The sequence below is a fragment of the Oncorhynchus clarkii genome, chromosome 3, assembly GCF_045791955.1.
Source record: "Oncorhynchus clarkii lewisi isolate Uvic-CL-2024 chromosome 3, UVic_Ocla_1.0, whole genome shotgun sequence".
In the NCBI taxonomy this organism is placed as follows: domain Eukaryota; kingdom Metazoa; phylum Chordata; class Actinopteri; order Salmoniformes; family Salmonidae; genus Oncorhynchus; species Oncorhynchus clarkii.
Genome location: NC_092149.1, coordinates 9819236 through 9890956, shown reverse-complemented (window position 1 = coordinate 9890956; position 71721 = coordinate 9819236). Strand labels below are relative to the sequence as shown.

General features: G+C 44.0%; 2 protein-coding genes and 1 pseudogene across 5 annotated transcripts; 2 read left to right on the top strand and 1 right to left on the bottom strand.

The window, feature by feature from the left end:
* Positions 1–12272: 12272 nt before the first annotated feature.
* LOC139387540 (T-cell activation inhibitor, mitochondrial-like) lies at positions 12273–22074 on the top strand. 2 transcript variants are annotated; one of them, XM_071133847.1, is made up of 11 exons: positions 12273–12399; positions 12871–12975; positions 13341–13473; positions 13863–14010; positions 14251–14515; positions 14802–14924; positions 15333–15430; positions 15596–15687; positions 15794–16026; positions 17366–17497; positions 17631–22074. In XM_071133847.1, exons 2-11 carry the CDS (start codon positions 12941–12943, stop codon positions 17854–17856), a joined length of 1485 nt encoding a protein of 494 aa, XP_070989948.1. In that variant the 5' UTR covers positions 12273–12399; positions 12871–12940; the 3' UTR covers positions 17857–22074. The 2 variants fall into 2 exon arrangements, with proteins under 2 accessions (XP_070989948.1, XP_070989954.1); XM_071133853.1 differs by lacking the exon at positions 12273–12399 and adding an exon at positions 12458–12517 and having other exon boundaries at positions 17631–20135.
* Positions 18504–39994, top strand: LOC139387538 (E3 ubiquitin-protein ligase TRIM71-like; annotated as a pseudogene).
* Positions 39995–45844: 5850 nt separating this feature from the next.
* On the bottom strand, positions 45845–59962 carry LOC139387526 (CCR4-NOT transcription complex subunit 10-like). 3 transcript variants are annotated; one of them, XM_071133825.1, is made up of 19 exons: positions 59732–59962; positions 59056–59099; positions 58657–58818; positions 58320–58470; positions 57978–58114; positions 57188–57274; positions 56997–57080; positions 56564–56681; positions 52522–52680; positions 52097–52299; positions 51867–51988; positions 51500–51679; positions 51223–51303; positions 50003–50116; positions 47728–47858; positions 47519–47554; positions 47251–47378; positions 47038–47113; positions 45845–46641 (listed from the first exon to the last, which is right to left on the bottom strand). In XM_071133825.1, exons 1-19 carry the CDS (start codon positions 59748–59750, stop codon positions 46475–46477), a joined length of 2199 nt encoding a protein of 732 aa, XP_070989926.1. In that variant the 5' UTR covers positions 59751–59962; the 3' UTR covers positions 45845–46474. The 3 variants fall into 3 exon arrangements, 2 of the variants coding, with proteins under 2 accessions (XP_070989926.1, XP_070989920.1); XM_071133819.1 differs by having other exon boundaries at positions 57978–58117; positions 59732–59951; XR_011629188.1 differs by having other exon boundaries at positions 46500–46641; positions 47251–47400; positions 57978–58117; positions 59732–59935.
* Between the last annotated feature and the right edge of the window lie 11759 nt (positions 59963–71721).

Below are 71721 nucleotides of genomic sequence, written 5' to 3'. Positions count from 1 at the left end.
TGGCCTGCCTTCCACTGTTTACCACTACTACCATATATTAACCACATGAACTGGCCTGTCTTCCACTGTTTACCACTACTACCATCTATTAACCACAGGAACTGGCCTGTCTTCCACTGTTTACCACTACTACCATCTATTAACCACAGGAACTGACCTGTCTTCCACTGTTTACCACTACTACCATCTATTAACCACAGGAACTGGCCTGTCTTCCACTGTTTACCACTACTACCATCTATTAACCACAGGAACTGACCTGTCTTCCACTGTTTACCATATATTAACCACATGAACTGACCTGTCTTCCACTGTTTACCATATATTAACCACAGGAACTGACCTGTCTTCCACTGTTTACCATATATTAACCACATGAACTGACCTGTCTTCCACTGTTTACCACTACTACCATCTATTAACCACAGGAACTGGCCTGTCTTCCACTGTTTACCACTACTACCATCTATTAACCACAGGAACTGGCCTGTCTTCCACTGTTTACCACTACTACCATCTATTAACCACAGGAACTGGCCTGTCTTCCACTGTTTACCACTACTACCATCTATTAACCACAGGAACTGGCCTGTCTTCCACTACTACCATCTATTAACCACATGAACTGGCCTGTTACCTCTACTCCTATAAAGCCATGGTGGCTCAAGGGTATGTCTGTCTGTCTGTCTGTTATTCTGTCTGTCTGTTATTCTGTCTGTCTGTTATTCTGTCTGCCTGTCTGTCTGTGGAGAACAGCTGTTTCCTTCAGCAATGCTGCAGTGCCACGCCTGCCAAACACTCAATGAAATACCATCACAGTTGAGTATCAGGCAGCCGTGTACATACATCCAACACCCTCTGCAGCTGTAGCACAAAGAAGGCTCCTTTTACTGTTCAACGCTACTGCCTGTTGGGATGTTGCCTGGCATGTTACAGATGCCAATGGAGTATATTAGATATGTATCAAATCGGTCCATAATGTTGTGTCAGAGAGGAATGAGGGACATGGGGGGATGGAGGACAGAGCTCCAGAAAGGACTGTCTGTCACTGTTAGCCATGTGTTTTGTGGCAATCTGGGAACCACAATATCATCAGAAGTGTGTGTGTCCCACAGAGAAACTCATGAATCCATGCAGAAAGATCCAGACCAGTGGCTCGATCATCACACACACTTCTCACTATAGATGAATGAGCAGACTGCCTTCTCTGTTCTCACTATAGATGAATGAGCAGACTGCCTTCTCTGTTCTCACTATAGATGAATGAGCAGACTGCCTTCTCTGTTCTCACTATAGATGAATGAGCAGACTGCCTTCTCTGTTCTCACTATAGATGAATGAGCATACTGCCTTCTCTGTTCTACCTATAGATGAATGAGCAGACTGCCTTCTCTGTTCTTCCTATAGATTAATGAGCAGACTGCCTTCTCTGTTCTCCCTATAGATTAATGAGCAGACTGCCTTCTCTGTTCTCCCTATAGTTTAATGAGCAGACTGCCTTCTCTGTTCTCCCTATAGATTAATGAGCAGACTGCCTTCTCTGTTCTTCCTATAGATTAATGAGCAGACTGCCTTCTCTGTTCTCCCTATAGATTAATGAGCATACTGCCTTCTCTGTTCTCCCTATAGTTTAATGAGCGGACTGCCTTCTCTGTTCTCCCTATAGATTAATGAGCAGACTGCCTTCTCTGTTCTTCCTATAGTTTAATGAGCGGACTGCCTTCTCTGTTCTCCCTATAGATTAATGAGCAGACTGCCTTCTCTGTTCTCCCTATAGTTTAATGAGCAGACTGCCTTCTCTGTTCTCCCTATAGCTTAATGAGCAGACTGCCTTCTCTGTTCTCCCTATAGCTTAATGAGCAGACTGCCTTCTCTGTTCTCCCTATAGCTTAATGAGCAGACTGCCTTTCACTGATGGACAGGAACCTCCTGTAAACACTCTCATTACATCTCCTTCCTTCTCTCTCTCTCTCTCTCTCTCTCTCTCTCTCTCTCTCTCTCATTTAACTTCCTTTTCAGTTTAGGAGTGAAGCATGAAAGCAAATGTTCATCTCTCCGATGTCGAGTTGAGGAAGGAAAGAAATATACTCTCATACTGAAATAGTGTTGTTTTAAGGTAGGCTTAAAGGAAGGTTGCCGTATATACAGTAAGGGATATGTCAATCAGTCTATTCTGCAGGATTGACAGGCTGTGGGAAGGTTGCTGTAGTGTTGTATATAAGGGATATGTCAATCAGTCTATTCTGCAGGATTGACAGGCTGTGGGAAGGTTGCTGTAGTGGTGTATATAAGGGATATGTCAATCAGTCCATTGTGCAGGATTGACAGGCTGTGGGAAGGTTGCTGTAGTGGTGTATATAAGGGATATGTCAATCAGTCCATTCTGCAGGATTGACAGGCTGTGGGAAGGCTGATGAGATGATGCCTTTCTGTCACCTGGGCTGTTCCTGACAGCTGCTGCATCCACGATAAGACCTGTCTGTCTGTCAGTCTGTCTGTCCGTCTTTTCAGAAATTGCAGTCGATATTTCCCCTTCCGTCTAGCATGCCAAAGCAAGTTTCTGTTGAATTTGTTTGTGCTTTTTCTCTTAGTATTTGGAAATGAAAATGCATAGGAAAGGGAAAGCCATTTCAGATTGATTAGGATGATGCATTTCCCATAATACAGGTGATATTATCAGTGAGGGGAATTTCCACATTCATAGAATTCGATACTAACTGTGCAATCTTACAGATTTGCAAATATAATTAGATACAATACCATCGACATGTCCCCTATTACCTGAACACTGTATCACACATCAGCCAGTCTGTGCTAAAACAAAAAAAACTGAATTAGCCAGGGATGTCATACCCTCAGAAAGTGATCAGTTACCAAGACGATGATGATGCCAACGTCTTATTTCTGGGTGTACAGAATATAATTCATCTTCCGGGAGGGCTGAAGGTTCCATTAGGAAACAAATGCTTGCTTTCATCCAGTAAGCTAAGTCCCAAAGTCTCTCTCTCCATTCTGCAGGCTAAGCACAGCTGTCTGGGAGGACCGTGAGGGATGGGCTCGTCCATCAGCACAAAGTCAGGCCAGAGGGAGGGAAATGTGGCCCGAGGTGGGAGGATGGGTGGGGTAGGCTGGGCTTGTCTGGAGACACAGGGGACATACTGCACTGTCTGGTCGGGAGAAGCTATTAATGCTAACTAATGCTTGCGTTTAGGAAATAGCCCAAGCAAGACAACGAACAAGTCCTTAATTGCTTGTCAAATGGTCTTCACCCCAAGGAAGGTCTCCTATTTCTTTTGCTTGAATTGGCATTATTTTTATTTCTCTTTTTTTTTTAGCCGGTTTAGCCGTTACACATGGACACTTGTACTGGTACTGTGCCACATTACAGTATATCATGGGTTCTGTAAGACACTTTTCTTAGCTTGTGAGTGGGATAAGCATCTTCGACTTGAGAATGTATTGATCCTGAATTTCTCCAAGGGGAATGCAGGTGCATACGACCACATTGGAACAGTGAGAGGTAGATTCATCATTTCAAGGATTTCTGCTAAGCAAATATTGTAATGATACGCAAAATGATTCTGGAACTATCCGACGGAAATGTCAAGGAGGCATGTTGCTGTGCCGAAGGGACTCCCCCAGAATGGAATCCAATCATGGATTCCACAGAATGGAATAAAGCACAGCACTAAGAACATGACATCACTGAATGTAGATTACATAGAGATCTGATGAAAAGGAAATAGATTTGTTCAGACAATGTGGAGGTGTCAGAAATAGTGACATAGCTTGTGTCTGGTGGCACCTTGTGTGTGAAATGATGCTTGGCTTGGCTGTTTGGGAAATTATCATATTTTATATGAGAATAACTGGAATAAGTACTCTTCTTTGTTCTCAGCTGGAACCTTAGCTCTGGTCCAGGGCATTAAGTGCAGCTTTCTGATGTTGAGCCTTCAGCAAGTTGGACTTAACGCTCTGGACCAGAGCTACTAGAAACTATGGTCAATTCTGGCAATTTCCAGAACTTGAGAAAATCTAAATCCGGTCATTAAGTACCCCCCCCCCCCCCCCCCCCCCCAAAAAAAAGCTTTTTTACAAGGATTATCTGTCTTTAACTTGTCTGTACAGAAATGGAAGTGTGTCTGTTAACAGGCCTGTTCAAAAGGACCTCTCACAGTATGGTGCAGTTCAGATGTAACTGCTCTCATTGTTGCCCTGACAGAAAGTAGTGGGAACAGACATGCGCAGTACTGGGGCGTGTGGTGGCGGATTTTTTTTCGGGACAGGGGAGAGCTTTTCTGCCTATTAAGCACAGTGACATTCTTTGTCTGAAGGACACTGGCTGCCGTCCAAAAACTGGGCGCCCAAGCCGTTTAATTTTAAACCATAAATAAGTTCTTGGCACAAAAGCCCTTATGTGGGCTTTGTCGCAATTAGATTAACCAGAAAGGGCAACAGAGCGGATAGAACAGGATTGGGCAGAAAGGTATTGCTGGGATATTATGCTGTGTGGCATGTTCAACTGTGGAGGAATTAGCTGGACTTGACCCTCCAGTGATGGAATATGTCCAGGAGAGAGGACAAACTGCAGATTAATAGAGTCGCATTACAGCTAACAGTGGTAAAGGTGTTTGGCCCCCAAACCGTGTCAGCTTCAAATGCAGCTACCTACCGGTATATATATATATATATATATATATATATATATATATATCTCTCTCTCTCTCTCTCTCTCTCTCTCTCTCTGTGACACCGTTAATATGCTCTTCTCACTTACAACTTGAAGTGTATTTTGATGGCTTTTAGAGTGAGTTTCATATTAATATGTCAACCATGTTTCCACAAAATGGCATCCATTGAGGAGGAACATGGAATGTATCTGTTGATGGTTTGTGCCTGTCTACCAAGAAGAGATTAATCACTGTGGTCACTTTTCCCTTTTAAGATGTCCCCTCGATCTGCCCAAGCTGCATCCCAAACGGCACCCTAAGCCCTATATATCACACTACTTTTGACCAGAGCCGTATGAGAACTACTACATAGGGTGCCATTTGGGACATAGCCTCAGTCTTTATCCACAGTCACTGAGGCAGCAGCCAATAAGAGCCATTGTTTTACTGCTCTGGCTCCACCCTAGAAGTTCCAGTTAAGTATATCCTCAGAACCTCTGTCCTCTTTCTGACCTCTGTCACACAGCGTGGTGCCAGACAGGCTGCGGAGGCTTAGCTCCTTTAACACAGTTGGCTGAGATGGTGGAGCTATGATTCACAAGATGTTTTCTCTCTCCAGTACGCTCCCGTCTCTCTCTCTGTCTCCGTCTCTCTGTCTCTCTCTCTCTCTCTCTCTCTCTCTCTCTGTCTCTCTCTCTCCGTCTCTCCGTCTCTCCGTCTCTCCGTCTCTCTTTCTCTCTTTCTCTCTTTCTCTCTCTCTCTCTTTCTCTCTCTCTCTCTCTCTCTCTCTCTCTCTCCAGTACGCCCCCGTCTCTCTCTCTCTCTCTCTCTCCAGTACGCTCCCGTCTCTCTCTGTCTCCGTCTCTCTGTCTCTGTCTCTCTCTCTCTCTCTCTCTCTCCAGTACGCTCCCGTCTCTCTCTGTCTCCGTCTCTCTGTCTCTGTCTCTGTCTCTCTCTCTCTCTCTCTCTCTCTCCGTCTCTCCGTCTCTCCGTCTCTCTCTCTCTCTCTCTCTCTCTCTCTCTCTCTCTCTCTCTCTCTCTCTCTCTCTCTCTCTCTCCAGTAAGCTCCCGTCTCTCTCTGTGTCTCTGTCTCTCTCTCTCTCTCTCCAGTACGCTCCCGTCTCTCTCTGTCTCCGTCTCTCTGTCTCTCTCTCTCTCTCTCTCTCTCTCTCTCTCTCTCTCTCTTCTCCAGTACGCTCCCGTCTCTCTCTGTCTCCGTGTCTCTGTCTCTCTCCAGTACGCTCTCTCTCTCTCTCTCTCTCTCTCTCTCTCTCTCTCTCTCTCTCTCTCTCTCCATCTCTCCATCTCTCCATCTCTGTCTCCTCATAACAACCAGGCCAGTTAGTCAGACCTTCCTCTGGGAATCATTAAATTAGCACAGACAAAAAGGTTTATCCAAATCTCTCTGTAATGGGTCTGCTGCGTTGTTGGATGATGTCTCTCACTCTCATTTCCTGTGTAGCATAACCTCCCTCATTGTTAAAGTGGCACTCCAGTCTCCTTTTACCCTCATTTATCACCTGATTAACTTAACAAAAGGTACATCTCAATATGTGGTCCAGGTATTATGACATGGCACAAGTGGGGGGGGGCTTTCTAATCTGTTCTCTATTACTCCTCTATTGTTCCCCCACACAAAACACAAGGGGGAGGCCGATGACATCAGAGGGCACCATCAAACTAACTCCTTGAAGTTTTCAGTTGTGTCGAAAAAACAACCTTTTGCTCCAAAAAACATTTGTGTGTGTGTGTATTACTGTATTTATATGTGGGATATTGTTTTCCAACAGGAAAAGTTCCAAAATAGCAGGAGTGCCTCTTTAATTGAGTCAAATGTCTCTAGTTGGATTTGTAAACTTCACTCTAAATAAATGGACACATTATGTGAAACCTCTCCCTCTCAATCATTTTACTTGTCCACCCCATCCCAAACCCAGTGTAAACAGAGGTGGATAGAGAACTACAGCTGTGGTCCTCAGTTATTCTCTGCCCCATCTATCTCTGCCAAGACCTTAATACACTTCCAGATTCTAAAGTAGAAAACTCTGCTCCACTCTGCATGTTGGTACAGTATCTGCCACATCTGAAGGATGCCCCTAATGTACCTGAACCTACTCACACCCAATACTACACTCTAGATTTTGATAAGTATTTATTGTTTAGACATTGCATTTGTAGCCATGTTAGCAGTTTATTAAAGTGGTGATACATTCTAACCTAAACTTTATTGTCATTATTTTGCTACTATGGCCTATTTATTGCCTTACCTCCCTAATCTTACTACATTTGCACACACTGTACATATATTTTTTATATTGTGATATTAACTATACATTTGTTTATGTGTAACTCTGTGTTGTTTTTATCGCACTGCTTTACTTTATCTTGGCCAGGTCGCAGTTGTAAATGAGAACTTGTTCTCAACTAGCCTACCTGGTTAAATAAAGGTGAAATAAATAAATAAACTGAATGGCACTGAATAGGAATGAGTGTTTACTGTTATAATGACTGTAATACTAATGCAATGAATGAATAATGATGCTGTTGTTTATATCTGAATTCCAGATTCCCCCTGGATCAGCCCCTGAGAGCTGTAGGATCCACCCAGGAGGATGCAGGGCCTCAGGAGGGCCTCAGGAGGAACAGCTCTAGCCAGCTCTGACTTCTGGTGGGGCGGGACAGCTGGTGTTGTGAATCAGGCCGCTATAGTGCCAGACACGGCTTCTTCCCAACACCAGGGTCACACCCCACTGTCCACAGCACCGAAGCCCCGGAGCCCAGCCCTCTCCCTCACCGGCAGCAAGGCACAGCAGCAGCATTGTCCGCAGCACCGAAGCCCAGCCCTCTCCCTCACCGGCAGCAAGGCACAGCAACAGCACTGTCCGCAGCACCGAAGCCCCGGAGCCCAGCCCTCTCCCTCACCGGCAGCAAGGCACAGCAACAGCACTGTCCGCAGCACCGAAGCCCCGGAGCCCAGCCCTCTCCCTCACCGGCAGCAAGGCACAGCAACAGCACTGTCCGCAGCACCGAAGCCCCGGAGCCCAGCCCTCTCCCTCACAGGCAGCAAGGCACAGCAACAGCACTGTCCGCAGCACCGAAGCCCCGGAGCCCAGCCCTCTCCCTCACAGGCAGCAAGGCACAGCAGCAGATCTCAGGAGGACAGATCAAAATGCATGCCGAGACTAGTGGAGGATGTGTCTTTCAAAAACAGACTAGTCAAAGTTCATTAAAAATAAACTAAATATTCCACTGTGTGTCTGGGGCATAAGAGGAGCATTTGAGCATGGGCCCGAAACATAACCACCATTGTTTAATTCTCAATTGTGATTAAAGTAGAGTTGTATTGTATTGACTTGCCCTATGACAGCTTCTGTGTGTCTGCACACTAGGACTAGGATTCAACATCAGTGAACTATCAGAGCATAGTACAACTAGAGAGAGGACAGTGCTGATGGGAATAGCATGAAATGAATAATCAATCAAAATGAAATGTGTTCCGGTTTATGTAAAAGCATGACAAATGAAAGGCTGGGTGTATTCCTTTGTCTGGGATTAAATAGAAAATGGATTTTGATGTTAGTCTCAGTCTTAGTATCAGTACGCTTTGTTGGCATCCCTCGGTGCTGCTTTTATTTCACTTTATATTATATACTTTTATTAAAACTCATCAAAGGACTCTATATTTGTTATTCGTTACTTAACGAATTGTATGTTTTCATTGTGTGGTGGTAGTTTGTGAGTGAAAGTGTTTAAGTACAATTGTGAATTTGTTTTTGCATCATTATTCCAATAATAAAGTAGGATGCATGTGAACAACTACAGTTATGTATCTTGTCATTTATATGATTATCTTTGCAAATGATTTGAGAATTTTATTGTGTCAAATTATTTGCATTCAGACTGTACGGTACATTGGAAATTAATCGTATAATTCATAAACCAATTTCATCCTAAAATAAATATAGAGTTGAAGTTCCCGTGCAGTAGAATTTCCAAATTTCTCCCCCAAAGATCTGCAAGCATGTCCACTACCGGTCAAAAGTTTTAGAACACCTACTCATTCAAGGGTTTTTCTTAATTTGACTATTTTCTACATTATAGAATAATAGTGAAGACATCAAAACTATGAAATAACACATGGTATCATGTAGTAACCAAAGAAGTGTTAAACAAATCAAAATATATTTTATATTTGAGATTCTTCAAATTGCCACTCTTTGCGTTGATGATGGCTTTGCATTCTCTCAACCAGCAACACCTGGAATGCTTTTCCAACAGTCTTGAAGGAGTTCCCACATATGCTGAGCACTTGGCTGCTTTTCCTTCCTTCTGCGGACCGACTCATCCCAAACCATCTCAATTTGGTTGAGGTTGGGGGATTGTGGAAGTCAGGTCAGCCCTTACACCGCCTGTAGGTGTGTTGGGTCATTGTCCTGTTGAAAAACAAATTATAATCCCACTAAACCCAAACCAGATGAGATGGCGTATCGCTGCAGAATGCTTTGGTAGCCATGCTGGCTAAGTGTGCCTTGAATTCTAAATAAATCACAGACAGTATCACCAGCAAAGTACCCCCACACCATAACACCTCCTCCTCCATGCTTTACGGTGGGAAATACACATCCGTTCACACACACCGCATCTCACAAAGACACGGTGGTTGGAACCAAAAATCTCAAATTTGGACTCCAGACCAAAGGACAAATTTCCTCCGGTCTAATGTCCATTGCTTGTGTTTCTTGGCCCAAGCAAGTCTCTTCTTGCTATTGGTGTCCATTAGCAGTGGTTTCTTTGCAGCAATTCGACCATGAAGGCCTGATTCGGCAGGGTAGCCTAGTGGTTAGAGAGTTGGACTAGGAACCGGAAGGTTGCAAGTTCAAACCCCCGAGCTGACAAGGTACTAATCTGTCGTTCTGCCCCTGAACAGGCACCCACTGTTCCTAGGCCATCATTGAAAATAAGAATTTGTTCTTAACTGACTTGCCTGGTTAAATAAAGGTAAAATGAAAAATGAAAAATTTGCACAGTCTCCTCTGAACAGTTGATGTTGAGACGTGTCTGTTACTTTAACTCTGTGAAGCATTTATTTGGGCTGCAATTTCTGAGGCTAGTAACTCTAATAAACTTATCTTCTGCAGCAGAGGTCTTCCGTTCCTATGGTGTTCCTCATGAGAGCCAGTTTCATCATAGCACTTGATGGTTTTTGCGACTGCACTTGAAGAAACTTTTAAAGTTCTTGAAATGTTCCATATTGACTGACCTTCATGATTTAAAGTAACGATGGACTGTTGTTTCTCTTTGCTTATTTGAGCTGTTCTTGCCATAATATGGACTTGGTATTTTACCAAATAGAACTATCTTCTGTATACCCCCCCACTACCTTGTCACAACACAACTGATTGGCTTAAACGAATTAGGAAGGAAAGAAATTCCACAAATTATCTTTTAAAAAGGCACACCTGCATTCCAGGTGACGACCTCATGAATCTGGTTGAGAAAATGCCAAGCGTGTGGGAGCTGTCAGCAAGGCAAAGGGTGTCTATTAGAAGAATCTCAAATCTAAAATATATTTTGATATGTTTAACACTTTTTTGTTTACTATGATTCCATATGTGTTATTTCATAGTGTTGATGTCTTCACAATTATTCTACATTGTAGAAAATAGCAAAGATTAAGAAAACCCTTGAATGAGTAGGTGTTCTAAAACTTTTGATCGGTAGTGTATGCGTTTGGTACATGTGGAAACACCCTGTACATAGTGTGTTGTGGTGAATTACACATTACTAATGTAGGAGGTATGCATCCTATGGCCTGATTTGAGAAATGTATCTCTATGAAGGATACACTGTATTGTCAAATGTGTAATGAGGTAGAAAACACGCTACTCTTAGAATATATTTTATGCAATTTAATACTGTATAAAAATGTATGTTGAAATGTAAAATAGATTATATTTTGAACATTACATTTTATATTGTTGCATTTGGGTATATCAAAATATATTTTTGCTAATGTCTTAATACACTATAATACTTAGCAAACCAAATAGATTTATTTTACAAGCACTTGACCACAAATGTAATCCATTGATATTCACAGCACAGGAGGTTGGTGGCACCTTAATTGGGGAGAAAGGGCTTGTGGTAAGGACCAGTAGTGTAAAGTACTTAAGTAAAAATACTTTAAAGTACTACTTAAGTAGTTTTTTGGGGGTATCTGTACTTTACTTTACTATTTGTATTTTTGACAACTTTTACCTTTACTTCATTACATTCCTAAAGAAAATAAGATACGTTTTACTCCATAATTTTTCTTAGCACCCAAAAGTACTCATTACATTTTGACAGGAAAATGGTCATATTCACACACTTATCAAGTGAACATCCCTGGTCCTCCCTACTGCCTCTGATCTGGCAGACTCACTAAACACAAATGCTTCATTTGTAAATGATGTCTGAGTGTTGGAGTGTTGGAGTGTGCCCCTGGCTATCTGTCAATAGAAAATAAAAATAAACATCTGGTTTGCTTAATATAATTAAGTTGGAATGAGTTATACTTTTACTTTTGATACTTAAGTACATTTTAGCAATTCCATTTACTTAAGTATATTTAAAACCAAATATTTTTAGTCTTTTCTCAAGTAGTATTTTACTGGGTGACTTTTACTTGAGTCATTTTCTATTTTCTATTAAGGTATGTTTACGTTTACTTAAGTATGACAATTGAGTACTTTTTCCACCATTGGTAAGGACTGGAGTGGAATCACTGGAATGGTATCAAACTCATGGTTTCCAGGTGTTCGATGCCATTCCATTTGCTCCGTTCTGGCCATTATTATGAGCTGTCCTCCCCTCAGCAGCCTCCTGTAATTCTCAGGTATGATGAAGCACAAAAAGGGTTTGCTGCAGATGGACAACCTGGACTGGACGGAAAATGTGACGTTTAAAGAAACAAGCCAAAGAAAGGCAGAAAGGAAGGTGTCTTAAAATCATTTTGTGGGTGAAGAAAATGAACATCTGTGATCCATCAGAATCTGACATTGGTTAAAGATCCAATACAGCCGTTTTTATATCATTATCAAATAATGTCTGGGTATTAACCTTGATGTAATAGATTTCCATTAAAATGGTCAAAAAGAAACCAATGTTTTTTTTTTTAGCAAAAAAATGTTTCTCAAGCAATATTTTGCTAGGACTTAGTGGTCTGAGTGGGAAGGGGAAAAACCGAAAACTAGCTGTTATTGGCAGAGGTTTGGAACTGTCTTTGTTATTGGTCTATTAACTAATTTACCACCTGAAGATGTCACCATGGAAAGACGAAACTTCACCCATGCAAAACCTGCTGATTAAAAGGTCCTGTGGAGATTGTATTTTCAACCAGCAACAATCAGGAAATAACACTGATCACATTTTATCACTCTTTTACAGTGTTAGTTTCATCTGCTGTTGTTGTACAATATCATACAAAATACAGAAAAAAATGAATTTGGACTGCGTTTAGAAGAGGTGCAATGATCCGCGAGATAATAATTGTAGCTTTCTAACCAGCAGAAGTCACCAGCAGAGGTCATTAAACGTCCATATCAAAGCAATCGATGCTTTAGTATAGTAGTGCGATTGCTTTTGTCTGTCTGATTGCTGTGCATGGACCACTGGCTGACGTTGGACTCAAAATCTATGTAAAAAAATCCCTGCCATACTACCAATTCAGCAATGCAGTCTTTAGAAGGTAATCTGTATTCGTTAATTTTGATTCTGAGCCAAACACTTATCGACATGTGGCTGGTACAGTCTGAATGTGGTTGCTTATTTTCAGTTGACAGCTAGCTTGCAAGGAAGCTAGCTAGGTGGGTAAACTAGCTGAACCTGTTTGTTGTTGTGATTATCTGTTAGTTATAACAAGTCATACAATGTATTACTCAGTTTTGTGCTGGAATAAACTGAAAGAACTTGCAAGCCAGACGATTTGATAGCGTTGTTGTTTGGAGTGTTCTCCAATGTGTCCCCTTGGCCTTGCCTTAGGCTAGTCCTGTGAATGCCAAAGATACTGTAAATAAGACCCATTTTGAGTTTGCACCCACAACCCAATGCTTAGCTGGCTAGCTACTGCTGTAGTATAAATGCTACAACAATCTTTATTAAGATTTGTCAGTTTGGACCAGTCAGTCAGCTCATAATCTGTAACCTATTTTGTCAACAGGAGAGAATCAACACCTGTGGATGTCACAAGTCATTGATTTGATGGTGTCCAGCTAGAGCTAGCTACAGCTATGTCTGTGGCCTCGCTCCTGCGAAGTGCCATGAGGTAAATAACCCACTATAGTGCTTACATTATCATACTTACATTATCACATGCACTCAGAATTGATTTTGTGAAAAGGACCACTGTTGTTAGTGATGTAATGCATAGTTTCCCAAACTTGGTCTTGGGGCACACCTGGGTGCATGTTTTTTTCCCAGGCACTAAATAGCTGATTCAAAAAACCAACTCCTCATCAAGATTTTACCATTTTAATCAGCTGTGTAGTGCTAGAGCAGAAACCAAAACGTGCACTGGAGGGGCTGAGTTTGGGAGACCCTGATGTAATGCACAGCAGGCTCCCTTTGGACTTCATAGTGATCATAGTGACAACCCTTTATCCTCCCTCTCTGGTCCATGTTGTTTTTCAGAGTGGGGAACAGACATGTCGCAGCACATTTGGTCCATCAGAGAGCTCTTTCAGGGGCAGATGCTATCAATGCACTGAGACCTTTCTACTTTGCAGTGCACCCAGACTTCTTTGGCCAGCATCCCAGGGAAAGGGTGAATGATTATGTCCTGTCGTAGTTCAAAAGAGCAATAATGTCCATGTATCATAGAATTGTGTCGTAGGGCAATTCCACGGCGACTTAACAATTTCCATTCAACATTTTACAAAAACACATTTACCTGAAGAACGGTGTAGATGCAGCATAAACCGTCCTTCTGTTACCAAACTTTGCATCTGCACTATTATTCAAGTAAATGTGTTTTTGTAAAATGTTCAGTGGTATTTGTTAAAAGTAGTCCTTGTGCATAGAGTTGTATGGTTTGTTTAACTTTGCATTCATTGTTTTTTGTTTGACATTTTTAAAGTGAAAAATATGAGCCTCAGAATCATTCTGTTATCGTGGAATTGCCAATCAAAACGGTCTTTGTGTAATTCTCTTCAGGAAGTGAATGAAAATTCCCTCAAGAGACTCAATGGTTATTTGGAAAACCTTCAGAAACCTTCCCGCTCAGTCCAACCAACAAAGCTCACCTTTTATGTCAGGGAAATAAAGGAGAAGGAAGACATTCAGAAGGACGTCCTTCCTCCTGGTAATGTCCTTTTATCCTGCTTAAAATGTAGACTATACAGTATTGGTGTTTCTTGATCATTTGTTTTTTTCATACCGTTTCCTCTGAGAGAGTGAGTATTATGCATGGATGCATTCCAAATGACACCCTATGCACCCTGGTTAAATGTAGTGCACTATATAGAGAACATGCTGCCATTTGCAATATAGATGTTTTTTTGTGACTGACTATGTTTGTAATACATTTGACCACATTTCCCAGGGTTCCGTTCGGTCAGCTTCACTCTGCAGACCAAGGATGTCCTGACCACCGTAATGAACGTGTTGAAGTCCTGCAGTCTGTCCACAGAGCACATGAAGGGACTGAAGGCCAGCTCAGAGTCACCCAAGAGCCAGCAGCCAGTGGCTGGGCATGGGAACCCTTTCTACAGGCCCATCAAATGGGACAAAAGCTACTACAGCTTCACTGGCTTCAGAGACCCAGAGCAGGAGCTGAAGCAGGCCAAGAGAGTAGAGCCCACACTAAGGTACTGTATAGTGACTACCTAGCCAAAGCAAACGGTAACTTTTTATGTATGTAGAATGACATAGACATTAGCATTGCTTTAGCTTGATCACTTTTTAACTGTCAACTCAAATTCACAGATGCATTCCGAAGACGGGTTTAAATAGAAACAAATGATCTTGCTGTCTTTGTCACTGCCTGTGTACTTGCATTCCTCTGGTTGGCTCATTCCACTCATGCCTTGAGAGAAGTGACATGCTCTACAAGCGAGCCATTGGTCTGTCTGAAGAGTTGTCTCTCTGCTGCAGCTTGTGGCTGAGAAACCATGAGAAGGAGGCTAAGAAGAAGCAGAACGCCAGTGTCCCTCGACGGGAGGAGCTGAAGAGACTCAAGAAGGAATTGTGTCAGAAATTTGCCTTGGAAGATATTAGGTAATCATCAACACTCTGAACAACAGCTGTTCCATTCTAATAGAAGAAGAAAACATTGGTGAGTTTCATTAAGTGCACCAACTCCCATGCAGATAGAAAATGGTGCAGAGATGCATAGTAAAAATCGAAATGTCACATGCTCCGAATACATGACTCTGATGCACAGTGCTGGTCCTATGAAGTAAAGTGCATAGACCCTTCAGCTTCATAGGGTGCATGTTTGAGTGAGTTACTGTTTGACTGGGTTCTACTGGCCTGCGGTACAACAGAAGGTGGTCAATGTCATTCCAAAGTAACGTATTATCAATGTTCTGGAGACTTTGAGCCTCCTGTTGTTACAACATGACTGGGGATCTCTGCTCTCACTTGAACACCTGATCTGAGGACAATACCTCCTCCCTCCTGCAGGTGGCAGCGCAGCTGGGGAGTGACTCACAGATGCTGTCAGCTCCAGAGTCTGAGCCGTCTCTCCCAGCAGAACCCTGAGGCTGTGCTCAACCTGCGAGGTATACACACCTGGAAGAGAGTCAATAAGGGTCTTTGTCCTAAGAGTGGGCTTGAATTGTTCTATTCTGTTGACATTTTGAAAGATGTCCTGACTGACAGAGAATGATGAGTGAATTAAAATGATGTATGGTAAATTACTTTATGCATTCCTTATTTTCTTTTAGGACACACTATAATATTCACTGACCAATCAGGGATGAATGCCTCGGGTCATGTGATGCTGGGAACAATGGATGTTCATCACCAATGGACAAAAGTATGGCACATGTTACATTTCAGCTGGAAAAGTGACCAGTCTTTTTTATTCTCCTGTTGCTCATGTTCTGTGTTTGTTTGTGTGTGCGTGTGTACATGTGTCCTAGCTGTTTGTGAGTCTCCCCAGCTACCGTAGCCTGCTCCAGCAGACAGAGTGGCTGAAGGAGAGGATCAGCCATGTGTTGGGAGGTATTCAGGTAATTAACATAGAGAGACTGGGACCTGTACAGCCTATAGAGGAACACTGCAGCATCCTCAACACCTTCCATAAGAGACTACTGGCCCGACGCCTAGCCCTGCATCCCAGGAGCCTGCAAGGTCTGGCCATGACCCTGGAGAAGTAAGAGACTCTTCCCTATCCACCCACACCACAGACCATGTACCCGACTGTCTACCAGTGGGCCAAAATACTCTGTTAATGCAGCACATTCCTGTTCAAGGGTGTGATTTTGATGCTACTGTAATACCAGTCTGTAGAATTACACTGAACAAAAATATATAAACGCAAAATGCAAACATTTCAATGGTTTTACTGAATTCATATCAGGAAATCAGTCAATTGAAATAAATGTATTAGGCCCTAATCTATGGATTTCACATGACTGGGCAGGGGCACAGTCATGGGTGGGCCTGGGAGGGCATAGGCCCACTCACTAGGGAGCCAGGCCCACCCACTGGAGTACCAGGCCCAGCCAATCAGAATTAGTTTTTCCCCGCAAAAGGGCTTTATTACAGACAAAAATACTCCACAGTTTCATCAGCTGTCCAGGTGGATGGTGCATGTGAAGATGCCGGATGTGGAGGTCCTCGGCTGGTGTGGTTACACGTGGTCTGCGGTTGTGAGGCCAGTTGGACATACTGCTAAATTCTCTAAAATGACATTAGCGGTTTATGGTAGAGAAATGAACATTAAATTATCTTGCAACACCTCTGGTGGACATTCCTGCAGTCAGCATGCCAATTGCATGCTCCCTCAAAACTTGAGACATCTGTGGCATTGTGTTGTGACAAAACTGCACATTTGATTGTCCCCAGCACAAGGTGCACTTGTGTAATGATCATGCTGTTTAATCAGTTTCTTGATATGCCACACCTGTCAGGTGGATGGATTGTCTTGGCAAAAGAGAAATGCTCACTAACAGGGATGTAAACAAACAAATGTGTGCACAACATTTTAGAGAAATAAGCTTTTTGTTCATATGGAACATTTTCTGGAATCTTATGTCATCTCCTGAAACATGGCGCCAACACTTTGCATGTTGCGTTTACATTTTTGTTCAGTATACATTTAGCTGTGGGACGACTTTTCCTGATGGCCGGGGGGCCGGAACATAGTTATAAATCATTTGGATCCCAAACAGATATAGTATTTGACAAAAGCAGAATAATTTCAAACCTTGATTACATTGGGATAGGATCACATAAGCCTTGCTATTTATGTGTGGGAATACTTGAAGAGATTTCTTTAAATAAAATCACTTTGAGATTTTTTTTTTGTGATTTTAGTATTTGATGTCCAACAACAATTCCAAAAACGTTTTTATTATTGATTTATTTTGCTCAGAGAACTTGAAGGGCCAAATTAAATCACCAGCGGGCTGCCTAGAGGGGAACCTGGTGTAGAGGCATGTGAGAGATTCCCTGACCACTGATGATGTACCTGTGGTGTTTTGTCCCAGTGACCGCTTCAGCCCCAGCCTGCATGAGATGGGTCACTTCGTCATCCCAGCCACCTGTGAGCCCAGCAGACTACAGACTTTCCTCCAGAGCATGGCCTGGGAGGCCCGACAACGAATCAAACACAGGAACCAGTGAGTGTCTGTCAACCTTGTGTTCCTGCCCTACTTCCTACATGTCTGTGTACGTTGTTGTATTGATTATCCCTCGGTCTGTGTGTGGCTAGGCGTGCTCTGTGTGTGACCCTGACCTGTGTCCGTCCCCCAGGCTGCAGAAGGAGGAGGAGGAGGTACTGCTCCACTGCCTGGAGGCTCTGGCCCTGAGGAATCTGTCCAAGGAGCCCAGTGTCAGACACAACCAGATGATCCCCTGCTGCAGGCGGTTGCTGGAGGAACGCTTCCCCCTCATGGAGGGCCTCCGGGTGGAGGTCTCCCACTTCTACTCTGTCATGCAGGACGGGGACTTGTGCATCCCCTGGGACTGGCAGGGCTGAGGGGACAGGGGACATGCTGCAGCACGCCTGGTTGAACCAGGCTCAATGCTATGCTCACCATGTCTACCACCACGCTACACTGCAGCTGCCACACAGAGAAACAAACCCACCGACTCTCACAAGGTCAATCACGTTATCCTTCTACTGGAGAGGACAGATAAACAGACATACTCTTTTCACACTATTGTGCTGAACCAGGGCCCGGTTTCCCAAAGGCATCTTAAGGCTGAGTTCATAGTTAGAACCTTCGTAGGAGCATTGTTAAATCTCTGAACTGTTTTCCAAAGCCATCCTTACTAAAGTTGCACTTGAAAACGCTTGTTATTTACCACCTGCCTCAGATCACTCCTAGAACAGCTAGTGTTATTTTTCCCTTCCACTAAACATAGACTCAAGATGCTTCTCTGTCTCTCTGTGACCACCGATAACTTCATAACGATGTTGACTGCAAATATAGAGTTGCCAATGCCTTTGCAATCGTTAGAAACAACCAAAAGACAAAATTATGCTTAAAATGAAAACCGATATGACTGCATTCAGATATAAATAGCCTACCTACCTACAGTGTAGTCTACATAGGCCTATATTTCCATTAGTTTTATTTATCTATTTGGCTACCATCTGTAATTTCTGCCTTTATATATTTCATGATGTGTCAAATCTTGATTTAGTGCATGTATTATAGGGTAAGCATTACAATAAGTGGCCTCAGTATTTGCAGCCGCACTAGCTGATCTGTCGTCAGTATTGTGGAATAATTATAATTTTAAGGTAAGATATTAATTAAGAAAGCTGATCCGATTTCTTTCAATCTTGTCAGTATCGACACACTTAGCGAACGTTCTGTCTGCGTGGCGTTGCATATGCTGCCATTGTAGGAAAGATGCATCGTTAAAACACTCGTAAGCCTAAATTCCATCGCTATCGAGAAGCCAGGCCCAGTACTGTGCTGGCGTGCATACGTTCTTTTCATAATGTCCTTTCCAGCATGTTCCAGTAACTATGGTGGATAGGATGGGTAACCAGACCAGCTCAGCTTGGTTTAGTAGTGTGAATAGGTTTGGTCAGAGCAGGCTGGTACAATAGAGTTAGTTTGTATTAACCAACCAGAAGGCCTAGTATCTTGAAGTCAGTCAGTGTTCAGGAAGGTGTGCGTGTGAATAAACCAACACAGAGGAATAGTATCAGTATTTTCATTAGGGGTGTATGAGGGAAAACGACATGTTTGTTAATGTAGTTCAGTGGCACTTTAGATTGATTGTGTTATTTTAATGAACATTTAGTGGAGTATTATTTCCGAGACGATCTACGAAGACAACTATTACACTTATTCAAATCTATTACACTTGACTTTAAACTGTACAGAAACACACTTTGCTATCACAAAAGAAGAGCTAAGGAAAGAAATGGCTCGGTATTACGATCCGTCTCATACGATGACCGGAACGGGAGACGTCATATACTGTTGCAGTGTTTAAACTCTACACTAGATGGTGTGCTCTCTCACTAAACTCAGTATGGGGTTCATTGGTTTTTGTAATGAAATATACATTTCGGAGTGAGATTTGATGTTCTGGTGTTTCTCAGAGTAGGAGTGCGGATTTAGGATCAGTTTGGCCTTTTAGATCACAATAAAAAAAAAACATTGCATGGACAGGGGAGACCTGATTCTAGATCAGATGTTTGATACATAGAGCCTCTGGTTAGTGGTCTACTGTAGGTTGATCTTGACTGAAATGGGCACCAGCTATTAGAAGAAGAGCTAAAGTACTGGAAGTGGATCCCACCACATTGATGCAGCTCTCGTGTGATGGGACAGTCAAATGGAATGAAGACTTCATACTGCAAGATCAAGTAATACTAACTGCATCAGTTACCTGACTAGCTAGAATACTGTCGAGACAGCCGGGAACAATAATGATTAATATATGTTTGTTTTTACCTCTTAACTTTAACACAACCAATACCACAGAATAAAGACCTGCTAAAAGATGGATCATTGATTTAATATAATATCATTTAGAGATGCTAAATGACAAAATGTAAAATGTCCATGACTATTGGGATTAACACTATTTTCAACATTCTTGTTTGTTTGCCATTGTCCTTCACAAAGTGTGTTGTAACTTGTTGCAGAGCTGACTGACTCCATCCCTAATCAGCTCTGTGCTGAACGGTTGTCAAAAGCCAATTTTATCCAAACACACCCATTCATAAACTCTACATGAACATGTGGATGTCTCTCTCACTCTCCCAGAGTGATAAATGTGTGTTGAATTAGACGATATGAAGTCCCTCCCTCCTCTGTATACTGAGCCAGAACTATATAGATAGATAATGTGTTTATTTAAATCAGTGGTCAGAACAGCCTCTTCAAAGAAACAACAGATCCTAGATCCACCATCACCTGTCTGCCTGTCGGTCTGACTGTCCAGCTCCTAGATTCAGGGCCCGTAAAAAGTAGTGCACTAGGGAATAGGGTGCCATTTGGGATGGACCCTGGGGCAAGGTGGGATGGATATTAGCAGAGTAATTCTTAGCTTTTTAGGAGACATTCATAGATAGGGGAGGTTGTGTCCTGCCTAGCATGGGGTTGGCCTTCTAGCAGTGCTGGTGTTAGTCATCCTGCCTCTTCATTGTGCAGGATATGGGTTTGGTTGGTTTATGGCAAGCTGATCCTGATCGGCCACTTCCTCCTAGTTAGAGAGGAACCCCCTCTGAGTTTGAGTGTTGCCATTAAAGCCATAGAGGTCATGATGCTAAATCAGACTGTTTTGAAACAGGAAAGCCTTTAATGATTTATACCTGAACTCCCACTGTTGTTACCATACGTCCCCTGATCTAACGTAGTCTGGGTACCAGTCTTTAGAACTAACATTCCACTCCTTCCCACTCGTCTTTGGCAAATGACAAGAGTGGCAAGGAATCGAATGTTATTACTGAACAGAGACAACAACCAGGCTAGCTCTAACGCACTGTTATTACCATACTGCTCCTGCTCTGATGCGTTTTCACAGACCTGGGAGGGGGGCTTTCAATATCAATTACCCCATTTGATCATGACAAGAGGTGGCGACCTGACCAGCGTTTGGCCCTCTTGTGACTGTGGTAAAGGTTTTAATCAAGTGCAATAAAGTTGGCCATTATTCTGTAAAATAACAAGGGCCATCAATATCTTGAATGTCAAATGAAAAGTAATGGGAAGACAAGCATGCTACCTTTCCTGTTATTTAGGTTGCTGGGACAATAACTTGAATGTCCCTGGCTACTTCAAAATAGATCATATTTCTGGTTCTGAACTGAATGTTTCTGATCCCTCTACTCTCTTTCCCAGCGTCATCTCGCTTCCTTTAGTAACCAGAAAATACATCCTGGCATTATGATCATAACATTCAGTTCAGAACCAGAAATATGATCTACTTTGAAGTAGCCAGGGACATTCAAGTTATTGTCCCAGCAACCTAAATAACAGGAAAGGTAGCATGTTTATCCACCCGTGACTTTTGATTTGACATTCAGATATTGATTGGGGCTTGGTAGAGTATTACTGGTGTTCATGTGATTCCCATGTTTTATGTCTCCGAGTCTTTCACAGATTTGATTTCCCAAGTTTAATATGACTCAGGGAAGGGAGACATGCATGTTAGAAGTCGACGCCGTGCCTACCCCGGCCATCAACACAAGTGCTGTGGAACTGTCGTCTTAGTCTAATGGTTAAGATTGGTTGGTTGGTTCCTCCCGTTGGAGACTCGGGTTCAGATCTCGTCTGGTTAGACGGACAACCAAGTTGTCTTTGGCCATTTCCAACACTGACGCTTCTTGACTCTTTCTTTCCATAGTGCCCCAGGTCTAGTAGCCTCTTGGGTTTTTCCTCTGAGCAGGATTGGGCGGGGCCAGCTCCTTATCCAGGACTGGATAATGTGGTCAGAGCTCTGTCACCCAGGCTGGCATCCCACTGCTTATTTTGGACTGCCAACATGTAAAGGATAAACCTCACTGAGGTTCTCCTGTCCTGGCCACTGTCTGTGTGTGTGAGATATTCCTGGAGACTGAACCCAAAGCACAACATCAATGGCATGGCCTTCACAGAGGCATGCATGAGTAAGCATTGCTTGTCCGTCTGAGACAGGGTGAATGGATACGATCATGATCAGTCATTTATTTGTTCACATTCAAAGTGGGCATTAGAGTTGTTTAAATAAAACGTTAGCATTAGGCTACTTACTGCAGTTTAAATACAAATTATTGCGTTTTTAGTTGTTTTAAATACACAAGCCAGAGAGAAAGTTTGATTTAGTTTGCCTGGTACCATGGAACCAATGGAATCGTCTCAAAAGTGTCAAATGAAATTAAAGCCAGTCTATAATTTTTTCCAGGAAATTAAAATATTGAAATAGATCCCTTGTTTTTGCACAACTGCTGTTTGAGGTCTACGCCACGACATATTGCATACTATATTGTAACATTTCCAATTAAAATGTTACTGTTAAAATGCCATGAATAGGGAGACGCTAGTATGTAACTGCCCAGCCCCGCTGTCCAACAAAGTCCCCTTCCGTGTGATGAAACGGAAGTATGCTCACGGCTGTAGGATTAGAGACATTCAGGGCATTTTCGAGAAACTCACGTCCTGCAGTTAACATGGCACATAATACACATATATAGTAAAACCGTCGTACCTCTTGATATGCGGTTCAGTACAACATGCGTAAAACGCGTGCACAAGCGCAAATGAACACAATTCCATGGAACGCTTCATTGCACGGAACGAATGGATTCATTCTGCGCTGGCGGATGGTCAAGGAAAGCCAGGGGAAAACGCTGGACATTTGATCTCAAGAAAGTGCAGCCTTTTATGAAGCACAACGAATGCATCACAGAGAGCATTTCGTTCAGAGAAGGTATCATAGAGTAACAAATCCTTTTTGGGAGACTGTTCAGCAACTGTTTGGCTATTTGATCTTATGCGCGCAAGTATCGAGCTAACTTATTACATCAAATGGATTCATTATTTAATTGCCTTCAACAGTCTCTGTTTGATGCGCATGGTTGGTTACATTTGAAAGAGTTGTGATGGTGGATTAGAATAATTGGGCGGACACTTACTGTTAACACGTTTGTGCGTAAATTAACAGAGGAATTGATAACGAAAACCGGCAGTGGCCCTTCTCTGTGCTTGGGGAGAATTCGGGTGGGGGACACGCAGCCGATTTCATGTTTGCCACAATATTGGTTTATTCCCCGCAGCATTGACGTAAACAAGAACATACAACTCTGTAATATTAAGTTATAATTACTCTCACATTTCAATACGCAAAACACGTAAAATGTGAATTATGTATGCAAATAAGGAAGACCCGAAGTTGTTTCTATTCCAAAGAGCTTTCATTGACGTTGACTGCCATTCCAATTTCCTTCAAACGCACGTCCTTCACCGGCAGACCTATTTAATCAGTTACACATTTTATTTGGTGTCAGTGAGTGGATACCAATTTTGCACAATAGGAGCAACATTTAATAGAACCATTTAATCTAGTCTATCGTCATTGCATCTATTTACAAAGGCAACCGTAGGCTATGTCTAAATGCCGGTTTAAATACCCCTATTCCAAAGCAGTCGTGCAAATGGCTTCATTCCCTGACTCCGACTTGACGACATGCCCCCTATGCAAACAACTGTGCTGCTCCTCTGCTCCACTCTCCTCCAACTCTTCTACCTCCTCGTCCTCGTCTCATACCTCAACTAGCTCATCTACCTCATCCTCCAGAAGGCTCCACGTCCTCCCATGCCTCCATGCCTTCTGCAGGCAGTGTCTGGAGGGCCAGCGGAACCCCGAAGACCCCTTGAAACTCCGGTGCCCGACTTGTGACCTAAAGGTTCTAATGCCCGTATCAGGAGTAGATGCCTTGCCCTCCTCAAACTTTTTATTTAACAACATGTTGGATGCCGTGGTAAATTTGTCTGAGGAGCAAATCAACAATACTGTTAGCAGCAGGGGCAACAACTTGTCTCACAGACACAGCAGAGAGCCCCTGTGCAGCTCTTGCAACGAGGGCAATCCCGCTACCTCTCACTGCCGAGACTGCCAGGAGTACCTTTGTAACAACTGTGTATGGGCACACCAGAGGGTCCGGCTTACCAAAGACCATTTCATTGATAGACTAGTGGAGAGTCTGTTTCACCAACACCTGGGGAACCGAACCAACAACTCTAACAACACAACTACTGCCACTCTGAGCCGGTCCTCCTTCCAGTCGAGCTACTCTCTGCTGCCTGTCTTTCAGGACAGAGAGCATGACAATGCGGTAAGTTTCTCCATCTAACAGCAGTAATGTTGTTTAATATCATCATGACATAGCCCCCATCCTCCCATATCCTCGGTCTGACCTACCACCTCTTCAAAGCCTAATGTGGGTTTGGGTGTTATTGGACACCTCTTCAAAGCCTAATGTGGGTTTGGGTGTTATTGGACACATCTTCAAAGCCTAATGTGGGTTTGGGTGTTATTGGACACATCTTCAAAGCCTAATGTGGGTTTGGGTGTTATTGGACACCTCTTCAAAGCCTAATGTGGGTTTGGGTGTTATTGGACACCTCTTCAAAGCCTAATGTGGGTTTGGGTGTTATTGGACACCTCTTCAAAGCCTAATGTGGGTTTGGGTGTTATTGGACACCTCTTCAAAGCCTAATGTGGGTTTGGGTGTTATTGGACACATCTTCAAAGCCTAATGTGGGTTTGGGTGTTATTGGACACCTCTTCAAAGCCTAATGTGGGTTTGGGTGTTATTGGACACCTCTTCAAAGCCTAATGTGGGTTTGGGTGTTATTGGACACATCTTCAAAGCCTAATGTGGGTTTGGGTGTTATTGGACACCTCTTCAAAGCCTAATGTGGGTTTGGGTGTTATTGGACACCTCTTCAAAGCCTAACGTGGGTTTGGGTGTTATTGGACACATCTTCAAAGCCTAATGTGGGTTTGGGTGTTATTGGACACCTCTTCAAAGCCTAATGTGGGTTTGGGTGTTATTGGACACCTCTTCAAAGCCTAATGTGGGTTTGGGTGTTATTGGACAAACTCAAATGGGATCTACCATTTGGGTTTGACATTCCATAGCAATATTACAGTCTCATAACACCAATTTCTCAGTCTCATAATACCAAAGTCATGGATAAATAATATATGATATAAATGTACATTTGGAGAGTAGTTGGAGCAGTGTCTCTGCTGGGGTGTACTTGGACTAAGCAGCAGTGCAGTCCCTCACTCCTGTCCATTGTCTAACGTCACTAGGTGCCATTCTAACGTCAGTAGGCGTCATTCTGACATCACTAGGCGTCATTCTGACGTCACTACTAGGCGTCATTCTGACGTCACTACTAGGTGTCATTCTGACGTCACTACTAGGTGTCATTCTGACGTCACTACTAGGTGCCATTCTGACACAGTTGCCAGGAGCCAGTGCAGACGTGAGACAATACACTCCTGTCCTGACTCCGGTGCAGACAGTGTGGTGTAGGAGTGCCTGCTCCCAATAGAGAAACATACAGGAAGCCTTTACTCAGTGGAAGGCCAGTCGGAATGTCGTGACGTTAGCCTTCAGCAGAGCAGTCATCTGGGAGACATGTTGAGGATGGGACTACACACACATTCTCTCTGTATTCCCACACCCCCACAGACACACTTTCTGTTTGTTCTACCCATTCACCCTCTTGTCTACTAATTCTCTCTACAGTCTCTGGTGAGAACGTTGAATGTTACAGAGAACACTGTAACACCAGCTCAGTGAGATGGTTGATCATTCCTGCCTTGTAGTGGGGCAAAGCCAAAGAAATCCAGCATCTGAATAGCCATGACAACAAGTAGGTTAGGTTAAAGTTAGCCACCTCAGACATAGTGTGCACTACTTTTGACCAGGGCCATAGTGTGGACATAGTTTTGGTTAGATTTGTATTTATTTTTCCTGCCAGACGTTTGACTAGAAACTCAACTCACTACGATACCTTATGTAACTTATTGTCTAAAAAACAGTTTCCCTTTGCTAGTTGTGAATGGCCTTTGGTCAGAACTAGTAGGAGGTCCATATCCATTCAATGTTTAAGCTGAGAGAATGTTGTGCTCTGTCTCTGTCTCTCTCTGTCTGTCTCTGTCTCTGTCTCTGTCTCTCGTCTCTGTCTCTGTCTCTCTATGTCTCTCTCTCTCTCTCTCTCTCTCTGTCTCTCTCTCTGTCTCTCTCTCTGTCTCTCTCTCTGTCTCTCTCTCTGTCTCTCTCTCTGTCTCTCTCTCTGTCTCTCTCTCTGTCTCTCTCTCTGTCTCTGTGTCTCTCTCTGTGTCTCTCTCTGTGTCTCTCTCTGTGTCTCTCTCTGTGTCTCTCTCTGTGTCTCTCTCTGTTTCTCTCTCTGTGTCTCTCTCTGTTTGTCTCTCTCTGTTTGTCTCTCTCTGTGTCTCTCTCTGTCTGTCTCTCTCTCTCTGTCTGTCTCTCTCTCTCTGTCTCTCTTTCTCTCTCTGTGTCTCTCTCTCTCTCTGTCTCTCTCTCTCTCTGTGTCTCTCTCTCTCTCTCTCTGTCTCTCTCTGTCTCTGTGTCTCTCTCTCTCTCTGTCTCTCTCTGTGTCTCTCTCTGTCTCTGTGTCTCTCTGTCTCTGTGTCTCTCTGTCTCTCTGTCTCTGTGTCTCTCTCTGTCTCTGTGTCTCTCTCTGTCTCTCTCTGTCCTTCTGTCTCTCTCTCTCTCTCCTTCTCTGTCTCTCTCTCTCCTTCTGTCTCTCTCTCTCTCTCTCTCTGTCTCTCTCTCTCTCTGTCTCTCTCTGTCTCTCTCTCTCTCTGTGTTGACTTTGATTCCAACAGAAGGTCACAAGGTGGAAGGGACGGAAGCCCGTCACTGCATTGTTGCTGTTGTCTGTTTTCTCCCTCAGGCTTGGGGTCAGGTGTTACGAGGGCGTGGCCACACTGGTTGCCATGTGGTGACGGTGTAGAACGTTCAGTAAAGACTGACCTAACCCAAACCTTTTTGTAGATTACATTAGGATAGGAAGACTTGATTATTCTATAATGAGGAAATTTGAAAGTTGCTGGTATGTTTAGGCCTTGAGTCATTTGGATAGCCAACCTAGTTTGCTGTGCAGCTTAATGACATTTTAGAGGAATGCATCTAACTCATCCTCTAATCAACAGGACAATAAGAGGTTAGTGGTTAGAAGAGAAGTCTTTTGCGTGATGACACTCCCATCCTGTCACTAACCAGTTTAGTCTGTCTGTAACTCTCATCTAATGTCAGGACGACCTGATGAGACACTGCTACAGGCTATAGGTTCATGTGTTTTCAGATATTGTCTCAGTCACTAACCAGTTTAGTCTCTGTCTGTAACTCATCTAATGTCACGACGATCTGATGAGACACTGCTACAGGCTATAGGTTCATGTGTTTTCAGATATTGTCTCAGTCACTGAAATAAAAGCCACTGTTGCCGTTATTGACAACACTGACAGCTATGAACATTCAGTCAATGATTCCACAGTACATTAGACAGTTAACTGGGGGGGAGGCCCGTCTCTCATTGACTACACTGACAGCTATGAACATTCAGTCAATGATTCCACAGTACATTAGACAGTTAACTGGGGGGAGGCCCGTCTCTCATTGACTACATTGACAGCTATGAACATTCAGTCAATGATTCCACAGTACATTAGACAGTTAACTGAGGGGGGGAGGCCCGTCTCTCATTGACTACACTGACAGCTATGAACATTCAGTCAATGATTCCACAGTACATTAGACAGTTAACTGGGGGGGGGGGTCCGTCTCTCATTGACTACACAGGGGGCTGCTGAGGGGAGAACGGCTCATAATAATGGCTAGAATGGAAGAGTGTCGAACACAAGGAAACCATGGGTCTGATGTGGTTTATACCATTCCATGTATTCCTTTCTAGCCATTACTATGAGCCTGTCCTCCCCAATTAAGGTGCCAGCTGTCGCCTGTGATTGGCTACCATCGCTCCTACCAGTGCAGTGAACTCGTGAGGAATCTTGTCTGGTTTGTAATTCTGTCTAGCTGGGGATCTCCTCTGTGAACCAACCTCAGTCACTATTTTATTATTCTGCTTCAGTTCTTCTTCCTCTTCCTCCCTGTGCCTCTCCTTTTCAGTTTTAACCCATTTCATGTGAGAGAGGGAGCCCCTCCCGGTGCTTTGATATTGAAAACTATTGAAAACTGCCCTGGCCCTGCCCCAGTTTATCCCCGGCCCAGCTTAGGACCTAACCAGAGAGAGAGGGGTTCCTTTCCTCCTATGGTAGGACCAGACCTTCATCAGGAATGTGGAACGGTCTTCATTAGGGCTGAGGAGGGAGGCCTGACTGGCAGTATTACTAATAGACCTCTTATGTAACAGAATTAGAAGCCAGACAGAAGAACTGGAGATCTGTTGTTTTATTCCCATGGAAAGTTCTCTCTCTAATGTAGCTCTATTCCTGCTAGTTCAGCTGGTTCTGAAGGTGGATGAACATTGCAGATGTTGTCCATATTGATTAGTTCTAGATCAAATCTTTAATACACGTTAAAGTTCTACTGTAGGCTACACCTGCACAACCATTGCATTGGCAGGACAGGTCTTTTAATGAAAGGAATTGTACGTCTTTTCTCCCCGTGACTGTAAATCTCTGTGTTGAAGAGACAGAGTGGACGTTTGGTTTCCCTGCTGGTCCTACAAGGCGGCAGACATCAGATATTGCATTAACGATGGGGCCCAGCCTTCTCATTGGGAATATCAAAACAATGTCTAGCCAAAATAACTCTGTTTATACGTCCCTAATGGCACCCTATGCCCTAGATAGTGCATTACTTTTGACCTGCCCCCTAAGGTAAAGTAGTGCACTATGAAGGGAATAGGGTCCCATTTGGAACGTTGACTCTGTGTTGCCATAAAGCAGGCAGCACGGCTGGCGAGTCAGTGGAACATATGTCTGAACATTTAATGCTGTTGTATGAAGAAGACAGATGGAGCAGTCAGTCCAGTCCAGGGACATAAAGAAAGCAGTTGGAACGGTCTGCAGATTGTGTTTCTGATGAACAGTGGGAAGTAGAAGGGTGATTCACTCAGTGTGGGTCACGTTTCTTCTTCTGCTGAGTGTACATTTTAGTACAGATGGAATATCACCATTGTAGGAAACAGAATGGGTGTACACACAGTCACAGCTGTGTGGAAGTGTTGGACACATCGATCAGTGTAGAGCTAGAGCTTGTCAAAGAGAGATGTGTCAATGACACTTCCCTTTAGTTGTGTAGTTCCTTCACTCTACCATTAACCAGGGGGCTCATATGGGTGTGTGTGTGGGGGGGGGTGTAAGTTAGTCCCCCCCCCCCCCACACACGCACAGCTCACATGGAAGCGCTTTCATAATTTTATATACAAGAAATGTCTGGCATGGCATCAAAGCAGCTCTTTCTCTGGGATGGGATGGAAGCGCTATTCCTAGACAGCGAGGGGCTCCGAAACGTCTCATGTGTTCTGGCTCATGGTCAGTCCATAAGGAGGCACAGTTCTTTATTAGGGTTCTGAAATGCTGGGAACTTCCCCAAAAACTTTTCCAGAAATCCTGGTTGGAAGATCACTGGAATCGGGAGGGAATAAGCAGGAAATATAGGAACGCTCCAAACAGGAATGTATAAAAACCTTTGAGTTTCGGTAAAGTTACAGGAATTTAGCAACCCTAGTGTATCAGAACTGGAGGTCATCTACACACAGAACAACTTGGTGTATTGCTTGTAGTGTTCTATTGTAGAGGCTGAGCCATAGAGATCAAGTCCTGCATGTTACTGGAAGAACACCCAAACCAACAAACAAATCAAATCCAGTTTTATTTGTCACATGCACATGGTCAGCAGATGTTATTGCGAGTGTAGCGAAATGCTTGTGCTTCTAGTTCCGACCATGCAGTAATATCTAACAAGTAATCTAACAATTTCACAACTACCTTATACACACACAAGTGTAAAGGAATGAGTAAGAATATGTACATAAATATATATGAATGAGCGATGGCCGAACGGCATAGACAAGATGCAGTAGGTGGTATAGAGTACAGTATATACATATGAGATGAGTAATGTAGGGTATGTAAACATTATATAAAGTGGCATTGTTTAAAGTGACTAGTGATACATTTATTACATCCAATTTTTCATTATTAAAGTGGCTAGAGATTTGAGTCAGTATGTTGGCAGCAGCCACTCAATGTTAGTGGTGGCTGTTTAACAGTCTGATGGCCTTGAGATAGAAGCTGTTTTTCAGTCTCTCAGTCCCTGCTTTGATGCACCTGTACTGACCTCGCCTTCTGGATGATAGCGGGGTGAACAGGCAGTGGCTCGGGTGGTTGTTGTCCTTGATGATATTTTTGGCCTTCCTGTGACATCGGGTGGTGTAGGTGTCCTGGAGGGCAGGTAGTTTGCCCCCAGTGATGCGTTGTGCAGACCTCACTACCCTCTGGAGAGCCTTACGGTTGTGGGCGGAGCAGTTGCCGTACCAGGCGGTGATACAGCCCGACAGGATGCTCTCGATTGTGCATCTGTAGAAGTTTGAGTGTTTTTGGTGACGAGCTGAATTTCTTCAGCCTCCTGAGGTTGAAGAGGCGCTGCTGCGCCTTCTTCACGATGCTGTCTGTGTGGATGGACCATTTTAGTTTGTCCGTGATGTGTATGCCGAGGAACTTAAAACTTAACACCTTTTCCACTACTGTTCCGTTGTTGTGGATAGGGGGCTGCTCCCTCTGCTGTTTCCTGAAGTCCACAGTCATCTCCTTTGTTTTGTTGACATTGAGTGTGAGGTCATTTTCCTGACACCACACTCCGAGGGCCCTCACCTCCTCCCTGTAGGCCGTCTCGTCGTTGTTGGTAATCAAGCCTACCACTGTAGTGTCCTCTGCAAACTTGATGATTGAGTTGGAGGCGTGCATGGCCACGCAGTCATGGGTGAACAGGGAGGACAGGAGAGGGCTGAGAACGCACCCTTGTGGTGCCCCAGTGTTGAGGATCAGCGGGGTGGAGATGTTTCATACTCTCACCACCTGGGTGCAGCCCGTCAGGAAGTCCAGGACCCAGTTGCACAGGGCGGGGTCGAAACCCAAGGTCTTGAGCTTAATGACGAGTTTGGAGGGTACGATGGTGTTAAATGCTGAGCTGCAGTCCTTAAATGGGTATACCTCTTGTCCAGATGGGTTAGGGCAGTGTGATTGCGCACTGCTGGACAGAGCGGTACGCACTCAGTCATGGTGCTCTCTGTCTCTCTCTCTCTCTCAGCTGATATTGTCACCCTATTTGTCTTGATATGGTGGTCTTGCACACTGTTTTCAGTCTGGCTGTGTGTGTGTGTGTGTAGCGCTGTGCGCGTGTGACTTCTGGGAAACCTAATTAGCACGGACAGGGCACCCTCGGGTTGTGTTGATCTGCATGCTCCATGTTCCCTGTGTGTTTTACATCACCCCTGTGTGTTTTACATCACCCCTGTGTGGGAATTCTGGGACGTTGCATTATTCTGTCCCTCGTTACATTTCCAGTAGATCTACAGGCTAGCGAGGAAGCAACAACTTAGTTGAATTTACTGTCTGAGATTCTGATGAATCATAATTCCAGATGTCTTCTGATTTGGATGTGTTATGAAGTCCACCATCCCAGGGAATGGTTCCATTGTCCCCTTTTTTCACTTCAGACACATGAAATAACATGGACGTGATAACAGCTCTCCTGTTCCACAGAAGTCCAAGTGCATCCTGACTTTGGCCACTTCTGTTGGCAGTTTGGTGTTTAAAGGCCCCTCTATTCCTCCCCCTCCCTCTGTGATGCTGATAGATACAGGATCACAACCTCTGGTACGATAACACAACACTAGGACTGTAACGGTCACAGAATTTTGGATGACTGTAATTGGCCAGCCAAATGACTGCGGTCACCGTAATAACCGTTTTGAATAACAAACGTATTATTTTGGCTGCCATCTTTCTCCTCTCCTCTGCTGCTCTGATCTGGGGGCTAAAGACATCAGCATACTTCAGTTGGGCTGGCTGCTAGCCCAAACCCAATGAGTGTACTCGCAAACTCCTTTAAAAGACCTTCGCTTGAAAAACGTGAAAAAAGCGTCAATATTACCGTTTGTTGATTTGAGACCCCGTAGCCTGTATAAACTTCATCAAAATAGTCCCAATTAATTGAAGATAACCCAAGATACCCGTCATTCATTTAGACATTTTTATGTTTGGTGCAGCATGAAAAAATGTGTGGCCAAACAGCTGAAAAAAACCTTACCAAAGTCCTAAACGTGGTGTTGAGGGCTGTGTTAGAGGTGTTAGTCAGCGCTGATGGTTGGCCTTTGTTGTGGGGAGCAGAAAGCACCTCTGAACTCCTTCATTTGGTCATTTCATTGAGACGAATCCGCCTCAGTGATTACTGTCGGATAGATCCGTTGACATTTTCAAATGGCTCACTGGGAAGAGGGAAGGGGCCAATGGGTGAGCTATGTACCCCGACCCATGCTGAGTGATCCATCATTTAATTTAAGGGCTTTGTGGTGCTGAGTGGACTAAACACACACACTCTCGTACTGAATCTCCAGAACTAACTCTAGAGCATCCAGTCTAAATGAACTCTCATTGTGAAAACTCTCTGACAACTTCACCTCTGCATTAAACCTTAGTATCGTCAGAGTATGTCCCCAAACCAGCACCAAATGATATTATGACTGTTGCTATAGAGACATGTACTAGCTAAGTACTTCAATACGGTGCTTGAATGGATTTCTGGATACATGCCACACATACATACATTTTAGTGGTAATACATAGGAACACATCTAAGATAAACATCTTTAGGGGCTCTGTATTGTAAATATTGATGTTCTTGGCAACAGACCAATGTAATTGTTTATTGGCCTCCTTTCTCTATACAATGTAGTGATTGGCCTGCATCACTCACCCTGCTTTCTCCATCCTATCCTGTACGCTCTGCCCTTTCACTCCTGCTGTGATGGGAAAAGTAGCCAGTCACCTTTACTCAAGTATGACATCTTAATAGAAAATGACTCAGGTGAAAGTCACCCAGTAAAATACTATGTGAGAAAGCCAAAGTATTTTGTTTCAATATACTTAAGTATCAAAAGTAAAAGTGTAAATAATTTCAAATTCCTTATATTAAGAAAACCAGACGGCATGATTTTCGTGTTTTTTAAAATGTATTTACGGATAGCCAGGGGCACACTCCAATACTCAGACATAATTTACAAACAAAGCATGTGTGTTTAGTGAGTCCATCAGATCAGGCAGTAGGGATGACCAGGGATGTTCTCTTGATAAGTGCGTGAATTGGACCATTTCCCTTTCCTGCTAAGCATTCTAAATGTCATGAGTACTTTTGGATGTCAGGGAAACTTCACACCACTGCACTTCTGCTTCCTCTCTTCCATTCTTTCTTACCCTTGTTTCTTCTTTCACTCTACTCTGCTTTAGACAGGACTGTGTCCAAAACACTGAGTATGTGATGCCGTACAGTACATCGTTGTGCAGATCGAGGCAGAGCCACAGCTTAATGTCATTGTTACTATTATTAAATCGTCAGGACCCGAGTCAACATGTTAGATACTGTACAGAATGTAACAATAGAACTGGCTGCGGTTGGTTGTTGCTGTATGTGAGAGGATAGATGTTCTGTTGCTGACTGTCTGCTTCTGTGCCTGTCCCTCTGCAGGTTCTGTTGCTGACTGTCTGCTTCTGTGCCTGTCCCTCTGCAGGTTCTGTTGCTGACTGTCTGCTTCTGTGTCTGTCCCTCTGCAGGTTCTGTTGCTGACTGTCTGCTTCTGTGCCTGTCCCTCTGCAGGTTCTGTTGCTGACTGTCTGCTTCTGTGCCTGTCCCTCTGCAGGTTCTGCATTTCTTTTGTGATACGTGCTCCGTGCCTGTCTGTAGGGAGGCCAGTGTGGGTTGTCACTCGGGCCACAGCCTCCTCTACCTCCAGGATTCCCTGCAGGACTCCAGGACCCTCACCATCCAGCTGCTGGCAGACGCCCAGCGGGGCAGGCACGCTGTACAGGTGGGTACTGGGATGCAGGGCAGGCACGCTGTACAGGTGGGTACTGGGATGCAGGGCAGGCACGCTGTACAGGTGGGTACTGGGATGCAGGGCAGGCACGCTGTACAGGTGGGTACTGGGATGCAGGGCAGGCACGCTGTACAGGTGGGTACTGGGATGCAGGGCAGGCACGCTGTACAGGTGGGTACTGGGATGCAGGCATGCTGTAGGTGGTGGGGACTCTACATAGATCTATAGGGGGATATACAGCGGGGACTCTGCGTAGATCTATAGGGGGATATACAGCGGGGACTTTACGTAGATCTATAGGGGGGACTCTACGTAGATCTATAGGGGGATATATAGGGGGGACTCTACGTAGATCTATAGGGGGATATATAGGGGGGATTCTACGTAGATCTATAGGGGGATATACAGCGGGGACTCTACGTAGATCTATAGGGGGATATATAGCGGGGACTCTACGTTGGTGTGTGTGTGTCTAACGACCACTAGTCAGCTCAGACAGTTTGTATTCAGAGTCTTGATGGCATCAGGAGCAGAATGGATCATTAGTGTCCTCTATCACTCCAGCCTCACATGGCCCGGAGAATGGGAGTGGGAGAGAGGGAGGGAGAGCGGGCGAGAGAGGCCATAGTGCCCATTTATAGCCCCTCTAATACTATGTCTGCGTCCCAAATGGCACCATGTTCCCTACATAGCGTTCTACTTTTGACCAGAGCCCTATGAAGGGAATGGGGTGTCAGCCCTATGAAGGGAATAGGGTGTCAGCCCTATGAAGGGAATAGGGTGTCAGCCCTGTGAAGGGAATAGGGTGTCAGCCCTGTGAAGGGAATAGGGTGTCAGCCCTGTGAAGGGAATAGGGTGTCAGCCCTGTGAAGGGAATAGGGTGTCAGCCCTGTGAAGGGAATAGGGTGTCAGCCCCGTGAAGGGAATAGGGTGTCAGCCCCGTGAAGGGAATAGGGTGTCAGCCCCGTGAAGGGAATAGGGTGTCAGCCCCGTGAAGGGAATAGGGTGTCAGCCCCGTGAAGGGAATAGGGTGTCAGCCCCGTGAAGGGAATAGGGTGTCAGCCCCGTGAAGGGAATAGGGTGTCAGCCCCGTGAAGGGAATAGGGTGTCAGCCCCGTGAAGGGAATGGGGTGTCAGCCCCGTGAAGGGAATGGGGTGTCAGCCCCGTGAAGGGAATGGGGTGTCAGCCCCGTGAAGGGAATGGGGTGTCAGCCCCGTGAAGGGAATGGGGTGTCAGCCCCGTGAAGGGAATGGGGTGTCAGCCCCGTGAAGGGAATGGGGTGTCAGCCCCGTGAAGGGAATGGGGTGTCAGCCCCGTGAAGGGAATGGGGTGTCAGCCCCGTGAAGGGAATGGGGTGTCAGCCCCGTGAAGGGAATGGGGTGTCAGCCCCGTGAAGGGAATGGGGTGTCAGCCCCGTGAAGGGAATGGGGTGTCAGCCCCGTGAAGGGAATGGGGTGTCAGCCCCGTGAAGGGAATGGGGTGTCAGCCCCGTGAAGGGAATGGGGTGTCAGCCCCGTGAAGGGAATGGGGTGTCAGCCCCGTGAAGGGAATGGGGTGTCAGCCCCGTGAAGGGAATGGGGTGTCAGCCCCGTGAAGGGAATGGGGTGTCTGCCCCGTGAAGGGAATGGGGTGTCTGCCCCGTGAAGGGAATGGGGTGTCTGCCCCGTGAAAGGAATGGGGTGTCTGCCCCGTGAAAGGAATGGGGTGTCTGCCCCGTGAAAGGAATGGGGTGTCTGCCCCGTGAAGGGAATAGGGTGTCTGCCCTGTGAAGGGAATAGGGTGTCTGCCCCGTGAAGGGAATAGGGTGTCAGCCCCGTGAAGGGAATAGGGTGTCACCTGGGATGCAGACAACCACTCAGAACATTAGGCCACTCCTTCTTAGTTGGCTGGCTGGGAGGTAAGTTGTCCTCCAGCTGTGAATAGAGAGTGAAGGGTGTTGGGAATGGGATGGCTTTGGGAGGACGGACACAATGGAGAGGAATTCTAGGAAGACGCTTCCTTCCCCCACCCTGTCCCCATACACCCCCCCCCCCCTCTCCCATATCCCCCAAACCAACTCACTCACATGCCAATGAAATATGTATGCCCCTCCCCTTTCTCAAAACACAATAGAATAACACACCTCACCCTACCCCCTTCAGTTCTGTAACGCTCAGTTGGTGTTTTGAGGCTCACTTAACTTGAAGACCTAATTCACCAAATGCTGCTAACTCAATCTAGGTTGAGTGTTTTTAGCTCCTGTGAAGAGGCTGTACTATGACAAGGACCAGCCTGATAATCCATTATCTCCTATGAAGAGATCTCGTGGGCTGTGTCCCAAATGGCACCCTGCTCCCTATGGGCCCTGGTCAAAAATAGTGCACTACAATTTGGGACACAGATAATGTTCATGGGCTTGAATGGCACAAAGCCGAGCTGTAGAACTCTGTCCTGAAAGGTAGAAGACCTTTGGCCTAAAGGGTTACATTAAAACACCATAATCTCATTTGCCGCCTTTTTCTGCCCGTTCTGCCACCCCCTTAACCTCTGAACCAGGATTTGTTACCCCTATAGATGACGTCATTGGTGCTTTCTCTCTGATTGACACCACCACCCTGGTAGTACCCCTCATTCCATTGGTTGAGCTCAGCCCTGCCGGGACGGATCAGGTTATGGACGGTTGTCAGCTCCCACCTAGTGAGAAGTTAATTTAACCTTTTTGTCCTAGTCAGTCACACTTTATATCAAGGCCATTTAGCAGACACTTTTATCCCAAGAGACTTAGTCATGCTTGTATTCACTCTCCCTACAGTTAAAGGCCTGTCTGCTGATTAAGCATTTTGGTAGCAGATCTTAACACAGTCTTAACTTAACGCTCTGAGCTTTAGTTCCAACCCCTATATCCACCAGAGGTGCCTCTATAGAGTGACTTCATGATGAGGACCCACTACTGTCTGGAAAACAGCTGCTGTGTTGGCCTGGGGTCAACAGCCTCTCTCCAGCAGTGGTACTGGAGCCAGTCTGAGGCATTTAATTCACTCAACCAGCTGGCCTCATACTGAAAAGACTTTGAGAGGTCACTCATCAATTCCTCCACTGATATGGAGGGGAGGAGAGGAGAGCCCTGGTCCCTGGTGCAAAAAGGTTGAGAAACACTGACCTCCTGCATCTGATAAGGAACAATGTTTCACTATTTAAAGGTCTTAACCTCTTGCCGCTCCGATCCCTTTAGAGGGATCATTTTCGTCTACATCCGGTGAATTGCAGAGCGCCAAATTCAAATTAAATTACAAAAAAATATTTCATTTTCATGAAATCACAAGTGCAATACACCAAAACATAGCTTAACTTGTTGTTAATCCAGCCGGCCTGTCAGATTTCAAAAAGTCTTTACGGTGAAAGCAAACCATGCGATTATGTGAGGACAGCTCTCAGCAGACAAAACATTACAAACAGCTAGCAGCAAAGTAGTTTGGTCACGAAAGTCAGAAAAGCAATAAAATTAATCACTTACCTTTGATCTTCGGATGTTTGCACTCACGAGACTCCCAGTTACACAATAAATGTTAGTTTTGTTTGATAAAGATTATTTTCATATCCAAAAACCTCCATTTGATTGGTGCGTTTTGTTCAGTAGTCCACAGGCTCGTGCGGTCACGACGGGCAGACGAAAATTCCAAATAATATCCGTAAAGTTCATAGAAACATGTCAAACGTTTTTTTATAATCAATCCTCAGGTTGTTTTTACAATAAATAATAGCTAATATTTCAACCGGACGATAGCCTTTTCAATAGAAGAGAGAAAGAAAAGGTCGCGCTCCTGGCGTGCATGCACAAATCTGAGGACATCTGGCTATCCACTGACGCAATGTGATCATTCTCTCTCATTTTTCAGAATAAAAGCCTGAAACTATGTCTAAAGACTGTTCACACCTCGTGGAAGCCACAGGGAAAGAATATGGTTGATATCCCTTTAAATGGAGGATAGGCTTGCAATGGAAAAGAGTAGTTTCAGAAAAACACTTCCTGGATGGATTTTCCTCAGATTTTCGCCTGCTATATAAATTCTGTTATACTCACAGACAATATTTTGACCGTTTTGGAAAATTTAGAGTTTTCTATCCTAATCTGCCAATTATATGCATATTCTATCTTCTGGGCCTGAGAAATAGGCAGTTTACTTTGGGCACGTTTTTCATCCAAACATCAAAATACTGCCCCCTAGCCTAAAGAGGTTTTAAACTGTCAGGACTTAACCTGTGAATAATGTGTCAATGTACCATTCAGGTCATGCTACATTTTGTACCCACTAAAGCAGTTTCTTAATGATTTACCTGCAGCTGAGCATTGAGAAAGCACAGGCTGTTGCTGAGCAGGTGGAACTGAAGGCCATGGCGGTCCAGTCAGAGGTCAAAGCCATCACACAGCGTCATAAGAAGGCCCTGGAGGAACGAGAGTGTGAACTGCTGTGGAAAGTAAGTTGGTTTTCTGCTAAGTAGTATCATACTGTAGGACCTACAGTACATTTACACATTCCAACAATGTTACAAAACCTAACAGACAGGTGTAACTATCTTTTCTTTCTCCCTTCTGTCCCTTTCCCCTCTCCCTCCTTTTGCCCTCTCTAAAGGTTGAGAATATCCGTCAGGTGAAAGCCAAGTCCCTCTATCTCCAGTTAGAGAAGCTGCACCAGAACCTGACCAAGCTGGACAGCACCATCTCTACAGTAACCCAGGTCCTAGAGAAGGGCAGTAGTCTGGACCTGCTGCTGGCCAGAGAAAGCATGCTCCTCCAGATCACAGAGCTGAAGGCCCTCAGGGAGCTGTTACTGCCGCAGGATGATGATCGCATCCTGTTCACCACCCCCGACCAGACCTTGCTCCTCGCCATCCAGTCCCTAGGTCTGGTCAGCTCCGGGGCCTTCGCCCCCCTCACCAAGGCCCAGGGAGAGGGGCTTTGTCGGGTCTTGCAGGGTAAGCAGGCTTCCTTCACTGTGGTGGGGTATGATCATGATGGAGAGCTCAGGCTGTCTGGTGGGGACAGTGTGTCAGCTGTGGTGGTGGCGTCCGATGGTAACCTGCTAAACGCTGAGGTGACCGACCATCAGAACGGGTTGTACACGGTCAGCTACCTGCCCAAGGTAGAAGGAGAACATCTGGTGTCAGTCCTTATCTGCAACCAGCACATCGAAGGCAGCCCCTTTAAAGTGCTGGTCAAGTCTGGCCGTAGCTATGGAGGTATCCCCTTGCCGGTGGCCTCGTTCGGCAGGGAGGGGGACGGAGATGGGCAGCTGTGTCGCCCCTGGGGGGTGTGTGTGGACAAAGAGGGCTACATAATCGTAGCTGACCGAAGCAACAACAGGGTGCAGATCTTCAAGCCGTGCGGTTCCTTCCACCACAAGTTTGGTACGCTGGGCTCCAGACCAGGCCAGTTGGACCGACCAGCTGGGGTGGCCTGCGACAGCCAGAGGAGAATCATCGTTGCCGACAAGGATAACCACCGCATCCAGATCTTCACCTTTGAAGGCCGGTTCCTCCTCAAGTTCGGAGAGAAGGGAACCAAGACCGGTCAGTTTAGCTACCCCTGGGACGTGGCGGTCAGCTCGGAGGGAAAGATCCTCGTCTCAGACACCCGGAACCACCGCATCCAGCTCTTCAGGCAGGACGGCACCTTCCTCAATAAGTACGGCTTTGAGGGGGCTCTATGGAAACACTTGGACTCCCCCAGAGGCGTGGCCTTCACTCAGGAGGACCACCTGGTGGTGACAGACTTCAACAACCACCGTTTGCTGATCATCCGGTCGGACTGCCAGTCGGCCCGCTTCCTGGGATCAGAGGGAACCGGTAACGGTCAGTTCCTGCGGCCGCAGGGCGTAGCAGTGGACCAGGAGGACCGCATCGTGGTGGCTGACTCCCGGAACCACCGGATCCAGGTGTTTCAAACCAACGGTAATTTCTTATGCAAGTTGGGGACTCAGAGTAGCAGCTTTGGACAGATGGATCGCCCATCGGGTATAGCTGTTACTCCTGACGGAAGGATTGTTGCCGTGGACTTTGGAAACAACCGAATCATTATGTTCTAGGCTAGGCAGTTTGTCTGCTAGTTTGCAAAGAAAGAAACATTGAAGAGGAGATTTTGAAACACACCCATCAGATGCAAATGTCTTTGTGAGCAAATGGAGACGGTAATATTGAAACTTGACCTTTTCTCTCGGTTATTACCTCTATTTTGAAAAAGCAAATCAAAGCAGTACGTGAACCAATGCCAACAAGGGGTTATTGTCATAAGCTGACATTTTGAACCCCATAGTAGACCTTCTGTGACAGTATCTGGCTCGATAGTTGTCTTTGTTCCTGATGTGTGCGTCAAAATCTCTGATTTTCTCAGGGAATTTCTTGCAATTGTTGAAATGTTTCCACTGCATCATACCTACCTCATGTAGCTGTGTATGAATGTACTCCTTTATTATTTGATGCAGAGATTTTGCCAGTGGAGTTTTGATAAAGTAACTACCTCAATGCAAGAGAAAAGTATAGTTAACATGAAGCAACATTTGGTTGATATTTGCACAGAAAGCGCTCACACATTTTCTATAATTGTTACTGTTGACAAAGTGTGTGAAATCCCAGAATGTTGCTGAGAACAATGTATTTCCTGTGTTACATACATGTGGAAATGTGAAGTCAGACATTTTTTATAAACTCAGCTACTGTTATTTTTCCATTTTGTTTTTAAATATGCCTCCATACCTCTGTAAAACCTTTTTTTACCTCGTGTCACAACCACATAGTACCTCAGAACTCCAGTGTCCTCAGGTCAATAGTATGCTGAGTCCCAAATGGCACCCTATTCCCTAAATAGTGCACTACTTTTGACCAGGGCCCATAGGGCACTGGTGCACTAAATAGCGAATAGGTTGTAATCTGAGACTCGTCCTGTAAAATGGATTCTCTCCACAAAATGGCTGCTGCCAGTTTGCTATAGGCAGGTTGAATATTTGATATCAGTGACCATTGTCAGTTCAGTCAGTCGTGTGATTTCAGCTTTAAGGGAAAAAACATTTAACAAGGAATTGACCATCTTGAATTGGGTGAATCATCAGAATTGTTATTTTCTGGGCATCTATGAAGAATTGTGACTTGAAACTACTGGCAATCATCATTGTTGTTAGATTAATTAATACATGTCAGGATTAATATATCCTAAGGCAACTAGTGCATTCGGCCGGCCACAACATAGTGAAGATTAGACACATTGGTGTGGGTTAACTTGGATTTAATCTCAACCATGTCTGAACCCGAGTCTAAATCTATTTACTGATATCCATTTAGAAATCACTGAAATCTGTGTAGACTAACTTTCGTAAGAGTAGAGGGGTCTAAGAGTAGTGAAGTTTCATTCTGATATTTTTTGAAGGACAACCTTTCTGCACATGTTTGGTGGTTTAGATTGGCACCCTAATGACGCTACCACGTTCCTTTCTTTGTGACTGTTGTTTGAAAAGTCTATCGTTGCCTCTGGGCCTCGACTATGTTCCCTCAAAGAAAGTCATCCGTTTGGCTTTTTTTCCTTCAAAATAGAATGCGTCAATCATGGGAAACCGCGAGAATATTGTTTTATCCTGGTGGCAAATAAAATAATTTTAAAAAGTAAAACTGACCAGTAAATTAAAAGTGACAGCATTGATGTTGATCTCCATTGCCTCCATAGTATTTTCAATAGATATTCTCTGTAGTAACCCCTAGCTGCTTGTCAGTTGCCTGATGACCCACTCATGTAGCCTACAGATGGCTGAGTAACCAAAGCAAAAGGCTCCACATAAATAGAATTCCATCAGCTGCTGCTCCCACACCCACATTCACCCTGCTCTGAACTGTGATGGCAGTGAGTCTGTTGGTCACATTAGACGTTGTAATATCAGTCAGCACAGCAGTTCCTCTCTATTGTATGTACCTCTGTCTGAGAGAACATAACCAAACCAGGTCATTCATGGTTCCACAGTGGCTATTAACTACAGAACATCAAGAACCAGTAAAAATGCAAATGTTTAAAATTGAATTCATTTTTTTTCACCTGTAGCCTGCCCTGTGTTATAAACTAGCTGTTCATAGCTATTAATATTGTGCTTATAGCTTGAACTGTTAAAGTCCCACTCTCCTCCCTCTGTGTCTCTGACTGTGTCTAATGGGACAGTATTTCCTGTCTGTTGAGCCACATTGTCACAAGTGCTGGTTTACGAGGAGAGCTCGGTTCTTTTCCAAATGGCACACTAATCCCTATATAGTGCACTACTTTTGACCAGAGCTTTATGAGCCCTGGTCAATAGTAGTGCACTAAATAGGGACTATGTTGCCATTTGGCACACTGCCCTCCTCTGTGAGTTGGTGAGGCACCATAGCTGTAGGTCTCCAGCTGCTCTAACCCCCAGAAGAGCTGGAAGGCATGCAGCTCGCCAGACACACCTCATCTCTTTTACCTTAATAATCACAGCTGGGTGTACAGGGGGACCAGTGAGACGTTGGGCTCCAGACACGGCTTACTCGGTTACACCCTCTTAATGATTGAACCAAAATGGCCACTTTTTAGATGTTGAGTTTCCAGGTGTTTTAGTGAATTATTCACATTGACACTGTTCCAGTGTTGTAGCTTGTGCCTTTTGTTATACAGGAGATAAATGACTGTTTCTGGGCCATTTGTGACCAGCAGGAAAGGCATTGTGACAAAAACAAACGGTATAAATGGACTATTTGAGGTAATAAATATAACTCTTATAAAAATGGCACACCATCACTGTCATTTAGTATTTCAGTATTTAATTTTGTCCTTGCTGGTGTGACCCCTGGAATATAAAACAAACAATGATGGTTAAATATATATATATATATATATATATATATATGGCAGAGTTTTACCTTGTCAGCTCAGGGATTCGACCCAGCAACCTTTTGGTTACTGGCCCAACGCTCTAATCAGTAGGCAACCTGCCACCCCATATATACCTCATTATACAGAAAGATATAGGCATACCTCAGTATTACTGAGCTACGCCCATTACCTCATTGCTGAACTGTTAATACCTCGTTGGCATGGTTGCATTTTTCAAACCTCTGAATTGCAGTTAGATGTGTGGTCTTATAGTGTGCTGTTGTTACACTAAAGAATGGAAAGGGAAGGCTTAGAGAAGTTATGAACAGTTGGATCAAGTAGATTAAACCGAGGACAATGCTGCTTCAAATCCACATTGATCTGATGTATTTTCAGTACATTGTTGGTTCCTATATTGTTCCTATAGTTTGAACTGAAGTTTGCAGTGAATGTTTCTTAAAAGACCTCAAGGTCTTGACACTTAGAAGAAAAGACTTGTATATTTTAATGCGTGATTCAAAAAGTAATTGTGGAAAAGATTTGTCACTGCTTTTTAATTATTTTAGGGTTGTAGTATGTTAGGTTGAGGAGGATGGCTTCCTTTGACTATAAGATTGTATCTATTTTATGAATAGCCTTACTGGGCCCAATCAAGTTACCTCATCATGATGTCAAACAACAACAGAGTTCAAACAGAAATACATTTGCCTCTAATATTTCAGTATTTTATTAGGACCCCCATTAGCTACTGCTGAAGCAGTACATAACACTATACTAGTAGAGGACATTCAACATGTACTCTGTCTATACTTCCACAGTTGGAAGTATCACAAATAATCAAGAAAACTACCAAGGGCTTAAAGGTAACCTTTGAACTTTGTTATTTACCTGTTTCTGTATCGGCTGTTAGTTTTTTGTCAGGTTTTGTCATATGGTGGAAATTCAGCACTATAGAGAAATTAAAGGCAATGTTCCCACATTTCGTGGAGACTGGCAGCGTTAACCGTGATTGCAATGTCGACTCAAATCAGAAATGACCTTTTTACATTTTAATTGCGCTATAGCGCTGAACTTCTTCGGTGCAGATTAAATCGAGCCTCAGTCTATCCAAGCTATTAGAAATGCTCTGTGTTCCATCCTCCACAGTAAGGTATCTGGTTGAGCAGTATGGGAGGATTCCAGCATTAGTACTTTTCCTCTCATAGAGATAAACAACCGAAGCCTATCAGTTCATAAGAACATGGTCTTAGACAAATTGACTACATGATCATATTAAAGTCAAACTCCGGTAGGTATAATGCTAGTGTTCCACGTTTTGAAAAACTCTCAATAAGCAGATTTGACCTATTCTGATGAAAAAAATGTTTTTAAAATTACATAAGTTCCAACTTTAAAATGCTTAATCAGATAATTTTTGGTGGAAAAAAATACTGACTCAAACAAATTTGTTTTACTTTTCCAATGTATCATTTTTGTTTGGATGTCTCTCATAGTATGTGGGAAAAATATTCTGTATTGTGACAATTCTATGCTGTTGTAAAATATACATTATACTGTCAGATGTCTCTGATCCTTGGTCCCAGTCAGGCCATTTGAGCATGGTGCATGGTGAACGGGGTATATTAATCATTTGATACTTTAGGCCATTTACTCTGGAATTGTGTTCAACCCAAAATAATTCACTGTATGAAAAACGTTGAGGTCGTTTGACCCTTTTGTGGGGTTTATATAACCTGGAGTCGAGCCTAAATATTGTGCCGTTTCATTTGAAGTGAAATGGAAGGCTTCTCCATATGGACTCCACTTATGAGTGTTTGAAAGGGATAGCAGTGAGATTAGGGGACTCTAAAAGAGTTCTTCCAATACTCCCTCCTTCCCTATACCCTCTATTGACTGGTTGGAAGTGTTGGTGTGAGCCCTAAATACCACCCTGTTCCCTAGAGCACAGGTGTTAAACTCATTCCACGGAGGGCTGTTTGTTTTCACTTCTTCCTTGTACTTGATTGAGGAATTTAGGTCACCTGGTTGTCTGTTTTAGCAGACGCTCTTATCCAGAGAGACTTGCAGTACTGGTCCCTCACGGGAATCGATCCCACAACCCAGGTGTTGCTAGTGCCATGCTCTACCAACTAGACGCATGGAACCTGGGTTGTCTAGGTCTTAATTGAAAGGAAAAACCAAAAACCTGCAGACACTAGACTAGGCCATCCATGGAATGAGTGACACCCCTGCCCTATAGAGGGCACTACTTTTGACTAGAGTCCTATCAAAAGTTGTGCATTATATAGGGACTAGGGTGCCATTTGGGACTCAAGAAGCATTCTGAAGGATGTTAGGCGACTGCTGTTAACCTGCCGTCTGCTTCTCGTCTATATGGACTTAACATTTCCTATGCAGTTTGGGGATTCTTGTATCCAGCATCCATTTCCTGATCCGTCACTTTGAGTCCGTTATTCAGGCACTGTAGAATAACAGAGAAGTGGTGTGTCCACGTACCAAGAGATGACCAGGCAAAGCCATGTTTATTGGTGAGGAGTATTCTCATGGCTCAGTCTGGCAGCAGGGAAGGGGAGGCTTTAGAATGTAACACCCCAGTCTCCTTTATCTCATCACCTGATTTACAATGGGTGGTCCAGGTCTCCTCATGTCATGGCCCATGTGAGGGGAGGGGGCCTTCCTCTCTTGTTCAAGTAAGGGGAGGCTGATGACGGAGGGCACCGTCAGACCAACTCCTTGAAATTTGCGTTTGTCTAAAACTTTACTGTTACATGTGTACATGACCTGTATTTATACATTGTTTAAACAGGAAAATATCAATAGTTGGAGTGTGTTTAATGGCACGCTATTCCAAACCCGATGGGCCCTGGTCAATCGAGTTGTACTATGTACCAAAACCAGGTTTTAGTGTGTGTGGTCCTTGTGCCCTCCTCTAAAAGGACAGCCTCTTAACCCCTCCCCCACACAAAGCATATTCCTCCTCTGACATGACAGCAGCACAACTCCACCTTCTCCCTCAAGGGTCTGAAAACTATTACCGACCCAGCAGCCATATAAAATGCAAGTCAGCTTACTTCTGTAAATAAAATTTATTTTTTTATACAGGTATTTAATTTGCCCCAAGCAAAAGTCGGTCAGTATATATCATAACGGATGTTGCTGTCACAAATGGAAAGTTAAAACTCTCAGAGAACAGAGAAATCATGTCAGATCTGCCCCAAAGACACTGCAGGTGATAGCCACTGAATAAAGGCTCCATCCCAAATGGTACCCAGTTCCTTATATAGGGCACTACTTTTATTAGGGCCCCATAGGGCTCTGGTCAAAAGGAGTGCACTTACATAGGGGATAAGGTGTAATTTGGGCCGTGAACGCACCCTTCGTCCACCCGACAGGAGACCTCTGCATTTCATACCAGGACCTGACCTGGAGGGGCTCCGTCTGGGCGCTGAGGAGTTCAATTTCCCCTAGGTACAGATCTAGGATCAGCTTCCTCTCCACCAATGTTAACCATTAGTGGGAGGAAATACAAAGCTGAGTCAAGATCAGCATCTAGGGACAACTTCACCCTACACCGGCACTGAGTTGGGGTCAGCTTGCCTTAAATAAATAATACACTGAGGTGAAGTGATGAGAGGTGGACAGGTGCGTGTTGCTGTGCAATGGGGCAAGGAGGGTTAGGGGAACAAGGGTTGAGGGCTCATTTGCGCTGAACTGTTGTGAAGGGTGAGGGCATCTGGATGGGTGGTTGGACAGGCTGGAAGGAGGAGGGAACAGGCTTCTTTCGTGTGTCTGGAGAGGGCGCCTGGAGCACTGACGGGAGGAGCTGGTTACGTTTGATGATCTGCAGGGCGAGCTGTGTGTTCCCTGAGAGAGGAGAGGGGGTGGGGGAGAGAAACAAAGAGAGGCAGAGGGAAACGGTGAGATCATACACAGCTCTTAGTAAGGTCATAAGGTCCTGACCCCTGACCTTTCTACACTGGATAGAGGTTGACTGACAGCAGTAATCTGTCATCCCTGCCTTTGTGCCAGAGTGTGGCCTTCGGCATTCTACCTGGAGAATTCTAGAACTGGAATGTCAAGAGTTTGACATCAGTCTCAACACTTCCTTGGAGCCCCTCCCCCTTGCCTCATACTATGCTAGAAAACAATAGTCAATAAGAATCTATAAAAGACAACTATCATAAGGGCCAGATTGGGAAACCTGAGGGCCCCACATCACAACTTTGCAGGTGGGAATGAGAACCCAGAGAGATGACTCACCGTTCTGCAGCTCCAGGTAGACAGCCAGTAAGATGGCTTCAGGAGGAATCTCCTTGGTGTTCACCATGGAGGCGGCCTGGGAGAGAGGAACAGGTTCACAGACATCTAAACACAGTCATGTTTGGGATAATAACACATCTGAATGGTTTCAAGAGATAAGTATGTACTGTAGCTGTGTGTGTGTGGGCGTGTGCCTGCGAGTATGAACCGTACCTGATGCAGGCACTTGCGGGCCTTCTCGTACTCACTCCTCAGACAATAGGCACTGCCCAGGTTGAACAGCATTATGGCCCGGGCTGAGCTCACTGTGCTGGGGTAACACAGAGGAGTCTGCTTCCCTGCTGTACCAACACACAACACACCCTGTCAACACATGATCACTGGATGTCACCTCACACACAGATGGGGAGTCTCTACTGAGACTGCAGGGAGTGTGTTAGGTGATAAGTGTGTGTGTGTGTGTGTGTATATATACACTCACATGACTCGACAGGCTCCAGATCCCCTTTATCTGGCCCTGTGAACACAAACACTATCAAACAGTGATCCAGTCATCATGAGACTCAGACATCAAACCATCATGTGGTAAAATGGATAGGTCATTTCAGTTAGGGCAGAATACTGGTTGGGGTGCTGTGTTTTCCAGCAGAGCCATCGATTGGAGCTAGAGAGGTGGGTGTGAGGACTAACCTTGGTCCTGCTCGCTGGACAACACCCCCATGGAGACATCAGTGACGTTCTCTGGGTTGAGGTGACCGATGGCCTCTGAGATCCGGTCCAGGGATATGAGGGCCTCTGCAGCATACAGGTGTCCCAGGAACCTGGAACAGAGAGACAGAGGATGCACCGTCAGACAGAATCAGATGCATCATTGACTCACTAGTATTATGGCTTGTTCATGGGGATGTGAACATAGCTAATCGTATATACTGTCAAAAAAGGTGATATACAGTAAAACTTCAGTTAACAGCCCGGGTGTTAAATCACTCAACACACTTCTTAGAGACAGGCTTCTATTTGAGCCGGATTCTTTGTCCTTAATGCGCACAGCTTTTGCATTGTTAATTGTTTAAATCAAGAATTATTTTAATCAATTCCCTACACGGTCAGGTTTATTTTGTCTTAGTATGCCTCTATAAAAATGTACTAGTCTCCTTTATGACTGTGCATTTTCAGCAGTTCTTACTTTTGCCACTAGAGGGTGGTCGGACAATTTTCTGTACTCCTAAAGTTGTGTTTTTGTGTTGGCCAGTTAGCTAGCAGTTATTAGCGCTTTCTTACTGCCGATAAAAACGGATGATTGCCATAATTGATTTTTTTATGTCACAAATCAAACATTAAACCTCGTAAACGATTAATGGTAATCACGTAAACAGTTAATTTGCTGAAATGTCTCCTGTTGCCTGGCTATTAAATGGGACTGGTGGCTATTTGATACTGAGTTTTACAGTATGTACAGGTACGACCTAATACATTGGCACCCTGCACTTTCCTTAAATAATTCCCTTATTCTCAAATCCATTTGACATCACGTTTTTATTGGATTTTCAACATTGCAGAACCCATTTTAGTTCTGTAAACTTGAGCCAAGATAAATTTAGAAAATAAAGACCAACGACATGGACAAAATGATTGGCACCCCGGACTGTAACTTGCACAGCCTTTAGCCAAGATAACGGCAGACAAACACTTCAATGAACTTGCTGCACCTTTCTACTGACAATTTGGCCCCCTTTCAGCAGCAATCTGCTCTATTTCTTTCATGTTTGAGGGGTGCCCTCCACCTACTGGTGTTTTCAGATCTCACCATAGGTTATGGATGTACATGGTGTGGTGACCAAAAGTTTATTTACTTATTTTAGAAGAAATACATTAACCCTCCACATTCTGTGGTGAGGAGGACAGCAGGATACCCCCCTAGTCTGTCATTAACCCTCCACATTCTGTGGTGAGGAGGACAGCAGGATACCCCCCTAGTCTGTCATTAACCCTCCACATTCTGTGGTGAGGAGGACAGCAGGATACTCCCCCTAATCTGTCATTAACCCTCCACATTCTGTGGTGAGGAGGACAGCAGGATACTCCCCCTAATCTGTCATTAACCCTCCACATTCTGTGGTGAGGAGGACAGCAGGATACTCCCCTTAATCTGTCATTAACCCTCCACATTCTGTGGTGAGGAGGACAGCAGGATACTCCCCCTAATCTGTCATTAACCCTCCACATTCTGTGGTGAGGAGGACAGCAGGATACTCCCCCTAATCTGTCATTAACCCTCCACATTCTGTGGTGAGGAGGACAGCAGGATACCCCCCTAGTCTGTCATTAACCCTCCACATTCTGTGGTGAGGAGGACAGCAGGATACCCCCCTAGTCTGTCATTAACCCTCCACATTCTGTGGTGAGGAGGACAGCAGGATACTCCCCCTAGTCTGTCATTAACCCTCCACATTCTGTGGTGAGGACAGCAAAATGACCGCACCCAAATCTGAAATTAACCCTCCACATTCTGCAGTGAGCACAGCAGGGTACCCCCCTACTCTGTCATTAACCCTCCACATTCTGTGGTGAGGAGGACAGCAGTGCAATCCAAGGAAGGAGGAGGGACTGACGGGAAGTCTGTGGTCATGAAGTCATTAAGTAGTCTGAAGAGTCAAGAGGTCTGCTAGGGCCACATTACCATTACCAGACGGTGAGTCATGTTAAGTGCTGTAAGCTTTGGGGGAGGGGGGGGTAAGTCATATGGAGGTTAATGAAGTGATAACATGAGGTGCATGGGTAGCGGGAAGGAGGGGGGAGAGGAAGAAACAGAAAGAGGTGTTGAGGGGAAAGGGGGAGTGAGGATGAAAGGCTAAGGGAAAAGGGGATAGAGGAATGAAGTCCATCTGGTGTAAGAGTTTATCTGAGTGGGGACAGAGATAGAGAGACAGATGGATAGAGAGAGACGGATGGATAGAGGTCTTACTTGAGTGATCCAGACAGCTTGGTCTGGTGAAGGAGCTTCTCTGCATGGTTCAGGGCCATCAGGTTGTCTCCTAACACCAGGGCCACGTAGGCACTGCAGGCCAGGAGGGAACACCTAGAGAGACAACACCATATAGGAGGACCCAGTCAGCACAGGCAGGACAACAAAAGATCACACCATCCTGCACTGGGAAACATAGTGGGTTGCATAACATTCAGATGTGGGGGAAATTAATTCTATATTGAAATGAATACTAATTAAACAATAAATTCAGTTCTTTCAATTATTTTTCTTGGTTAAAGAGAAGTGCAGGCGGGGAGAGTCTGGACTGTAGTGGTCGTGTCCCTCCCAGGCCTCTCACTGGTTGGCAACAGAACACTCAGGGATTCCAGGAAATAAACCCAAGTAGTTGACGGAGCTGCTCGTAAACTTTCCCTGTGGGGTCAGCCCTTCATTCAGCACATCCTCCCCAACCCTAACCCCTCCCCAACTCTACCCCCTCCTAATGAAAAGTAGAAGGAAGGAGGGCAAGCTTTGTCCAATTAGTCCAGAGAACAGAGACCCAGGAGGACCAGGGCAACAGAGACCCAGGAGGACCAGGGCAACAGAGACCCAGGAGGACCAGGGCAACAGAGAGGGGAGAAAGGATTATTAGCTGACTGGGGGAGACAGGAAGGGGAGAAAGGTTTATTAACTGACTGGGGGAGACAGGAAGGGGAGAATGGATTATTAACTGACTGGGGGAGACAGGAAGGGGAGAAAGGTTTATTAACTGACTGGGGGAGACAGGAAGGGGAGAATGGATTATTAACTGACTGGGGGAGACAGGAAGGGGAGAAAGGATTATTAACTGACTGGGGGAGACAGGAAGGGGAGAATGGATTATTAGCTGACTGGGGGAGACAGGAAGGTGAGAATGGATTATTAGCTGACTGGGGGAGACAGGAAGGGGAGAAAGGATTATTAGCTGACTGGGGGAGACAGGAAGGGGAGAAAGGTTTATTAACTGACTGGGGGAGACAGGAAGGGGAGAATGGATTATTAACTGACTGGGGGAGACAGGAAGGGGAGAATGGATTATTAACTGACTGGGGGAGACAGGAAGGGGAGAATGGATTATTAGCTGACTGGGGGAGACAGGAAGGGGAGAAAGGTTTATTAACTGACTGGGGGAGACAGGAAGGGAAACAGAAAGGTCTGGGTAGAGAGGTCTCTCTTACCTGAGGTTTTCAACCTCCTGTTTCCTCAGAGGTGAAGACGGCGCTGCAGAAAGGAACTTGTCTCCTTCTTGACCTTTCCCACTGTCAAACCAACGATAAGGACGTCGGGGAAATGGAAAGAAAGATACTTCCTGTAAAGTTCTTCTTCTATAAGAGGACATGGAGAGCTGAATCCTTGTTAATAGTCTATAATCTTAACCACAGTGCTCTACAAAAATAGATTTGACAAGGCATGTTTTAGCACCAAGCCAATCTCAGGGTGAGATGAGACACTGACCTGCAGGCGTCGCTGTTCTCTGAGCCGCTCTCTGTGCTGCCTGACTGGCTGGTTGTCTTGGAGCCGTTCTCTGCCTTGTTCTCTTGCTGCTGGTGATCAGGGAGGAGGACCAGGCCGTTCCTCAGACAGATCGCTGCAAACTCCATACTGGCCACCGGAATGGCTGCAGACTGCCCATCACTACACACACCCACATTTAGGAGAGGAAAGAGTAAACCAAGAGGTTAATGGAGATATAGTAATGATCAACATCTTGAGTTGTCTCAGAGTACCCTCTAATTTCAGCAATCACTACCACGTAAACAAATGTTTTAGCGCCATCTCCTGGACAGCACTGGTTAGGTCCATAAGGAGAGGGAAAACTGACCTGTAGATTGTGTTCTGGGTGGACTGTGATGCCAGGATGATCTTGCGATGGTAGCCCTGCCCAACGATGGCCTGAACGATACCCTTTTTACTCGGAAGACCCTTGTTGTCTTGTTCTAAGCTCTGGAAAAATAAGAAAATTCTAAATTTGAATGTTGTTAAGTTTTATTTCACTGTAAGAAAACAAGTGTGCGTGTGTTTGTAAGTGTGTTTTTAAAAATCACAACTCACACCCTTGTTGGCAGCAATGCAGCACTCAGCCAACCGTAACCAGAGGCCAGGGTTAGAGTGGTACACCTGCACAGCATCCATCAGACAGTCAAAGGCCGCCAGGGGCCGGCCGATGTGCAGCAGCTGGATCCCACAGTTATACAGCAGCTCATAACGCTTGTTGGCTAGCAGCGCACACATGGGGATGCCCGAGAACTGCTTAGCTGGAAGGACAGAGAGACAACAGAGCTAGTCGGCGTACAATGACAGGAGAAACATGTAGGACCAGTTTCCCAGACACAGATTAAACTAGTCCTGTACTAAGATACCATTTTGATGTCAGAATCTGCATTTAACATACTATTAAGTCCAAGACTAGTCTTAATCTGTGTCTGAGAAACTGTCCTGTGGCTTTGAATGGCGTTAAACCCAGTTTGTTGACTCACATTGCCCGTTCCCCGTCGCCCCACCGTCCCCCAGCTGTGCACACGTGTGGTCGTTCTCCTGCAGTGCCTTTTTGAAGTAGAATATACCTAGGTTGTGTTTCCCCATGGCAAAGTGTATGCAACCCAGGTTGTTCCAGAACATACAGCGCACACATTCACCTGATGGTAGAAACAAACAAGACAGAACATTTAGCGGAAGTTCACATTCATATAGGGAAGTGGTTCCCAAACTTTTTATAGTCCCGTACCCCTTCAAACGTTCAATCTCCAGCTGCGTACCCCCCTCTAGCACCAGGGTCAGCACACTCTCAAATGGTGTTTTTTTGCCATCATTGTAAGCCTGCCAAACACACACTATACGATACATTTATTAAACAGAGAATGAGTGTGAGTTGTCGTCACAACGCGGCTCGTGGGAAGTGACAAAGAGCTCTTATAGGACCAAAACCAAATCAAATCAATAATTTAGCTTTCTTACATATAAACTTCATTTGTTAATCGAGAATTGTGAAAAACACCACAAGTTAATGAGAAGGGTGTGCTTGAAAGGATGCACATAACTCTGCAATGTTGGGTTGTATTGGAGAGAGTCTCAGTCTTAAATCATTTTCCACACAGTCTGTGCCTGTATTTAGTTTTCATGAGGGCTGAGAATCCACTCTCACATAGGTACGTGGTTGCAAAGGGCATCAGTGTCTTAACAGCATGATTTTCCAAGGCAAACTGAGTGCAGCCCAATCCAGAAATCTGGCAGTGGCTTCTGATTAAATTACATTTTCACAGAACCACTTGTTGCAATTTCGATTAGTCTCTCTTGCTCAGATATGGTAAGTGGACTACAGGCAGGGCATGAAAGGGATAACAAATCCAATTGTTTGTGTCATCCATCTTAGGAAATTACCTGTGTAATTGCGCACCCAACTCACTCAGGTGCTTCGCTATATCACATTAGACATTGCCTATAAGCTTGAGTTCATTTGCACACAACAACAAAAAAATCATACAATGATTGAAAGACCTGTGTTAAGACCTTGTTAATGCAGACAGAGAAGAGCTCCAACTTCTTAATCATAGCCTCAATTTTGTCTCACACATTGAATTTAGTTGATGAGAGTCCCTGCAATCCTAGATTCAGATCATTCAGCCTAGAAAAAACATCACCCAGATAGGCCAGTCGTGTGAGAAACTTTCATCATGCAAGAGGTCAGACAAGTGAAAATTATGTCAGTAAAGATAACTTTAAGCTGGTCTCTCAATTTAAAAAAAACATGCCAATACTTTGCCCCTTGATAACCAGCTGTATGTTGTAAAAGCGTTACATGGTCCCTGCCCATATAATTTCATAATGCAGAAAATACACGAGAGTTCAGGGGCCTTTCTTTAACAAAGTTAAACATTTTCACTGTAATGTCCAAAACGTCTTTCAAGCTGTCAGGCATTCCTATGGCAGCAAGAGCCTCTCGGTGCATGCTGCAGTGTACCCAAGAGCCTCTCGGTGCATGCTGCAGTGTACCCAAGAGCCTCTCGGTGCATGCTGCAGTGTACCCAAGAGCCTCTCGGTGCATGCTGCAGTGTACCCAAGAGCCTCTCGGTGCATGCTGCAGTGTACCCAAGAGCCTCTCGGTGCATGCTGCAGTGTACCCAAGAGCCTCTCGGTGCATGCTGCAGTGTACCCAAGAGCCTCTCGGTGCATGCTGCAGTGTACCCAAGAGCCTCTCGGTGCATGCTGCAGTGTACCCAAGAGCCTCTCGGTGCATGCTGCAGTGTACCCAAGAGCCTCTCGGTGGATGCTGCAGTGTACCCAAGAGCCTCTCGGTGCATGCTGCAGTGTACCCAAGAGCCTCTCGGTGGATGCTGCAGTGTACCCAAGAGCCTCTCGGTGCATGCTGCAGTGTACCCAAGAGCCTCTCGGTGCATGCTGCAGTGTACCCAAGAGCCTCTTGGTGGATGCTGCAGTGTACCCAAGAGCCTCTCGGTGGATGCTGCAGTGTACCCAAGTGGCGTCGGGAGCAAATGCTTGCACGCGCGTTACCACTCCACTATGTCTCCCTGTCATGGCTTTTGCACCATCAGTACAGATACCAACACATCTTGACCACCAAAGTCCATTTGATGTCACAAAGCAGTCCAGTACTTTAAAAATATCCTCTCATGTTGTCAAGGTTTCCAGTGGTTTGTAGAAGGGGATGTCTTCCTTAATTGACCCCCATAAACGTAACCGACAGGTCTGTTGACTCATCCAGCTGTTACAGACATATACCAGGAGCTGTGCCAGGCCCGCCATGTCTGTTGACTTATCCAGCTGTTACAGACATATACCAGGAGCTGTGCCAGGCCCGCCATGTCTGTTGACTCATCCAGCTGTAACAGACATATACCAGGAGCTGTGCCAGGCCCGCCATGTCTGTTGACTCATCCAGCTGTAACAGACATATACCAGGAGCTGTGCCAGGCCCGCCATGTCTGTTGACTTATCCAGCTGTAACAGACATATACCAGGCCCACCATGTCTGTTGACTTATCCAGCTGTTACAGACATATACCAGGAGCTGTGCCAGGCCCGCCATGTCTGTTGACTTATCCAGCTGTTACAGACATATACCAGGCCCACCATGTCTGTTGACTCATCCAGCTGTTACAGACATATACCAGGAGCTGTGCCAGGCCCGCCACGTCTGTTGACTCATCCAGCTGTTACAGACATATACCAGGAGCTGTGCCAGGCCCGCCATGTCTGTTGACTCATCCAGCTGTTACAGACATATACCAGGCCCACCATGTCTGTTGACTTATCCAGCTGTTACAGACATATACCAGGAGCTGTGCCAGGCCCGCCATGTCTGTTGACTCATCCAGCTGTTACAGACATATACCAGGCCCACCATGTCTGTTGACTTATCCAGCTGTTACAGACATATACCAGGAGCTGTGCCAGGCCCACCATGTCTGTTGACTTATCCAGCTGTAACAGACATATACCAGGCCCACCATGTCTGTTGACTCATCCAGCTGTTACAGACATATACCAGGAGCTGTGCCAGGCCCACCATGTCTGTTGACTCATCCAGCTGTTACAGACATATACCAGGAGCTGTACCAGGCCCACCATGTCTGTTGACTCATCCAGCTGTTACAGACATATACCAGGAGCTGTGCCAGGCCCACCATGTCTGTTGACTCATCGAGATGTAACGCATAGAATTCACTGGCTTGTATGCGAAGCAGTAATTGTTTCAAAACAATCTCCTGCCATGTCACTGATGCGCTGTGAAACAGTGTTGTTTGATGAAGATATTGTCTGTATAGTTTTGGGGGCCTTTTCCCCCAGCACTGCCCCAGATATATCCGTGGCCGTAGGAAGAATTAAGTCCTCCACAATAGTATGGAGCTTGGCTGTCCTAGCCACTCAGTAGCTCACCATATAAGACACTTCTAGCCCTTCTTATTAATGGTGTCTGTTGCTTTTATACATGCCTTACTACTCGAAAGTCATCTTTATTCTCGCTCAGAAAACTCCTATGGTTTATTTTTCAAATTGTCATGTTTCGTTTCTAAATGTCTGGCAGGAGTGAAGGTTTCCCGCGAGAAAGTAACGGTTAATGTGATTGGATGTTCATTATTTAACTAGGCTACCTGTATTTGACATTGTGTTGTTATTTCACTGAACACTAGATGGTTTCATTGTATTTCTGTCATTGAAACTAGGCTACTCAAGAGCAGAAAAAGACCCTCACCCAAATGTATAGACCCATTGGAAAAAATAAAAGCAGTTTACATTTTTTTTAATTTTTTTTAATGTGAATCACATTTATTTGGCGTACCCCCGACGGCATTGTGTGTACCCCAGTTTGGGAACACCTGATATAGGTAATACTCAATTGTGCTCTGTCGCTAACAGGACAGTCCTAAACCCTTTTCACACCATCTAGACAACCTGATCCATATAGTCCTGAATCAGATATATACTTTTACATTGTCTTTTCCAGCACGGTCCAACAACTATGTTGGATGTATAACCAGGTAAACAGGGGTCTAAACGTACCTGTTTTGATGGCCCCAGGGTGCTCTGCGATGTTGGAGCTGTTTAAGAGCTTCACTGCTTTGCGGTAGTTTCCTCTCAGGTACTCAAAGTTACTCTTGAGGAAGAGTGAGGAAGCAGACTAGTGGGAGAGGAAGGAAACACAGGTTGGCATGGAAACATTGACATTCTAGTCATTTAGCAGATGCTCTCATCCAAAACGACTTACAATCAGTGCATTCGACCGAAGCAGGGAAAGGTAGGAAGGGGATGTTTGGGAGAGAGCAGGTTTAGTAAGCCAGTTTAATAACCTGGTTCCAGATCATTTCGTGCCATCTTTCCAACTCCTATGGTCATTGTCACGCCATTGACCATAAGAGTTGGTAAGACAGCACAAACAGACCTGGAACCAGGCTAGTTTAGTAATGTGTTTAGCAACACAAACATCATGACTCACATTCCCTGCTGTGTTCATCACAGACTTGATCTCCCTTTTGCAGGCCTTTGATGACTTCATCTGAATGTACGCTCGCACTTTGTACTGTGGACGGGAAGAACGACAAGTGTGAAACAAAAGCAGCAATTCAAAAGCTGCTTTTTTCGTCTTCATTTCCTCCACCTCAGGAAAAGGACTGGTGTTAAACGTACCTGGTGCATTTTGGATTTTGCCGCTTCGATCATGCCAATGAACTCTGCCTTCTGGTTCCGACCATCTTTGTTGGCGCTGTTGACACTCTGCAATATCAAGATAGACACCAACGTTTGAAAATAACCACATTGCATTAAGAAAATATAGACTTCAAATGTCTTCTCATAGTAAGTGAAGTTTAAAACCATTAGTAAAATAGCCTGCACTCAGATGTAACTAGCGTAACTGCATAACCTCAGTAAGATATTTTTTTGGGCAGACAAAAATGACGTGAACACCCAAAGTAGGAGTGTGTGGTGTTTGGTTCTAAAGACACCTTTACACTGACCCAACATTGACCAACGCTCCACCCGCCAAATCACACCTATTCAATTCTGTGTTTGTTGATCAATGTTGTGTCAGTGTGTAAGCGCCTGAAGTATATTTTAGTAACCTGTCCTCCAGTAAGCTCCCTGAGATTATCCTGAATGAAGTCTGCTGCCTCCACTACCGGGTCCCTGTGAATGTAGAACTTGCACTGTGCCTGAAATATTACCTGGACATGACAGACAACCTCAATGTGAGTACACACGCAGCAGCACATCTTTGCCGTCAACACAAGAACCTTACAGTTGCCACTAATAATAACATATCTGCTTAGGAAGAACAGTCCTTTCTCCATGAGGTGGAAAATAACTTTCAACATACATGAGCACAGTAACAAACATCAGAACATCATGGGTCAAAGTCAGAAACATGACACCTGAGAATGATGCATGCTAGCACACCCCTCTTTAGAGGGACACGTACCTCCCCTTTGCCGTTCTTGTTATTTCCCTGTACAGACAGTTTCTCCAGCACAGCAAGGAGATGGAGGGCCTTCTCTGGCTGGTACGTTAGCAGGTACAGATCCACCAGCAAGAAGCAGACCGCCAGAGCAAACTTCTCTTCTAGGACAAATAACACCATCAAGCTAAACTGTTGGGCTGCAAAGGCCGATTCATCAGGAACATTGCCAGTTGCTGTGACTAAGTATGTGCGTGTGAGTGTGTGTACTGTGTAGTCATGCAATACATTTCAATGTTTGTGTTCTCTGACAAGAGCTTATAGTCTGACAAATACGACTGTCCATATAAAAACACCAAAACCTACCAAACGGCTCCAGAAACTGGTACAGCCTCTCTCCAATAGCAATAGCTTCGGAGTACTGTCTCATGTGGTAGTGAATGATTGCTTGATTGTAGTAGAGAAGACTGTTTTCTACATCATCCAAACCATCAATATCCTCCATTGAAGTGTGAACCTTGATAGACAAAAAAGATGCATGAATGTTAAGTATTAGCCAACTTAATGAACTATTGTGTGCATCTGTGAATATATTCATCAAGAATCAAGACATTTAAAACAGGAATCAACGATACTAGAATATGTTTAACATTTATTTGGCGTGTCATTGAGAGACTGGATAAAAGGTTTCAACGATAGTCACCTGGTTTTTCATTGCAATAAGAGTCTGCTTCAGGGTGCATGTGGTGGTTTGGCCGCTCTTGTAGAATTCAGCTATTGCTTTATTCAAAGCAATCTTGTAGTCCTCCTTGTTCAACTCTTGCAGCTTTCCAAGGTGTTTCAAAGATTCCTCATAGTTTCCAGCCTGTGAGTAAACAAATTAAAATCAACAAATGTAACAAAAAAAAACTTGTGAATAGTTGCATCAACAAATGTAAACATCAACAAATGTAAACATCAACAATGTAAACAAATATATGTAAATGTAAAATGTAAACAAACATAAATCAGATAGGTTTGATAGATGGAGTTGTAGCCAAGTTGGCCAACTCCCTGGGATTGCACAATTTGCAGCAAACTGTTGATGGTAAATAAACGTTACCGTAAACGCCTCCAACGCATTTGCAGCTATTGCTTTTTCTTGGTCTGAAATCCCAGAGGAAGAAGTGTTATCATGCTTGACTTGAATAAAAAAAAAAATATATATATATATATATATATATATATACAGCCCATTTAGCTAGCTAATAATGCCAACGGTTTGCTGCCAAGCCATAACATAATGTTAAACCAAGTTAGTTAACGTAAGCTAGCTAGGTCCAAATTCTGGTGGGCGTGTGTTGACAGTTAGCATTCATGACACGCTAGTCAAGATTGTTGACATGACAAGTTTGGGAACTAGCAAGCTAGTGAATAGGTATTCGAGTGTGCAAATGTTGGCACACGTGACACAATTAACAACTAACTAGCTAGCTAACTAAATAGTTGTTTATTGGCATGTTTAGTTAGTCAATATAAATTCATAGCTAGTTAGCTACCAACGCAGCCAGCGCAAGGACACTGGAAGGATAGCTAGCTAGCAACACTGGCGTTTGCTAATATCAGCTAGCAAACAACCGATGGTTTGTTAAATGTGAAGCCCATGTAAATGCTGGTGGATGATTAAAACTAGTGTTTGTACTAGCTAGCTATCCGTACAGTTAGCAAGATAGAAATAACCGCGTTAGCATACCACTTTAGTTAACACATATTAGCTAGCAAGCTAGTCACTCTCCCACCTGTGTTGTTATCTGCCATTTCGGGGATCTCGTGCTTTAATTGATGGAAATGCCCCAGCCAGAAGGTTTACTAAGATAAATATTGGGACAAAACGATTCGTTTACTATGTTAGCTAGCCAAGATGATAAATGTAAGTACTCAGCTCGTTCGTAACTAGAACAATATATCCGAAATCTGACCGCTCTCAAATGCTTTTTTTCAGTGTTCCGCCATTGAAATGACGGTGAAGTAAACAAATCTGAAAGAAGGGCAGCTGGTGACACAGATGCCTGTCAACACAGAAAAATAGTACCATCTACCGGTATGGAGGGAAAATGCAAGAAAAGTGCATTACTCAAAGCCTGGTCCCCATCCCATACATCAAATAATGTGGTCACTCTCACTGTAAAATAAAATAATCCTGCGTATTAATTTGCATTACCGGGTTATCAGAAGACATACATGATCTGCACAACTTAATAAAAACCAAAGCTAATAAAATATTTTGCATCAGTTTTCAATAACTCGCACCCCTAACTTATCTCCACACGGTGGCAGTAAATTATCATTATTGATACATGATGCTCCGCAGACTGGTAAGTAAGGTCAGAGAAACAAAAATAAAATATAAAGTAGGCCTGATTGTTGCATTGCTTCGCTTCAAAATCATGCATATTTGACACCGGTGAAATGCTGTTTACAAAATGATGTTATCTCACTATAAAATGGCTGCACTATACTGTCGTGAAGCTCCAGTGAGGACAATATAACTAACAAAGTAAACCAATTGTGTACTGCAGGCTAATAATGAAAATCAATTAAGCATCGTTACAGACTCTCTCTCCATCTCTCTCTGTCTCATCAAAAAGGAAGTTCATAAAAAAACACTAATGGCTTTTTAATTGTATTTCACTCAGGCAATTCCACACAGTCTGTGGTTCTTTGAATAAAGGACCCAGAGTAAGATCGGTTATTTGGCAAAGTCAAAAAGAAATAGAAGATGCTGAAAGATGTTTGAAACCCAGTGGCAGTTCCTGCTCTCAATAGTGAAGACTCGAAGGAGAGACTTGGCAAGAACAGCTGAAATATGCAAAGGGAAACAACAGTCCATCACTACATTAACACGTGAAGGTCAGTCAAGCCAGAAAATGTCAAGAACGTAGAAAGTTTCTTCAAGTGCAGTCGCAAAAACCATCAAGCGCTATGATGAAACTGGCTCTCATGAGGATCGCCACAGGAAACGAAGACCCAGAGTTAGCTCTGCTGCACAGGATAAGTTCATAAGAGTTACCAGCCTCAGAAATTGCAGCCCAAATAAATGCTTCACTGAGTTCAAGTAACAGACAGATCTCAACATCAACTGTTCAGAGGAGACTGTGTGAATCAGGCCTTCATGGTTGAACTGCTGCAAAGAAACCACTACTAAAGGTCACAAATAATAATAAGAGACTTGCTTGGGCCAAGAAACACGAGCAATGGACATTAGACCGGTGGAAATCTGTCCTTTGGTCTGATGAGTCCAACATTTGTGAGACGCAGAGTAGGTGAATGGATGATCTCTGTATGTGTGATTCCCACTGTGAAGCATGGAGGAAGAGGTGTGATGGTGTGGGGGTACTTTACTGGTGACACCGTCAGTGATTTATTTAGAATTTAAGGCACGCTTAACCAGCATGGCTACCACAGCATTCTGCAGCGATACGCCATCCCATATGATTTCCGCTTAGTGGGACAATAATTTGTTTTTCAACAATATAATGACCCAACACACATCAAATCAAATCAAATGTTATTAGTCTCATGCGCCGAATACAACAGTGAAATGCTTACTTACGAGCCCCTAACCAACAATGCAGTTTAAAACAAATACGGATTAGAATAATAAGGAAAAGTAACAAGAAATTAAAGAGCAGCACTAAAATAACAATAGCGAGACTATATACGTACTGGTACAGAGTCAATGTGTAGGGGCACCGGTTAGTTGAGGTAGTATGTACATGTAGGTAGAGTTGTTAAAGTGACTATGCATACATGATAACAACAGAGAGTAGAAGCGGTGTGGAAGAGGGGGAGGGGGGGCAATGCAAATACTCTGGGTAGCCATTTGATTAGATGTTCAGGAGTGTTATGGCTTGGGGCTCTCTCATACCGTCCCTGGAGGGGGTGCGTCACCTGAGTGGGTTGATTCACTGATGTGGTCATCCTGTCTGGGTTGGCGCCGTGCTTCTACACCTGCATTGCTTGCTGTTTGGGGTTTTAGGCTGGGTTTCTGTACAGCACTTTGAGATATCAGCTGATGTACGAAGGGCTATATAAATAAATTTGATTTGATTTGGGTAGAAGCTGTTTAGAAACCTCTTGGACCTAGACTTAGCGCTCCAGTACTGCTTGCCGTGCGGTAGCAGAGAGAACAGTCTATGACTAGGGTGGCTGGAGTCTTTGACAATTTTCCGGCCTTCCTCTGACACTGCCTGGTATAGAGGTCCTGGATGGCAGGACGTTCACACTACCCTCTGTAGTGTCGTGCGGCGGGAGGCCGAGCAGTTACCATACCAGGCAGTGATGCAACCAGTCAGGATGCTCTCTATGGTGCAGCTGTAGAACCTTTTGAGGATCTGAGGACCCATGACAAATCTTTTCAGTCTCCTGAGGGGGAATAGGTTTTGTCGCTTCACTTTTCACAACTGTCTTGGTGTGCTTGGACCATGTTAGTTTGTTGGTGATGTGGACACCAAGGAACTTGAAGCTCTCAACCTGCTCCACTGCAGCCCCGTCGATGAGAATGGGGGCATGCTTGGTCCTCTCCTCCAGGCTGTGTAAGGGCTATTTGACCAAGAAGGAGAGTGATGGAGTGCTGCATCAGATGACCTGTCCTGGTTTGGGATGAGTTGGATCGCAGAGTGAAGAAAAGCAGCCAACAAGTGCTCAGCATATGTGGGAACTCCTTCAAGACTATTGGAAAAGCATTCCAGGTGAAGCTGGTTGAGAGAATACCGAAAGTGTGCAAACCTGTCATCAAGGCAAAGGGTGGCTACTTTGAAGAATCTAAAATCGAACATAATTTTTTATTTGTTTAACACTTTTTTGGTTACTACATGATTCCATGTGTGTTATGTCATAGTTTTGATGTCTTCACTATTATTCTACAATGTAGAAAATATTACAAATAAAGAAAAACCCTTGAATGAGTGTGTCCAAACCTTTGACTGGTTCTGTATTTCAAAGTTTAAGATGTGTACCAAATAATAACTATCTTGATTCAAGCATAAACATTTTAGGACATTTTTTTTCCATCAACAAATTAGTTTGAAAGTGAGTGATAACAATATGGAACATTTGTAATATTACTCTGTAGAACCACTGTTTAGAATCATTGAGATCCTAATTATACAGTCTCAGCACACTGATGGCTGTGTTTGTATGTATATTACCAGTGGGACATTCCTGTATTCCTTGTTCCTGGAGTATTCTAACCCATGAGGGTCTCATCCTGTTCTCACTATACAATAGCTCCCCGTTACTCATGAGAGAGGGCCAGCAGACGGTGTATGGGGATTGGTTAGATTCATATGCAGCTCAGCTCTGCAATGTAGTATATGGTTAAACTCACAGATACCCAAAGATTTTTGAGTTGTTTTTTATTGTTTATCAAACTTTTTTTTAAACCTTTATTTAACTAGGAAAGTTAGTTATTAAGAACATATTCTTATTTACAATGACGGCCTAGGAACAGTGAGCTAACTGCCTTGTTTAGGGGCAGAACGACAGATTTTGACCTTGTCATCTCAGGGATTTGAACTTGTAACCTTTCAGTTACTGGCCCAGTGCTCTAACCACGAGGCTGGGGGAAGGTGAAAGGGTAAAGGTTCTAATTCACAATATGTTTTCCCTCTCAATCCTGAAGAATACTTTTCAGTGAAATGTCAAAGTTAACTCAGACTCTCTGTCAGGTATAGATGTCACACAGTATTGGATATAATTGTGAAAAGGTCAATGGAAGATGTAACATAACAATATGATCAAGCTGTGCTACGGACTGGGGCCATTTTTTACTAATATCTGACACATATTTGACACATACTGTCTACTTTTTCAAAGGTGGTGACTATATGTTTTCACTCACAATCCCTCACAAAACAATTTTCATTAAAATGTCAGACAATATTGTATAAATTCTTAAAAAGGAAACTAAAGAAAGGTATGAGGACAGTCAAAGGAGAATATAACAGGGCAGTATCTCCTAAAACTGCCACACTTCTCCTGAACTTCTGACTTGAAGGAAATGATGACGCTGAGACAGAGAGATAAACTACTCAGGTTCAGGTGGAATTGTGATTGACTGTGGAGAATGGGAAAGGATGACTATTTTATGTATTTGGGCACAGGGGAAATTTAGACATTCTGGCTAAGTGAGTCATCATTACACCAATACCATTTTTAACAAGAAAACGAGGACATTATTATTTAATGCGTTTACGTCAGTTCTTGAGATAAAGTGGCTCTGTTGGTCTGGTAATCGATTCCACTGTGATTTGGAGCAGAGGATCCTAGGTAACTGCTTGGGGTGCACAATCAAAATCAAATCCAATTTTATTGGTCACATACACATGGTTAGCAAATGTTATTGCGCCTGTAGCAAAATGCTTGTGCTTCTAGTCCCGAAAGTGCAGCAATATCTAACATGTAATCTAACAATTCCACAACAACTACCGAATACACACACATCTAAGTAAGGAATGAAATAAGAATATATACATGTAAATATATGGATGAGCACTGACAGAGCAGCATAGGGAAAGTGCAATAGATGGTATAAAATACGATATATGAGATGATATGAGATGAGTAATGCCAGATATGTAAACATTATTAAAGTGGCATTATTAAAGTGACTAGTGATCCATTTATTAAGTTGGCCAATTATTTTAAGTCTGTATGTAGGCAGCAGCCTCTCTGTGTTAGTGATGGGAATCAGACAGTGCCTTAATGATAGCTCCCCAGAGACTATCATCACAACTCTGAGACAAGTCATTGTGGATGCTACAGCACCATTGATATGTGGCAAGTTAGTGACAACTAGCCTGGTTAAACCAGACTGAACACTGTCCTCAACATTATTTGACTTGAAACAACACTAAAATATAGTGAAATCAGCTTGGATGCCAAGCTAAGGAAAGCCCCCTCTAATTATGGCAAAGATGGAGGGTTGAACTGCACTATGGAAGTGGTCTCCTAAAGACAGTAACTTACTTAGTCATTTAGCAGACACTCTTATCCAGAGCTACTTACAGGAGCAATTAGGGTTAAGTGCCTTGCTCACGGACACATCGGCAGATTTTTCACCTAGTCGGCTCTGGGATTTGACCAACCAGCGACCTTTCGGTTACTGGCCCAAAGCTCTTAATCGCTAGGCTACCTGCCGCCCCATACCCCATACAATTCAGGATATCCCCAGTGTTAGAATCAATAAAGACCCAGGACAGCTCTGGGGGTTCAATCATGGATGCTCAGGTGTACAGTACAAACTTGTGTCAGGTAACATTGTCCTACTGTCACGCCCTGACCTTAGAGAGCCTTTTTATGTCTCTATTTGGTTTGGTCAGGGTGTGATTTGGATGGGCATTCTATGTTCTGTTTTCTTTGTTTTTGTATTTCTATGTTTTGGCCGGGTATGGTTCTCAATCAGGGACAGCTGTCTATTGTTGTCTCTGATTGGGAATCATACTTAGGTAGCCTTTTTCCCTTTTGTCTTTGTGGGAAGTTGTCTTTGTTAGGGGCACTATAGCCCTTGCAAGCGTCACGGTCGTTTTTGTTATTTCTTGTTTTGTTGGCGACATTTGACTAAATAAAATAACATTTACGCTCACCACGCTGCACCTTGGTCTTCCTTGAACAACGGCTGTGACAGAACTTTCCACCACCAAAAGACCAAGCAGCGTGGCCAGTAGGAGCATGGATCCTGGGCCCGGGAGAAGAGAGTGGAGGACATCTTGGACATGGGAGCAGGTTAAGGCAGGGGACAAGACCCTGCCATGGAAACAGGCAGAGAAGTAGCAAGGGAGGAACGACAACGATACCAGGAGTCACGGCAATGACGCAGGCACGAGAGGGGGGGGGGGAGCACACGGGGAGATTGGCCGAGTCAGGTTGGAGACCTGAGCAAACTACTCGTGCTTACCGCCAAGAACCAAGCCTCCAGTATGTCTCCCCAGCCTGGTGAGTCCTGTGCCTGCTCCCAGAACCAGGCCTCCTGTATGTCTCCCCAGCCTGGTGAGCCCTGTGGCAGCTCCACGCACCAGGCTGCCCATACGTCTCCTCACTCCAGTGATGATCCATGGCACAAAGCCTACAGTGATGATCCATGGCACAAAGCCTACAGTGATGATCCATGGCACAAAGCCTCCAGTGATGATCCATGGCACGAAGCCTCCAGTGATGATCCATGGCACGAAGCCTCCTGTGATGATCCATGGCACGAAGCCTCCTGTGATGATCCATGGCACGAAGCCTCCTGTGATGATCCATGGCACGAAGCCTCCCGTGATGATCCATGGCACGAAGCCTCCTGTGATGATCCATGGCACGAAGCCTCCAACGACGGCCTCCAATCCGGAGCCTCCAGCGAGGGTCCCCAGTCCGGAGCCTCCAGCGAGGATCCCCAGTCCGGAGCCCGCAGCGAGTGTCCGGAGCCCGCAGCGAGGGTCCCCAGTCCGGAGCCCGCAGCGAGGGTCCCCAGGCCGGGGCCAGCAACGAGGGTTCCCAGTCAGGGGCCCGCAACGAGGGTCCCCAGTCCGGGGTAGGCGACGAGGGTCCCCGCACCAGAGGCGCCACCAAAGTGGGGTGAGCTAGAGGTGGAGCGGGGTCTACGTCCCGCACCAGAGGCGCCACCGCGGATAGATGCCCACCCGGACCCTCTATAGGTTCAGGTTTTGGTACTATCACGCCCTGACCTTAAAGAGCCTTTTTATGTCTCTTTGGTTTGGTCAGGGTGTGATTTGGGTGGGCATTCTATGTTCAGTTTTCTATGTTTTTGTATGTCTATGTTTTGGCTGGGTATGGTTCTCAATCAGGGACAGCTGTCTATCGTTGTCTCTGATTGGGAATCATACTTAGGTAGCCTTTTCCCTTTTGTCTTTGTGGGAAGTTGTCTTTGTTAGGGGCACTATAGCCCTTGTAAGCTTCAAGGTCGTTTTTGTTATTTCTTGTTCTGTTGACGACATTTTACAAAATAAAAGAAAATGTACGCTCACCACACTGCACCTTGGTCTTCCTTGAACGATGGCCGTGACACCTACCCTTGTCACGGTACATCCTGCTTCAGACTTGAACAATGTGTGACTATCAGGATATTAGATTAACGAGCGCAAATAACACATTGACATATTTCAATAAAGATACTCTGGCCAAGCTTGGCCTGCAAGAAGTGAACGCTTCTTGTTGTAATTTACAATCTAAGCAATTACATGGAATGACTGTAATTTGCAATAGACAAGGAAGTCATTACGGAAAGGAGGTGAAGCTTTTATTGGACCCAGAGGCCCTTTGGACTGCACAGACACACATCCTACCCCGGAGAGAACCTGTGCACAGCCTTGGCCATTAGGATAAAGTGTTCCATTAAAACGTATGCCGGCTTAGAACAAGGGAAAGTGATGTATCTGCTTTGTCCAATCATATCGGTCTGTGCTTCTCCTGCAGACACAGACAGTTGCTGTTTGATAGAGGCTGTTTTTAGCCCTGTTGACTGTATTGTCATTAGGGTGTCCACATGTACTTTCCAGGGCTGTCCAACTTTAACAACACACACTGTAGTGACCTGCTGAGCCAATAAGAGAAAGAAGCACAAACCTACAGAGGAATATTCTCAGGGATTCATTGAGCGATAGGCACGGATGGCTCCTCTTCTACAAGCTCTTCATGTTCTGAATTAGGTTGTGGAGATTTGAGGACAGGTCATAGGTCATACTGTAGAGATAAGGTGTTGCAAACACACGTGGTCCTAGTTCTTCATAGTAAGTATTCACCATAGCCAAAGTTGTAAGGGAATATAATTCCTTTGAGTGAAAAAGAGTTTTTTGTACATTATTTGATAAAGTTGCTTGTTTACCAGCAATAGGTGGGCCCTGCCACCTTCAACAAGGGGTAGAGGTGAGTACAGAGCTACACTGAGGATTTGTAATAATATAATAACCACCAGTCTGAGTTTAAATTGGAAAACAACCTGCTAATACATCAAGTAAAGTCACGGCAAAGGAAAAAGGGCATTATGGGGAAAAACATTGAGGGAGGTTGCTTTACTGCAGGGATCATCAACTAGATTCAGCCGCAGGCTGAGCGGATGGTCAGGGGGCCGGAACATAATTACTAATCATTTGTAGACTGTAAGAAGCACAAACAGATATAATATTAAACTAAACATAATTTAAAACCTTTATATTTGTATATAATCACGTCTCTCTACTATGTGTGGGAATACTTGGAAACAGATGTCAAAATGAAAATGACTTGGAGCTGATTTCCTGGTGTTTTTACAGTCTTTTATGTCCAACCATGGAACATATATATGTATTTCCTGGTGTTTTCACAGTCTTTTATCTCCAACCATGGAACATATATATATATTTCCTGGTGTTTTCACAGTCTTTTATCTCCAACCATGGGAAATTACTTGGAGCTGATTTCCTGGTGTTTTTACAGTCTTTTATGTCCAACCATGGAACATATATATATATTTCCTGGTGTTTTCACAGTCTTTTATGTCCAACCATGGAACATATATATATATTTCCTGGTGTTTTCACAGTCTTTTATCTCCAACCATGGAACATATATATATATTTCCTGGTGTTTTCACAGTCTTTTATCTCCAACCATGGAACATATATATATATTTCCTGGTGTTTTCACAGTCTTTTATCTCCAACCATGGAACATATATATATATTTCCTGGTGTTTTCACAGTCTTTTATCTCCAACCATGGAACATATATATATATTTCCTGGTGTTTTCACAGTCTTTTATCTCCAACCATGGAACATATATATATATTTCCTGGTGTTTTCACAGTCTTTTATGTCCAACCATGGAACATATATATATATTTCCTGGTGTTTCACAGTCTTTTATCTCCAACCATGGAACATATATATATATTTCCTGGTGTTTTCACAGTCTTTTATCTCCAACCATGGAACATATATATATATTTCCTGGTGTTTTCACAGTCTTTTATCTCCAACCATGGAACATATATATATATTTCCTGGTGTTTTCACAGTCTTTTATCTCCAACCATGGAACATATATATATATTTCCTGGTGTTTTCACAGTCTTTTATGTCCAACCATGGAACATATATATATATTTCCTGGTGTTTCACAGTCTTTTATCTCCAACCATGGAACATATATATATATTTCCTGGTGTTTTCACAGTCTTTTATCTCCAACCATGGAACATATATATATATTTCCTGGTGTTTTCACAGTCTTTTATCTCCAACCATGGAACATATATATATATTTCCTGGTGTTTTCACAGTCTTTTATCTCCAACCATGGAACATATATATGTATTTCCTGGTGTTTTCACAGTCTTTTATCTCCAACCATGGGAAATTACTTGGAGCTGATTTCCTGGTGTTTTCACAGTCTTTTATCTCCAACCATGGAACATATATATATATTTCCTGGTGTTTTCACAGTCTTTTATCTCCAACCATGGAACATATATATATATTTCCTGGTGTTTTCACAGTCTTTTATCTCCTACCATGGAACATATATATATATTTCCTGGTGTTTTCACAGTCTTTTATCTCCTACCATGGAACATATATATATATTTCCTGGTGTTTTCACAGTCTTCTATCTCCAACCATGGAACATATATATATATTTCCTGGTGTTTTCACAGTCTTTTATCTCCTACCATGGAACATATATATATATTTCCTGGTGTTTTCACAGTCTTTTATCTCCAACCATGGGAAATTACTTGGAGCTGATTTCCTGGTGTTTTCACAGTCTTTTATCTCCAACCATGGGAAATTACTTGGAGCTGATTTCCTGGTGTTTTCACAGTCTTTTATCTCCAACCATGGAACATATATATATATTTCCTGGTGTTTTCACAGTCTTTTATCTCCAACCATGGAACATATATATATATTTCCTGGTGTTTTCACAGTCTTTTATCTCCTACCATGGAACATATATATATATTTCCTGGTGTTTTCACAGTCTTTTATCTCCTACCATGGAACATATATATATATTTCCTGGTGTTTTCACAGTCTTCTATCTCCAACCATGGAACATATATATATATTTCCTGGTGTTTTCACAGTCTTTTATCTCCAACCATGGAACATATATATATATTTCCTGGTGTTTTCACAGTCTTTTATCTCCAACCATGGAACATATATATATATTTCCTGGTGTTTTCACAGTCTTTTATCTCCAACCATGGAACATATATATGTATTTCCTGGTGTTTTCACAGTCTTTTATCTCCAACCATGGGAAATTACTTGGAGCTGATTTCCTGGTGTTTTCACAGTCTTTTATCTCCAACCATGGAACATATATATATATTTCCTGGTGTTTTCACAGTCTTTTATCTCCAACCATGGAACATATATATATATTTCCTGGTGTTTTCACAGTCTTTTATCTCCTACCATGGAACATATATATATATTTCCTGGTGTTTTCACAGTCTTTTATCTCCTACCATGGAACATATATATATATTTCCTGGTGTTTTCACAGTCTTCTATCTCCAACCATGGAACATATATATATATTTCCTGGTGTTTTCACAGTCTTTTATCTCCTACCATGGAACATATATATATATTTCCTGGTGTTTTCACAGTCTTTTATCTCCAACCATGGGAAATTACTTGGAGCTGATTTCCTGGTGTTTTCACAGTCTTTTATCTCCAACCATGGGAAATTACTTGGAGCTGATTTCCTGGTGTTTTCACAGTCTTTTATCTCCAACCATGGAACATATATATATATTTCCTGGTGTTTTCACAGTCTTTTATCTCCAACCATGGAACATATATATATATTTCCTGGTGTTTTCACAGTCTTTTATCTCCTACCATGGAACATATATATATATTTCCTGGTGTTTTCACAGTCTTTTATCTCCTACCATGGAACATATATATATATTTCCTGGTGTTTTCACAGTCTTCTATCTCCAACCATGGAACATATATATATATTTCCTGGTGTTTTCACAGTCTTTTATCTCCTACCATGGAACATATATATATATTTCCTGGTGTTTTCACAGTCTTTTATCTCCAACCATGGGAAATTACTTGGAGCTGATTTCCTGGTGTTTTCACAGTCTTTTATCTCCAACCATGGGAAATTACTTGGAGCTGATTTCCTGGTGTTTTCACAGTCTTTTATCTCCAACCATGGGAAATTACTTGGAGCTGATTTCCTGGTGTTTTCACAGTCTTTTATCTCCAACCATGGGAAATTACTTGGAGCTGATTTCCTGGTGTTTTCACAGTCTTTTATCTCCAACCATGGGAAATTTCTTGGAGCTGATGTCCTGGTGTTTTCACAGTCTTTTATCTCCAACCATGGGAAATTACTTGGAGCTGATTTCCTGGTGTTTTCACAGTCTTTTATGTCCAACCATGGGAAATTACTTGGAGCTGATTTCCTGGTGTTTTCACAGTCTTTTATCTCCAACAATCAAAAAATGGTTTTGTTTTTTAACCGGTACCTATTTCCGTCCAAGTCAAGCACTCTGCTCTATTGCATGTTACAGGTAAGAGACAGCAATGGGAAAGTATCCCACACATCAACAAAAGACTCAAGACAGTTGACTAAAAAGTAGACTTACGATGTACCTGATGCTGTTGAAGGTGTTTCTCCACTTCTCCAACTGTATTACTCAAGTAAAGAGAGGGGGAAAATTGAAGGTGCCATTTTATGGGGGAGCGAAGCCCTTGAGGCATTGAAGATGCTCC

Coding starts and splice junctions, on each gene's coding strand:
- LOC139387540 (XM_071133847.1), top strand. CDS start 12,941: ATGTCTGTGGCCTCGCTCCTGCGAAGTGCCATGAG. Junction 16,027..17,365: donor CTGGCCATGACCCTGGAGAA/GTAAGAGACTCT, acceptor GTTTTGTCCCAG/TGACCGCTTCAGCCCCAGCC. Junction 17,498..17,630: donor CGAATCAAACACAGGAACCA/GTGAGTGTCTGT, acceptor TCCGTCCCCCAG/GCTGCAGAAGGAGGAGGAGG.
- LOC139387526 (XM_071133819.1), bottom strand. Junction 57,081..57,187: donor CAAAATCCAAAATGCACCAG/GTACGTTTAACA, acceptor TCCCGTCCACAG/TACAAAGTGCGAGCGTACAT. Junction 51,304..51,499: donor GAGAACAGCGACGCCTGCAG/GTCAGTGTCTCA, acceptor TTGGTTTGACAG/TGGGAAAGGTCAAGAAGGAG.